Here is a 72089-nt window from a genome sequence, read left to right as displayed (position 1 = left end):
GTACTTGAGCACCATCTTCCGGCCACAACAGCCCACAGCCTCAAGGAATCAGTGACTGCTCACTGGAAATGGCGATCTCAGTCGGACATTGTACTCCTTCACCCACCCCTCCAAGCTCTCCTGGCGCGAGCGCTCGACTAGCCCCAGAACTCGCCGGGCGTCAGCCAGGTGGACATCTCGAAGCTCCGGGCACTCGCGCGACGGCTCGACGCTTGACAGCGAGATGATATCTTGGTTCTGAGGAGATGGGTCACGCCGTGGAGGTCCTCAAAGCAGCGTGACCCGTGACCTGAAGCTCCACCGCCGAGCCGAGCCACGACCTCGCAGCCGAGTTGGGCAGCTCGCGACGCGGGCATGGTGGCGGAGTGCGGATCTTGAATGTTGTGGGGCCATACTCTGCAGACGGACCTGAGCTTTGTGGAGGAGCTCAAGAAGTAAGGCAGCGACAGCGACCTCGTCCTCGTCCTCGGCGTTTCACACCGAGAAGCGAAAAAGCAAAGAAGAACGAAAGGTGTGAACATTGAAGAAGATGGATTCTGGTTCATCCAACTGTGTTTTACTTTAAATCAAACCCACGCGACCGCGACCGCGACCTCGAGGGGGATAAAAGCATCATCATCGTCCAAAGTGCCACTTTCCAAATTAGTGGTGCGAGCGAGAGAGAGACAGAGAGAGAGAATGAGAGAATGACGGTGCGGTTTACGAAGGCGTTGTCCTTGATAGATGGGGAAGAGGGGGTGAGAAAAGAATCATTGATTAATTAAAAAATAAAATAAAATAAAATAAATCATCTGCTGATCGAACTCGGATCTAATCGTTAATAGAATTTGGGATTCCAAAGTTGGTAGCTGAGAGAGATACAGAGAGAGAGGTCAGGGAGATGCAATTGGCTTTCGAAGGGTGATAAGCTATATATATATATATGGCCACACAAACCAATGCATCTAAATATCTTCGAAATCCTAAAAAAAAAAATATTAAAGATTAGAAAATAATATAATAGTCTCGTTCACAGCCGATCCTGCGCATATACCGAGCTGAGTTCGATGCACCTCATCTAGTAAATATGTGATCTCAAATTCCGAAGTGCTAAAAAGATGGCTGCACTTTGCCAAGCTGTCGATTCTGAATCTCCCCAAAAATCCTCAAAAGTCATGCAGCATCACAAAAAACTGATTTTTCTTTTACCGTGATGAAGTCTTTTCCTTAGCAACTTTTTGACAACTTCCAATGCTTTGAGCAAGATGGGGTTCTTGATGATAAAATCCAGCGGCTTACACGAGTTTGACTAGGAGGACCGTTCGGCCTAGGAAATGATATGATGTGGCTGACTAAGGGCTTATTTGGCAACATGCCAAACAGTGTCTGATTCTGATTTTTTGTTCCCAGAATAAGTTTGGGACGAAAATTGCGTTTGGTAAAATTTTTGTTCCCATGAACAGATTGGGAAGAGAATTGAGAATAAAAAAAAAAAATATGATTCTTCGTCCGAGAATAAAAAAAAAAGAATCAAAACAATGAAACTCTCATTCTTCCCTTCCGTCATCCCGCGATTGCCGTCCGCCACCTCCCGCAACCGCCCGCCACCGCACGCCGCCGCTGTCCGCCGCCAGTCGTCGGTCTGGCAAGCTCGCCGGAGGGTCGCCAGGCCAGAGCGAGGTTCGGCGAGCTCGCCGGAGGTAAGCCCAACCACAGGTAGGGCTGGGCGAGCCTTGCCGGTGGCGAGGCTCGGCCTCGCCAGATCTGGCTCGGCCAAGCCTCAGCGGGGCTGGGCCAGCCTCGCCTAGCTGCCAGCAAGGCTCGACCGACGAGGGTTGACCTCGCCAAGGGCCAGCGACGCTTCGGTGAGCGTCGCCGACCCTCATCTGGCTAGTCATCGGTCCGGCGACCGGCCACATGAAGAAGAAGAAGAATAGGAAAAAAAGGAAAAAAAAAAAAAAAAAAAAGGAAAAAGAAAAAGAAAAGAAAAAAAGTAAAAAAAAAATTATTAAAAATAAAAAAATTAATTTGGAACATAATCAATTAGTACAGTATCAAATGCAATTCTACTCCAGAATCAAAAAATTTGGAGAGTTACCAAATACGTTTTTTTACTCAAAATCAGTTCCCGAGAATAGAATAAAAAATAATCATTTCTAGTCAGAATCAACTCCCAAGAACAAAATCGTTATTAAACGTGTCCTAAATGAACTCCAATCCTTTTCTCCACATGAATTAAATTAAATTTTCCCATTCTATTCTCATTCCATAGAAAAAGGGCAAAAAAGAAGAAGGAAATATCTGCAACTCTTTATCAATGAATTCCACGATCCACCACATATCTCCCACATCATCACCTTCACCAATCACATTATGCCACGATTTATAAATTGTCTTATTTCTTTTGTGGGGATAATGACACAAGTAGTCCTTGAACTTTGATCAAATGTGTAATTTAGTCATTTAACTTTTAATTTGTTTAATGTGATTCTTGAATTTTAGCTCAATATGTAATTTTTAATTTATTTAATATAGTCTCTGAACTTTGGTACATGTTCAATATAGTTCTTTAACCATATGAAAATATTCAATGTTAATTCAATATAGCCCTTCCATTAATTCAAGATCAATAAGTACATTAAATTTTTTCATACAATTCAACGACTGTAAAAAACATATATTAAATTAAAATTTTAAGGATCATATTGTATATTGAGCAAAAGTTTAGTAATTATATTAAATAAATTAAAAATTTATTTATTAAAATATATATTGAACTAAAATTTAAGAATTATTTGTGTTATTTTTCCTTTTTTTGAATAATAAAAACAAACCCATATTAAGTTCAGAGAATGGCGTCCCATCAGACCATCTCAAACGTGTTGATTTTGACCGCCTTTTGAATAACTAAGCAGATAAAGATGCTGCTGGTTTTGTTGGGGGTGTGATGTGATGGTGGAGAGACTTTGGGGGTTAGTGGATTTGGCGGCATGGGATTTTTAGGGTTTTGACTGGTCGGAACCCCACTTGCGTGTAACTTCCATGGGAAGCCAAGAATCTAGGGTTTTGAGAGTACTGTCGGAGCTCTCTTCTGGTGGTGGGATGGTATGTATGATCATAAACCACGCATGAATAATAATTTAGGGTTTCAAGAGCACTTCTGGTGGTGAGAGGGCATTTTTGACCAAAAACCATGCATGAATCTCTAAAATGTTGTTGAGCTGTAGCCTACTGCTCTTAAAAAATTAAACCGTCAAAGAAATAATGATTTACTATTTAAATATTTTAAAAATATGATTTTCAAATAAAAGAAAGAACAAATCAAGAAAGTACGAAAACATGGGATGTGTTATACTTGACGGGCAAATTACCTAAACAGTCCTAAATCCATATTGATACCAATTTTAATATACTTATTTTGATCAATTTTCACTTAACATCATTCATGTAATAAAGTGCCAAGTAGAACGGTTGGAGATAACTGGACTACCACATTAGTGACTTTCAACGAACATTAGCCCGAAGTATTACTTCTGAATTTTGAGCAAATTTTTAAAACTGAATTGATTAAGTTGGAAAATTTAGGATTTAATTGATATATGTAAAATAAGTTTACTATTAATTATATAATTTCCTCTGAACTTAACACTAATAGGGGCATTCTGATGTAACCTGGCGCTTACCGGAACTCTCGAAGATCAAAAAGCAGAGATTTTGTCGTGCGTTTTGGGCCAAGGGAACTGTTTAATCAGTTCGGCTTGGGATACGAGAGGACTTTGGAAACTTGAGGAGGCTAGAAGTGGTCGATTCACCTGATGTTGCAACGCCGGACAAGACAAGAGGCAAGTGCAAAAATGTCAAATGGCAGATGCTGCATTTGAGTCAGAGGTTATATGATGCTGGGAGAGAGAGGGGGGATAGGGAGACTGACACAAGTAATCATCATGTCCAATACGGCAATAATATGAAGTTGATGTGACAGAAAGTGCAATCCAGGCGCATATCAGATGTCCTTCCACGGCGTCTTACATCAGCAACGATTGTTGAAATGTAGTAATGACGCACTGAAAGAGTTCAATGAATGAGCGAATCGACTTGCGCTCGCCACATATGCCTCCAAGAGCACAAGCTTTGTGGTGGCAAGCACACTAAGTGTATTGACAACTTTAGTTCACGATTCTCAATATCTTTCTTGTGTTTTCCAAAAGGTCAATTATAATCAGTTTAGGAGAGCATCTTTAGTATATTCTTTATTAGTTAGGCCAATCATCTATCAAAAGCGGTCAAGGGAGATTTCATTACATGAGGAAAGGAAGTTCTTCACATATCATTGGCTATGACAAGAAGAATCAAACCAAAAACCTACCATTGTTTATCGCTAAGATCCACAAGCCTTCTAACCTCTCAATTATACTAATATAGCTTCAAGCACACTAAGTGTATGACAACTCTAGTTCACGGTTCTCAATTTCTTGCTTGTGTTCTCCAAAAGGTCAGCTATAATCAGTATAGGGGAGCATCTTTAGTATATTTTTTATTAGTTAAGTCGATCATCTATCAAAAGTGGTCAAGGGAGATTTCATTACCTGAGGAAAGGAAGTTCTTCGCATATCATTGGCTATGACAAGAACAAGAATCAAACCAAGAACCTACCATTGTTTATCGCTAAGATTCACAAGCCTTCTAACCTCTCAACTATACTGATATAGCTTCAAGCACACTAAAAGTATGACATCTCTAGTTCATGATTCTCAATTTCTTGCTTGTGTTTTCCAAAAGGTTAGCTATAATTAGTTTAGGGGAGCATCTTTAGTACATTCTTTATTAGTTAAGTCGATCATCTATCAAAAGCGGTCAAGGGAGATTTCATTACCTAAGGAAAGGAAATTATCTGCATATCATTATCTATGACAAGAACAAGAATCAAACCAAGAACCTATCATTGTTTATTGCTAAGATTCACAAGCCTTCTAACCTCTCATCCATACGTATTAGAGATTTCATTATTTGAGGAAAGGAAGTTCTTCTCCTATCATTGGCTATGAGAATAACAAGAATCAAAACAAGAACCTATCATGGTTTATTGCTAAGATTCACAAGCCTTCTAGCCTCTCATTCATACGTGTTAATTAATATGTATTTCATATCACGTTAGCTTTAAACCCAGTATAAATTCACGAGCTTCAAGCTCATTACCCTCAAAGTCCTTCCTCGTAGAAGGTGGTTCCTTAGTAAAAAAAAAAAAATCTGCTCCTTCATCTGCTAACAATGCCATACCGTGTTATGGATCTATAAGCTGATATGATTTTGTCAAATTATTGATCCAATTTCTAGGAACTTCAAGATAGACATTAGCTAGAGAAGTCAAGAAAAAGCCTAGAAAGAAATCTAGCTTAGTTGGCAATGAAAATTCTGGAAGCACAAGTGTAGAAGTGTCCGGGAGAAGAAGGAAAGTAAAAAATCTCTGACAAGTGCAAAAGATTTTCCTTGAGTAAGTTGGTCATCTAGGCCTATAAATAGGCTTGTGGTCGACCATTTTGAGGAACAGACCAACAAGTTCAGCTCCTTCACCTTTCTTTTGTACTACAACTAAATAATAAAAGCTTTCCTTCTATTCATTTGTGCTCCCTTGCTACCACTCTCTTATACACATTCTTGTTGTTTATTTGCCCAATCATTTCTTAGCCACATTGTTCTTAGTTCTTTTACTCCCTTACTATATTTCACGCACACCAACACTCACTTGCACACACCCACATCAAACACGAGCTTCCGCAAATACCAACATGGGTATTAGAGCCATGTCTTTGGTTGGTATTTGAGTGTTTGCCCTGCCTACCCATTCCTAAAACTACCCTTTTCAAATAACCAAATAATAAATTATGGCCAACTCTACCTCATTGTTGACACTTGAATTTTGGCTAAATATTTATGATAAAAATTGCATAGAATTAGGAACCAATTTGGCCATCTAAAAAAAATGATTTTCACATCACCTAGGTATTATTATCATTGGCACATATTAGTTTTATTTATTTCTCCTTATTTTACTGCATTTCAGATAAATAGAAAAGTTAAAAAAAGAAAAAAAAAGAAAAAGAAAAAGAGGAGCTCATGGGGGCTGGGCCTTCATGCCCAACCCTCCTTTTGTTTCTTTTCTTCCCACGCGGGCTCGAGGCCCACTACGCTTTTATTCTCATTTGGCCCGGCCCCCCTCTTTCTTTCTTCTTCTTCCTTCCTCCTTCCCCCTTCGTCTCTGCAACTCACGCGCCACGACGACAACGCGCTCGAGGACGATCTACTGTAGAGAGAGGGGAGAATAGGCCGGCAACGGATGGAACATGCCTTCAATGCTGAGACGAGACGCTGGTTCGGCTAAGGGGGAGGCCGGTCGGCAGGCCGAGAACCGGCAGCCGGATCCTCCGTCGACCGGCCCCCCTCGCTTCCGATGGAGGCCAAAGGACACATACGAAGAGAGAGATCGAAGGAGCGAGCTCGACGACTTCCCCAGAGAGACATCGGGGGAGGCCTGAGAGTGAGCGAGCCCGAGAAGGAAGGAAGAGAGTGAGATCTGCGAGCGAGCGACAGATCTGAGCGAGTGAGAGAGGGAGGTCGAAGAGGTTCTGGGGAGGGAGAGAAAGCAGAAAGCGACTGAGCCCCCGGCGACCACCGTGCCTTCGCCGGAGTCAATAGCATACACACTTTTCCCCTTCCTCCTCCTTCGCGCCGAGCTTCGGTGGGCTCTGGCCCTGAGTTTCGCCGGTTTTCGACTTATCCAATTTTTGGGAACCAGTTTCCCAAGGACCTCGGCTCGGAGACGAACGAGGCGGACGGACGCAGCCCGACCTATCGAGCTCGTTCGCCGTCCGATGCCACCGACAGCCAGGTAGAGAACGCCACCGACAACCCCCGTTCCTTCTCCTCGTGTTCTGTTTTGGGCTCACAAGACCGGGCTGGCGTTCTCCAGTTCGTGCGAGTTCCGGCCTCGCTTGTATACGTGCCGCTGTCCTGGTCCATGCTTGTTGTTTGTCATGAGTTTGAATCTCGGTCTAGGCGGAAATCTCTGGTTCTGGTAGCATGCTCCAACTGTTCAGTGAAATGCCTCAACTAGATCTGCGAACATCTTCTTAAATTTGATATGCTTCTGGAAATATTGGTTGTTTCGTGCATCCTTTGTTCATGCCGTGACTTGGTCGGGGAGGGGTAGCGTCTGCAAGGGGGGAACTAGAGGTCAGCTTGGCCCAAAGACCTTTTCGTGTCGATCGTTCGCGGTCGTGCTGGCCGGCGTCGCCGTGGCCGACTTCGACCAATGGAGGAGTCGGGTCCATCTCGGTTTGGCCTGAGTAGATTCTATCGCGCGTAGATTGTTCACAAAAGCGTTCCAGTAGCTGTTGGTGGTCGTTGAGGATCGGGCGATCCTTCATAGTTATCATTTCTTTTCGTTCTGGGTTCATGGGATGCTGAGACAGGAAGAAGAGAAAGGGAAAGGGAAAGAAAAGATAAAAAAAAAAAATCAAAAGAAAAATTGAAGAAAGGTGATAAGGAGTAAAAGACCAAAGTGGGAAGAGGACAAAAGTGGTCTCTCCCTTCTCATCTAGTCTAACAACGTGAGAAAGAAATAGAATATAAAAAAATAAAAGATAAAAAGACATGAGGAAGAAAGAAAAGAATAATAGAAAAATCAAGTGAAGGTATTATTCTCTAACCATCCGGAGGTCGACCTGAGTCGCGCCGGGCCAGATCCCAATCGGGTCGACTCGCTGGTCTGACCGGCCTGGGTCACTTATGTTATTATTATCATCTTTTTCATATTTATGTTTTTTTTAAATCAAAAAAATAATTTTGATTTTCCAAAAAATCAGAAAAAGCTTAATAATAGCATTTGAGTGTTTTTTTTTTCCTTAAAATGTATGATTTAAAAAAATCCAAAAAAAAAAAAAAAAAAAAAAATCATGTTTAAATTCTCAGAAGCAGATATTGGCTTATTTCAATTGCACCTTTTTAAAGCATGGATTTCTTTTTCTAAGTTTAATTAGGAATTGAATCATAGAATTCGTGATTGACATAAAAGGCTACATGAATGCTTTATCCGATATTTAAATAAAATTAGGTACCGAAAGGGTATTAATGATTAACTAGTGTAATCAAGTCTTCGATCTTAGTTTCTTTGATTGTGTAAGAGCATGAAGTATTTCTCATAATATTTTACTTGGATTTCTAATCAATATAATCTCAAATCAATTGGTTGAGACTTATATTTGAAATTGATTTGTAGATTAAAAACTTGGACAATAAATCATGAATTGGTGGGATTGGAGAGCCCGGGCTACACCCTACCACTTAGTTGAGCCATTAGCCTCCACACATGCCCACACGTATGTGGAGCACCAAAAGGAGGTCGGGACAGTTTGGTGACTTCACTGGGGACAATTTTTTTTTTTTTTTTTGGTGTGTGGATGTAGGCCTTTTTGTCTTGTTTAAATGTTTCCCTAATTCAAGTAATTTTTATGCAAGTTAGTAGCTTAAGAATCGATTTTAATTTCATCAAAATAAAATGTTTCATGATTATAAACTACTATACATGCTTTAATGTTTTAGTACTACACATGGCACACACAACCCGGCCGTTGGACTTGGGCCACTATATGATATTTTAGGATAGTGTTAAGAAAGATACAACCTTGAATGAGAGATTGTGATGTAGATGTTGCCTTTTTTTTTCTCAAATTTCTTTAAGTATAATCAATTACCTATTTGATTTTCTTGCTCGGGATTATTCCCATGATTTCAGGGTGTGTGTGCTCACGCCATTCGATCTTCCTATATGATTGTCCAAGAAAAGGAGATTCTATCATGGTTTTGAGGTATGCTCTTTATAGTATTGTGCTGGACAGTTCGGTTTATGGCAAGCTGTGCCCATGCCAATTCATATTCTTTGGAGTTCCTCTTCATGCACAAGTGACAGTATGGCCATAGAAAGGATGGCCTCCTTACTGTTGCTCCAAAATCACCAGCATGATACATACTCAGTTTTCTTCTAATGTTGATCAATTTGATCCTAAACTTGGTGTACCTCTTAAGTGGACTTCCTAGTGGCTTTCGTTTGCTCTCGAAAGTCTTTGTGAGGATATCATAAAGACTGGCATGAGTCGAATAAAGCGACGTGTTCCCAAACCCAAGGGTGCAAGCAAGAAGGGAAAGCAAGTCATAGACTTTGATGACCAGTCAGGACTCCTTACTTTGCTAGGACCACATGAAGTTGTCGATTCAGGATACTCTTCCAAACAAGACTCAGACTCATCGGGGGGCGATGACGCTGAAAGAGTTCTAGTCTAAGAAGCTAAGAAGGCACAGACCCAAAGAATTGAGGCGGCTCAAACTCGATCTTCCAAATTAAGAATATAGGAGAAGACCGACGTTAAAAGGAAGAGTGTAAGAATCAAGGATGGAGGAAAAGCTGTAAGAGGTACCCTTCTACCTTTATTTACCATCTATATTTATGTGCTCTCTTTCTAACAAATCTCTGTTTCTGCTAGGTGTTTCTCGAACAAGTCAAGCTCAGGCCTCGCAAGAAGAGGAGCCAACGGATGTCGAAGTGCCTTTACTCAAGAAAAGGAAGGAGAATAGTAATTACAATGAAACATATCGAACTACGTTAAGTCCCCATCAGGGAGACGGTTGGTCTCGAAAAAGAGGCAGATATGTCGACTCTTCTACCACTGCTATAAGGGAAAAAGATACTAGAAATGAGACCCTCCGTTATGAATTTTTTCGGCCATAATTCAGAATCTGGACTACCAAAGGTGGCGTTGTCGTTCTATTGTCCCAAACCATTTTCTGTTTTCCACTTGGGTTATCTTCTTAGTACGTCTTGATTTCTCTAATGCTGCTGCTCGAGTGAGCTATCACTGGTATCTGCAGAAGTAGAGAAGCATGTAGGATTAAATTTCGGTTAACAAATTCCATATTTTGGCTCCGTTTATTTCGCGAAAAATAACTTTTAGAAAAAGATTTTGTTGCAAAAAAATAAATTCAAGAAAGGATATTTTCTGTCAATGAAAAAAAAAAAACCCTTCATAATAGGGGGAATTGATTTCCTCTATAAAAAAAAAAGAAAAAAAAAATCATTATCCTCCCTCTTGTGCACTCCGCCCTCCGTCACCTTCCTCTTCTCTAGCTCTTCTCGCCCACTCGTTCCTCATCTCCGCCTCCAGAGCTCCTCTCCCTTATTCCTTACGTAACGTGAGAAACTTTTGGGTTTTAACAACGTTATTCACTGAATAAGCTGAAGGTGGAGCCTAAGGCTACCTTGGGCTTGCTTGGAGCTAACTCATAAAAACGGAGTCGATGAGGGGGCCATGACTCAAAAGGGATTTAGTTAACTTTACAAATTGAAAACAAATTGTGAGGCTATTTTGAAAAGTATTGGTTAACTGAGTGGTAAAAGTGATTTATCCTCTGTGCTTCTCAAGGAACCCCAACGTCTTATTGATTCGGTTCTTAATCGGCGCAAGTTCCTAGAATCTATTTGTTGGTCGCTGAAATGGCTTTCCAAGATCGACATAAATAGAAACTCAAACGTCTTGAGGGAGAAAACAAAGATTTACATACCTAATTTGGAATCCATGATTTTTGGAGCAGAATGATAGCAATCCGAGCCCAAGAATCAGAATGATAGCAATCCGAGCCTTTGACGCTAAAGATCTTCTCCTCTATGACCCTCGATGCCGCATTCCTTATGTAAGATAGGGGGTGTGTGCATTTAGAATCACAAAAAGTGAGGGTTAGAGGTGGGATCTTAGCCTATTATAGAGTTTTGGACGAGTCCCCTCATTACGGACCGTGCCTAACTCGGCTCTTATAAGTCAGGCCCATATTCGATTGTTAAGAAACTGTATATCCTATCTTATTAGATCAATTCCATAAAAAGGGCAAATTATAGTATCAATTACAGTATCAATTAATGTAGTATATAGGAAAACTCTTACACTATTTGCTAGCCATAGCGCGAAGAACTTCTTTGCAGAAGCCGACATTAATCATCTCCTCTTTGACCAAATACCACTTGATGGTGGAATAAACAGAAAGAACGGAATCTGAGACCACTTCTGCAAGACCGCTTCTGTGCGCATAGGATAAAATCAAATCATCCAAGAAATCCAATTAGAGGTACGCACGAACGAAGTTGGCCAAAAAGAGGTTAGAAACAATATAAATCAAGGACTTCTACATCAATATTAATAATTATAGAGGTTAGAAACAATACAAATCAAGGACTTCTCCATTAATATCAGTGGGATGTGCACGCTTGCCTTATTTTTCATTTTGTCGTTCATTGCTCCCTGCCCCGGCGGTCACCATGAACACAATTGCTGGTTCTTTTTAGGACAATTGAGTCGTGGGATGCAATTTGAATCGTTCGTGAACGCGAAATTCATTCGCAAACGGAACCTGCGAGCCATTTCCTTAATTTCTAAAACGCAATATTCAACAAATCAGAGGCATTGAATCAATGACTTCGACTTTTCGTGGTCAACGATTTTTGTTGCTGGAGGGAAGTCGAGCGCAGTCGGGTCGGGCTTCTTCTCTGGCTGAGATGGGATCTCTCGTCCTTTCCCACCAGGCTTCAGCCACCCTGCTCGGAAATCCGAACCTTCCTATCTCGCGCATTGCAGGTGGCGCCGTGAGAATCTATCTACCCCTCGGGGGTCTTTCGGCCTCCCCGATAGACCCGCCGGGCCTGCGAAGCCTGGAATTGGGTAACCGTTGTTTCTAGTTTTTTGAATTCCCAAAACATTATCGACTTTTAAGAGTTTCGAATTCTGGGACTCGGCTCTTTTCAGCGCATTCTGGGGTTGGTTCTGTCGTTGCCTAAATCATTTGGTTGTCGGACTTGGGTCGTGATGCGTTTCCTGTGTGATGTAATGCTTGGCCTCGTTGTCAAAAGCCTGTGCTTTTGATGAATATGTATACGTGGGCTTTTTGCATCGATAGGATTACGATGTTAGTACTGATTTATCACTGCTTGTCATTCTGCGATAACATTGCTGAGATGGGGTTTGGCGTTGCTATAGTTCTTGGCGGTTAATGTTTCTTATGTCCAATGCATCATATGGAGGTGTTGTATTCCGATTGCTGGCACCTTTAGTCCGAGTTAGCTTGATCTGAAGTTAAAATCGTGAATCTGCATTATCTGTGAATACTGCAGCTGCAATTATCCAGTTTTTTACTTGCGATTCAAGAAAAATTGATGCTGCCTAGTTGATGCACTGTTAGATTGTTTTCTGCCCTCAATGTGATTGGAATCTCGGACTCTCGCCAATTGATCTCTCACTCTCGTCGCTAGTTTCGAACTTGGATGTTGAGATGCGCATCTTGAGATGCTGTTTACATGGTAAATTGCTAGCCCGTTTGTAGTCTGAGACTCTCAACCTGTCTTCTCTTTTGTACTTCACTATAAGTTTCCCCAAAGAATATACGCCCCTTTAAAGAATCAGGATTACCTCTTAATTGACTATGTGCTGCATAATCTTGCTCATGTGCAAGTTGAATGCTATTGATTTGGCATGGGATACTGTGGTTCGGTTCTTATCATCCTTTGAGATTCCTGGGGAAGGATTCTTCCGCCGACTTAGCTCGCCTCCTAGATGATGATGTTAAAGAAGCTGACTTGAAGACTACATCTGTGGCAATGCATCGCATCTGTGGCAATGCATAAGAAACGAAGAAACATTTGAAGATAATTCAAGACTGACTTGAAGAGAGAGTTTGCTCATCACACGTGTTTGCAGAGCTGGAAGACTTAAAAGAAAAGTAAATACACGTGTCATAATTCATTAGAGCGGTTAGTCTGTTATTTGTAGAACCGAAGTTGTTAAACCGGTGTTGATGTGTTTTTCATCATCTTCCTTGAGTATAAAACTCAGAGGAAAGTATAGAGAGAGTGTGGGGAGAAAAGCAAGAAGTGAAATTTTAGAGAAAGCTCTCGTTGAATAAATGCTTTTGCTCCTTTTGATTCGAGAAGAAAAAGAAATTCTTCCTCTTCATCTTGTGTCTCTGTTCTTCATTCTTGTTCTCTAGCCTTCGTTTCTTCACATTTCAGAGCTATCCCGAGAGCTCTCGCTATAGCTCAAATCCTATAAACGTGTGATCCAAGAAAGTAAGAAGATCAAGAGCAGAAACGTTTGAGAATAGTCGAGAAATCGTATCTTCAAGAGCTTTGGAAATACATAATGGCAGCTATATCCAGATCCATGTCAATATAGCAAACTTTGTTACAATAAAACTAGTTGAAGATAATTTTCTACCAAGCCCTTTAAGGTTGAATCAGATCTTTTGGATTCATCAATGGCGAAACACCACCACCAGCTCAAATGATCAGATTGAGATTGAAGGAAGTGAAACGGAAGTGGTGATACAGATTGGATGAAGACCGATCAGTTAATCTATCTTGGATAAGTGGAGCAAAAAGATTCGAGAACATCTTAAGCTTGATCATTGGGCTAGAAACATCATATGAGGTATGGCGAGACTCTTCTTAATCGGTTTTTCAAGTAGCAAAAGAATTCGAACTTAATGTCGAAAAGAGATAGAACATTGAATGTGTATCTTTGCTTAATGCCATTGGAAAACCTGTTGATGAGATAACCAAGATGTTTGGTGTTCTCGAGAGATTAGGTTCAGAATATGAAATAACAACAATGTATTGCTTAAAACCTCAACCAGATTATGATGAGGTTATATCTCAGCTCGAGAGAGTACATATTGTGAATCAATATAATCCTAATCTAGCCTACTATGGCCAAAGAAAGTCGGCTGGAATTGTGCAAAACTCTAACTTCAGAAATCAAAGAGGAAATAGTCGAGGTGGATATGGTTTGCAGGGGTCGTGCAATGAATATTAGAGATCGTGGTAATGACTATGTTGAAACGAGGAAGAAATCAGCATTTTGTTAACAAATTGTCACATAATTGGTCTAACTATGGACAAGGGTTTAGACCATATGTAAATTCTTCCCAAAAGTATCAAGCCACTAAGTCGAGTGTAGCATGGTCAGAATATGCGAGTGTGAAAATAACAAGTAATAGTCCATTAGAATGCCAAATGTTTACTTCGATGCGGTATCGCTTTGATAATTCATATCAAGCAGATTGCACTAGGAGCAATGCATATTGAAGACTCACATGGCACCGAATGGTATACATACAGAGCCTCGGCTCATATTCTTACGTTATGATAGGAGACGGTTCTTGTTTATATCGTGTTGGTGATGGCTTATTGCATACAACAACTAGCTCATTACCACCTGAATGATGTTTTGATAGTTCCTACTTTGTCTGTTTGAAGTTAAGAGATGATTATCCTGTTCTTTTATTTTTGACAAACATTGGGTATATTCGAAGGACAACCGCAACAATACAATAGTGAGGCTAGGAAGCAAAGTCAAGATCAGTATCAAGTTGATCCTAAAGTCAAAGAAGTTTTCTTCACTCGAGTTCAAAAAGAAGTAGGAGAAGACTTATGGGGTTTAAAAACAGTGAAGTATCTGCATAATCAACACCTAATTCAATGTAATTCAAGATGATTGCTAAGAGTTCATTCTATACATCTAATACTCCTCTAGAAAAGATACATTGTGATGTTTGGGGACCCTCACCAGTTCAATCCTTTCAAAAATTTCGATACTATGTCATTTTTGTGGATGATTTCTCTCGATTTGGCTGTATCCAATGGGTCAGAATTCTATGACATCTTTATCCTGTTTCAAAAGCAAGTCGAGAATCGTTTTGATCATAAGATAAAATTCTTTCAGTGTGATGGAGGAGGTGAGTTCACCAGCAACAAAGTTCAAAATTATCTACAACAATGTGGAATTAAACAACACATTTCCTGAGTAATGGTCTATCCGAAAGAAAACATCGACATGTTGGAGCTAGGACTAGCAATGCTATATCATGCCAAAGTCTTTCAAAGCTCCATATGGATTCACCCTACAGAAAATTGTATCCCAAGCTATACACATTTAATGATGTGCTTGTTAGGACCATATGCACAGCATAAGCTTGATCCAAGATCTCTTATATGTATTTTTGGGATATAGTGAAAAACATAAAGGATATCGATGTCTTCTACCCACTAATGGACATATCTATGTAAGTCGTCATGTGGTGTTTGATGAATCAGTTTTTCCCTTCATCGCCGACTACCAACTGAGTATCATCAAGGTACAAACTTGTACAAACAGTGGATAAATGGAGTAACATTTCTAGACTCTATAACTACAGAACAAGTTCAGTCTATGTCCAATGAACAGATGGGGTATTTGCAAGATACTTGGATTATCTGAGAACTCACATTCATGCATCACAAATGCATACTGAGGAACCAATAGGTTTGATGCCAACATTGCCAGAGGTTGATACTGATCAAGTGTAAGGTAGTTCTCCAGACAATACTCACTCTACTGAATTACTGCAAGTGGATACTGAGGAACAAATGTGTTCTATGCCAACACTGACAGAGGTTAATACCGATCAACCACAAAGCAGTTCTTCAGACAATACACAAGGTATTATGTCCTGTTCATCCTATGCAAACCAGATTAAAATCTGGAATAGTCAAACCTAATCCTAAATATGCATGCTTGGCCGAGTATAAAGTTCCTCTCGAACCAAAATGCAGTCAAATCTGCACCGGCGAGGAGGATGGTATCAAGCAATGCAAGATGAAATGGATGCCTTATACACAAATCAGACATGGGAATTAGTGCCTCAAACTGATCACATGAATGTTATAGGGTGCAAGTGGGTGTTTAAGACTAAACTTACTGCAGATGGTAAGCTTGATAGGCTTAAAGCAAGATTAGTAGCTAAGGGTTTCATCAAGAAGAAGGTATTGATTTTACGAGACCTTCAGCCGTCATTAAACATGCTACTATTCGAATTATTCTTTCTGTGGCAATGACAAAGCATTGGTCAATCCATCAGCTTGATGTTAAGAATGCCTTCCTACATGGCACTTTAAATGAAACAGTGTATATGCAGCAGCCACCAGGTTTTATACACCCTCGAAGCCTCATCATGTATGTCTCGCTAAGAAATCCTTGTATGGTCTTCGTCAAGCACCTCGAGCCTGGTTTGATAAATTCAGTATCTTTCTTCTTGAAAATGGGTTTTCTTGCAAAGCACCACGGATCCTTCATTATTTGTTTTTCACCATGGCTCGAGACACCATCTTGTTATTGCTCTATGTAGATGATATTGTGCTCACCGGAAGTTCACCTCACTTAGTTTCCAACTTAATTCATCTACTAAGCCTTCAATTTCATATGAAGGATCTTGGTCTTCTGCATTATTTTTTGGGAATTGAGGTTAAACAAACCACACAAGATTTATTTCTTTCTCAGACCAAATATGCTCTTGATTTACTTACTCGAGCTAATATGAAAGATTGCAGACCTGTTTCTACTCCTCTCTCATTACGGCCTGCGGCCATGATAACTGATGATATCCTATTGCAAAGATCCCTTGAGTATCGAAGTCTTGTGGGTGGACTTCAAGTATCTCACTATAACTCGTCCAGATATTGCTTATGCCACTAATCTACTCTGTCAAAAGATGCAGCAGCCTACATTAGGTGATTTTCACAAGCTCAAAAGAGTTCTTCGATACGTGAAAGGCACTGTTACTCTTGGACTAACCATTCATTCCAATAGCTTCATGCATTTGTATGGTTTTTCGATGCGGATTGGGCGGGATGTAGTACTACCCGGGCGATCTACTACTGGTTTTTGTACATATCTTGGCTCTAACCTCATTTCTTGGTCAGCAAAACGGCAATCTACGAGTCTCTCGTTCATCGGAAGCTGAATATCGAGCCTTAGCCTCGGCAACAGCTGATCTTACATGGGTTAGTTTTGTCCTTCGAGACATCGGCATTGGCTTATCTGCTCCAACATCTCTCTTCGTGACAACAAGTCAGCTATTGCTCTCTCACTTAACCCATTTGTTCTACATGCTCGCACAAAGCATATTGAAGTAGATTTTCATTTTGTCCGTGAAAAGGTTGCTTCTGGATCATTGATTGTCTCTTACATTCCCAGTACTCGTCAACTTGCAGATATTTTTACAAAACCTTTACCTCGCTACCTACATTTTAGTCTTCGAACCAAATTGGGCTTGGGATATTTACCCCCTCCCAATTTGCGGGGGAATGTTAAAGAAGCTGACTTGAAGACTGCATCTGTGGCAATGCATCGCATCTGTGGCAATGCATAAGAAACGAAGAAACATTTGAAGATAATTCAAGACTGACTTGAAGAGAGAGTTTGCTCATCACACGTGTTTGCAGAGCTGGAAGACTTAAAAGAAAAGTAAATACACGTGTCATAATTCATTAGAGCGGTTAGTCTGTTATTTGTAGAACCGAAGTTGTTAAACCGGTGTTGAGTCGGTTGATTCGTTTTCATCATCTTCCTTGAGTATAAAACTACAGAGGAAAGTATAGAGAGAGTGTGGGGAGAAAAGCAAGAAGTGAAATTGTAGAACAGATAGAGAAAGCTCTCAGTTGAATAAATGCTTTTGCTCCTTTTGATTCGAGAAGAAAAAGAAATTCTTCCTCTTCATCTTGTGTCTCTGTTCTTCATTCTCTGTTCTCTATTCTTTGTTCTCTCTGTTCTTCGTTTCTTCACAGATGAGTCACATTTTGCTCACTGCTCTTAGAGGCTTCTGGAGCTTGGATTCAAGTCATTGGTGCTCGTTTGGCAGGGATCCACATTGGTTCAGGTAGCTATGTGCCTTTCAATTTTTGAAGCATTTTCTGACGATGATGGACCCAAAATTCTTACTTTTTACATTTGTCTTTTCTCTGGTCATCTCAAGTACAATAATAATAATAAGTATGACACAAAGGCACGCATTGGGCTACTGGCCCAAGGCCTTCATATATACGAAAATACTAGTAACAATTACATTGGACTATTTACATGGTATAGACAAATTGTGCAATCAATCTAGTAAGATTCAACAATCCTTGTGTTCCAGTCCCAATTGAGTATATAGTCAAATAGATAGTAAAAAAAGAACAAACATCATACAAGATTGGATTGGACAACTAGAATTTAGTTTATCTGCATAAACCTCATGATCCACTCTTTGGCTTCCATAATTTTCAGCTCACAATTATTGGCAAATGCTGTCTGTCCACTTTTATGGATGTCAGTAGTGCAAAATAAGGCAAACTGCTCACAGTTATTTTTCATGAGGTCATAATTGCCAAAAGTGCTGTCGGTATGAAGCTTGATAGCCTTTTCAACGATTTGATTGCGGGATTTGGCATAGGCCAAGGTGGTGCAAGTTCCTGGCCGTGCGAGCATAGACCATAGCTGTGGCCATCCATACCCATAACAGTGAAGTGATCTGAGCCTTTTGTTGTCCCGGTGGAAGCAATCAAGACAAGTTTTGACAACCCCGTGCTTGATGTTCTTTTGGTTTTCACATTCGGAAAAATTGGGACAATTTTGTTGCTTGTGGCCAGTCTTGGACAGCGATGGGCATATGCTTCTTTTGTCCTCCGTTCGAGTGAAATGAATCACGTAGCCATTGCCAACGTAAATTCCTGTCATATATGCCAGTGTGGAACACGGCAAAGAATCAAAATATATGCCAGTGTGGAACGCGGCAAAGAATCAAAATTTTAGTCCCAAATGAAAAAGTTCGCTTTTTGACTTAAAAGAGTGGACTTAGGCCCATTCCTGCATTTGGGCTTTTTCTAGTTGGGTTTTGTGGAATGTGTATTTGGGTTGGACCGGAATGCTTTCGGTAATGGGACATGGTTCACCCATTGTTTCCCACGTAGGAAACGAAGAGACATTTTAATTGTAGAACTACGAAAGAAAGGCTTTTCTAATCGCAATAACAGCACATAAAAAGAAATCTACAATAAGGGATGTATGTACAGGCATGGGGTTTAATGAAATTGAGTAATTAACAGTTGCGATTAGCCATTTGAATCCTGAATTGTCGCTAGAATTTAATTATACTTAAAGCACTCTAGGACAAAGTGTGTTTGGTGAGCTTCACGCGGATACAGGATGAGTATTAAGGATGTGAACAAGAGGGGCTATTCTGAACTTGTCGCTCGATCTTTGTTTCGTATCACGCGGCTTGCAGGAAAGATTCATTCGTCTCCAAAGTTTTACGGTTCAAGGAACAGGCTCAAGCAAACTTTGAGATTTCCAGATCTCGTAATTAGATTATATATCTTTCTCAATTCAACAACCGTCTTGGGTTCGGGTACATAGGGAGAAGCGAGCCCTTTAGGTGAATCCGGAGTATAATATTCTCATCCATCTAAACTAAACCAAACAAGAAGTTCCTTATCCGTCCGTTTGAAAGAAAAATAGTATAAAAAAAGGAGTGACTCTTGATAACTAGTCAAGAGAGAGAGAGAGAAAGAGAGCTTGGATTTTTCTTAAGCCGACTTCGGCTTCATATGGTACCAAAAGTACCTACATGTTTTAATGTCCAGAAGAAGACAAGCCACTATCAGAATCAATTACATGAGCGTTATTTTTGGCCACCGGGTGCACTGTTCGAATGAACTTGTATTAATCTGGTGGGTTTTTTTTAGTAAAAATAAAAAGATAAAAAAAAATAATGGATAAATGAGCTTTATCAAATTTTTAACTACCGGCCACAGTGCAAATGGTAACGAAATGTTGAAATTATCACTAAGCCAGAGTTGAAAGGCTAAAATTTGCTTGCTCAAATAATCTATCGACCCAATACTGGGAATCCTAAGCATATATCAAGTGACAAGAGCCGGTTCGGGGTTGAAAGGCTAAATTTGACATCTAGTCTAGATAAATGTGGATGTCGTGCTTCAAGAGTACATAAACATTTGTCTATGCATAGAAAGACACTTAGTTGTCAAATGAATTACCCACTTTGCATGGACCTATTAAACATGAGTTACAAAATGGATTTGTGACCAATTTTGCCAACTCTAGGTACTGAGCCATGGCCTTGGAAATATTTTATTTTTATATAAATCAGCTTGGTGTAGGCTAGTTTTGGGACAGATAATAGAAGCTTTTCGATTGATTATGTCTTCCAAGACCTTTGTTTGTCCTAAACTCTATGGAATTATCGAGATTAGTTGCTCCCACATGTGTTCACTAGGTCACCGTAAAACTACTAAATGTCCTAACGTGAAAGTGTATATGCGGTCGGATTTGTGTTCTCCCATTTCTTACTTGACTACAGTTTGAAATTTAGGCCAAACGTTGATAGGGACATATCGCTTGGTGCTTACCGGTTTATGATCGCTCTAACAAGGAAAGATTGCCGCACGCACTTTAATTAAATAAGTCAAGTTGGAAAACATACTCTCTCTCTCTTTCTCTCTCTCCGTGGAAAATACCGATCTAATTTTTTCTAAATTTATCGGCCTTTTTTGATGTCTAAAAGAAAATATGCTACATTCAGAATCAATTATACGAGCAATGTTTTTTTTTTTGTCCCACTGGATGTACCGTTTAAATAAACTTTCAGTAATATGGGGTTTTAGCAACAAAAAAAAAAGAAGAAGAAAAAAGATAAATGACATATAAATGATCTTTATAAATTTTTTAATCACTAATTGACCACAAAATTTATTTTATTTATTTATATTTGTTTAAAAATTATTTTTTAATTATTTATATTTTTAAAAATCGAAATTTTTATTATTTATTATTTATTATTTATTTTCTTTCCCTTCCTCCTTCCTCCACCTTCTTCCTCCTCCTTCCACCGCCGCCACCTCCTTCCCGCCGACGATGGCCGGCCGCCTGTGGCCGTCAGACCAAGACCCGGTGGCCAAATCCGGCGAGCTCGAGGCTCGGCCGATCTCACCGGCTCGTCGGATCTGGCGACGAGCTCGAGCTCGCCGGGATCCGGTGAGCCGCGAGCTCCATTGCCAGATTCGGCGAGCCACGAGCTCCGCCGCCACATCCGGCGAGCTCGAGGCTCGGCCGATCTCACCCGAGCTCGCCGGATTTGGTGACAAAGCTCGAGCTCGCGCGGATCGGAGCCCGAGCTCTGCCGCTAGATCCGGCGACCCGCGAGCTCCGCCGCGAGATCCGACGAGCTCACGGCAAAAGTGGAAACATAGAAGATCAAACGTGGAGATTGACCATTTTTTACCAAAAAAAAAAAAAAAAAAGATTAAACGTGGAGATTGACCTTGTATTTCATTTTGGGCTGCGGGAACTGTTCAATCAAGCTTGGCTTGCGAGAAACAGTGCAAATGTTAATCAAAGGTTACTTTAACGATTGGCCCAAAACAAAAAGGCAAAGTTTTGATTACTGGAATAGTCTGTCGCTCTCGATACACAAACCCTTTTCAAAAGGAGAGGAAAAGATAAAAGAGAGAAAATATACTGATGCAGAAACAGCAAGGAATGAGAACTGACCGTGATGGCTGTAGAGCCCATGTATTCTATACGTGTAGATATGATCGCCGAGCTTCAAATCCTCAGGCCTCACCGCCTTCCACATCAGCTGCATGAAAAGGGTCATCACCTTCCTGATGGCCTCCATCACCATTTTCGACCTTTGCTTCTTTGCACTGCAGGGGTAGCAGGCACTGCCAAAGGGTCGGTGGGAGACGACGGGAAGGGGAGCAGAAGGATGGTGGTGGCGTCTTTGGGAGGAGAAGGGAAATGACAGAGAAGAGCAAGCCGCTCGAAGCAAGAACTGGGGAGAGAATCTGAGCGAGGGGAGGGCGGGGACGCGCCTGCGGAGGAAGAATATATGGAGAGTGACTAGCTCGAGCCGCTCCTGTTCGTTTGAGGATCGTTTGGCGTTGCTTCCTCCTGAACGCAACGAGAAGAGAATCTGTGGCATGCTACCAATCAAGAATCAACACGTGGTTTAATGCATCGGGTTGGGTGGGGAACAGTAAATTGCGATTCCGTGCTTGTCTGGACTGTTCCCAAGCGAAAGCAGACGGTAGCGCGAGTGGCGGTTCACGACTGGAGCGGCGGATTTGACACATCTGCACTCTCTCAAGCCACATTTACCTTGGGGCAACATAAGGCGCACGAACCTTCGGCACCATTAATTTTCACGAATACAAATAAACTTTCTCATTCATTTACTTTGTTGCTAATACTTTTCTTGTATTCGCATAATATTTTCAGTGGATACCGAGAATAACAGGACACGAGATTCATTGATCGATAGAACATACATTTTTTTTTTTTTTAGGCTGATCGAACTCAAATGTGACCAGCGCCTTTTTCTTGTATCGTAGATAGAATTGGGGATTCGAAATTTGGTAGCGGAGAGAGTTTAGGTAGAGTTAAACTTGGCCTTGAAAAGGGTGATAAATAAAACAAATTTCTTCTTATGACGTAATAATTCCATCTATTATAAATCAGTTGAATTCCTACATTGACGCAAGCAGATTGAAATTCAATTCTTTTTGTATTTATTTTAACTTATGCTTCAGAATAAAATCAAAGTTACAGTGCATGGGGCAGTTAAAGCAAGAGTTGTAACTATAGAAACCTAAAGATATTATATTCAAATTTGGGAACAAATAACTTTTAAGTCCTCATAATGTAGAGTGCCAAAACTTGGCACGAATAGACACATAAGTGCAAAAATTTAGGAAAATGACACTTAAGTATCAAAATCGGAGCAAAATTGATCAGTTAAGTGCCAATGACGAAAAAATCAAGTTAAAACGCTGACGTGGCAATTTTCCAACGAGTTTAGTGCAAAACGACGTCGGATTGCATGCTGATGTAATTAAACAATGCTAAAACAATATCGTTTTAGTGCTGATATGATAAATAATCAATATAAAAATTAATTTAATTAAATTTAAAATAATTAGAAAAAGAAAAAGAGGCGAGAGAAGGAAGGCAGCCGGCGGCTGAGGACTTAGTAATGAGAACATGGTTTTTTGGCTCTCTGTTAGGGTGAAATGTATCACTTAGCCCCCACTGACATATATTCCTGTCATGTATACCCGTGTGGAACATGGTAAAGAACCAAACTTTCATTCGAAATGAGCGAAGTTGAGCATGTCTTCAGGGACAATTTTGCACAAACTTTGAAAATAGCTAGAAATAATCATCGACTTCTGTTTTGACCTCTATGCATCAGGCTGATTTTTATCCAAAAGTCTAAATTGAAATCATTTTAATTCATCGTGAAGTGAGTGCTTTGAGAGTTTTCCTTAAGAAGACGCTAAAAAAATCATGCTTGCTTCCTCAAATGCAAAATAAGGAGATTGCATATTCTAATATGCTAACCTATTCTTGTAGTATATGTGGTCAATGTTTTGAAAATCAAATTTTCTTTTTCTTAACATGCATGCTTAGCATATTTTAGAGCGCTTGTTGACACAACTCATATTATGACGTATGATATATATTGAGAAACCAATCGAGATAGAATATTCCAAGTAGTGGGAATTTCCCGAGCTTTTTTCTTTTTTAAACCTCACCGCACGTCCGCAGAAAACTCCTCCATTGCTCCAACCTCTTCACCCACGCATTCACTCACCAATCACTCAAGGAAGAAATCGAATGCAAAGACCTCGGCCATCAATGGCATAATTATGCACGTTCCGGAGAAGGGCGGTGGCCCGGCGGTCCTCCTCCGCCGCCGCTTTCTAGAGCTCTGGTACATGTGCCCAGTCAGATCCACCCGCCGGCCTTGCTTGGACAAAATGGATCGACAAAATAGCAAGGCCCGGTAAAATGAGTCACGATGGGTTGTTTAAACGGTACTGTGTGATAAAAAAAAAAAAATGGTCTTGTTTCCGGGTTTTGAAAGGGTGAACTTGTGCCCTAGTCCTGCATTTGGGCTTTTCTTTTTGGTTCTTGTGAAATGTACAGCTGGGTTGTACGGTTCACCCATCATTTTCAACATTCGCAGTAAAGACATTTACTTATAAAATAAGAGAAAAGAAGAAGCTTTCTAATCGCAATTAGCGTAGGCAAACATGGAACAAAGCGGATGTGAAAAGAAATCTATAACACGGGCTGTATGTGCAGACACAGAATAAACATTTTGATTAGGTATGGGGGGTTAATGAAAATGAGCGATGAATAGTCACAATTATCCATTTGAATCTTGAATTGTCGCTAAAATTCAATCACTGTCAACTTAAAACACTAGATGACCAAGCGTGTTTGGATGAGCCTCACACGTTTGATGCAATGGATGTTTGGATGTGAATATTAGGGACGATTGTGAGCTCATTACTCGATTTGATGACTTATTGATTGATATTAAATCGCTCGTAAAACAAACTCACTTATCTCAAAAGTTTCAAATGTTAAGAAAAAGACTCAACTAAAAGTTGAGAATAACAAATCCTATAATTGAACACGTAGCAAAAGTTGAAAGGCTGCTTCCACTTTCCATGAAACTCTCCTGGTGCTCCTAATCCTGCAAACTACTAAAAATCACGCATACGTACGTCCGCATAATATTCTCCCTTTCGGATTTCATTAAGTAATTAGCGTGCTAGCTGGGAGCCCTCTCGAAAGGTCACACGCTCTTGAGAAAACCCATCTCGTGGGGCATCAATTAATTAAGTTCGATCGTCCCGAACCGTTGCTCGTTGTTCATTTCTATTATCTACACAAGTAGGTCTTTATTTGTCCGATGCTGCTAGAAGTAGGATGCATGACTCCTAGGAAAGTGGCCTACGATTGAATCTCAAAGACATTCTTATTATCCGGTGGCCTATTTTGGAGTCACTCGGAGCTTTGGCAACCGCCATAAGAGGTATGATGTACATGCATCCATTTCAAAGTCGTACAATTGGGACCGTGATATAGTTCTATTCCGTTCATCTTATCAGTGGTTTATTCCTTTTTGCTTTCTTTCAGGTTTCTTCTTGTTCTATTTTAGCACCTGTAGAAGCGATCAGAGGTATTTGGCCCCCAAAAAGGGATTGAGGTTTTAGATCTTCGCGAAATCCCCTTTCTTAATATCCCTATTCTCCTTTCATTTGGCCTTGAGTTAAAAAGGGGGGTTCAAGTGTTAAAAATTGATATATGTACTAAAATCTAAAAACTTATCACGAAAATGCAATTCTATTCTAAAAATTTTAAAAAGTATAATCAAATCTTAAAACTTGTCAAATTGGTATAATCAAATCATTCCGCTAATACTATCAATTTAGCTATGACAAAAGAAAAAGCCAACATGGAGTAAATTTGTCAAAGGTATACCAACTTGAGGTTTTTGGTGGTAAAAAAAAATAGTTTGGAGCATTTTTAAATTATCTTCTCTCTTTTACATGCCACTTTTTTCCATTACTTTCTTCTCTAAATCTTATTTAAGTTATATTAAAAAATTTAAAAAAAAAAGGCTAAAAAGGGAAAAAAAAAATAAAAATAAAGGCAGGGACCTCTCTGATGGGCACCGCCACCACCCGACGTCGGAGGGGAAGGCAGAGGTTGCCAGCCCTGGGTGAGGGTGGTCAGCTGTATGGGCAAGCCTCGCCGACCCTCACATGGAATTCAAAGTGCATGGTCGCCTTCGGTATTTCTTTTCTTCACACCTCTTTCCATTTTCATTTTGTCTACAGAGCACGAGGGAAAGTTCCTGGCAACTACGTGGAGTTCCCGGAACAATCCGTCCAGCGTATTGACTAAACAACACTCCCATTGCTCGGTATTCCACAGCAAGGATTGCTACTTGTAGAGCAGGTTCTGGCAAGGCATAACAAATGCTTCGATCGCTCTAGAACATGGGCACACCGCAAGGCCGTGCATTCTTCCCTCGTAGATTGGAGAGAGGAAAGCTGAAGCCTTGATTGGCATGTTATAAGTAAGGACATGTCACCTACCAACGCCCTCCACGATAGAACGTCTATATCCATCATCTACCGATCAGCTCATCGAACGAGAGATGGGAGAAAATACAATGCTACCACCATGTGTTCGGGACGGTAGGACTACCTTTCTAACCACAGGACTCATTTTTTTCCGAAAGAATGGTGAGACCAGGTTTGATTTTCAATACCCTTGATGATGTCGAAGCAATAACTACAAATTGTCTATAAGAAGCAACATGGCATTGAGGGCTTCATGTAAGTGATTTCCAAGTTAGCACCGGTATCATATAGGACGATTAATATTCATGTTAGTGATTTTCAGGCAAAATTAGTTAGAATAATTAAATTGGCAAATCGAAAAAGGTTTATGACTAAATTAGCCAAATTAATAGGTTTACGACCAAACTGGTATAAATACAACGAATATATTAATTTTTTATTTTTTTAAATTTCCCCAGTTCGTTGCGATGCTAGAGGTTTTTCAATGAAGCAAAAGGAAGACTAGCACTATACTTGGCCTCTTCATTTTGATCATTCTAGCAATGAGGCAAGATTGGATTGCTCCAAGATTGGAATCTTGACTCTCCCAATCTATGTAGCACCGACACGTGACACGTGACACGACACGACACGACACGACACGTCATTTCTTAAAAATAGAGAATTTCGACACGTTCGGAGATGTTATATATATAAAAATACATAAATAAATAATAATAAAAATAGCCTAGAATTAATTTACACAAAAAATATTAAATAATATCATTCATTATTTTAATTTGTTACAATAATACACAAAACTTAGAGGAAAAAAACATTGTTTAAAGAAAAATGCTGAAATGATATTTTTAAATTTATTTATTTATCATATATAGCATTTTTTATTACTTCTTTTTTTTTAAAAAATAAAACAATTTAAAAAAATAAAACTGAAAAAAATTCTGCGTGTATATTTATAGCAATTTTATTACTTTTATTACTTCTTTTGTGTATATTTATATTTTGAATCAAGTATTAGAAATTTTTAAAATTGACCAGACTGCCACTATCCTTGGCCTCTTCATTTTGATAAAAAGTTCGGACGTGTCGGAGCTAGCAATTTTGACAGTCAAGATTGGAATCTCGGAGAGTGTTCGTCTCTCCCCAATTGACCTCTCATTGTTTCTGCCAGTTTTGGATTTTGAGTTGAGATTTGGATCTTGAGATGCTATTTACATGGTAAATTGCTAGCCTGTTTGTAGTCTGAAACTCTCAACTGTCTTGTCATATGTTCTTAACTGTAAGTTTCCCCAATAAAGATATATAGCCCCTTAATGAATCTGAATTTGAATTACTTCTTCATGCCTATATGCTGCATAATCTTGCTCATGTGGAGTTGAATGCTATTGATTTGGTCTGGGATACTGGGGTTCAGTTCTCGCCACCCTTTAAGATTCTTGGGGAAGGATTCTTCCACCGACTACGCTCGCGTTGGTGATGATGAGAGTTGCTATTTTGCTCGTTGCTCTCAGAGGCTTGTAGAGCTTGGATTCAGGTTAGGGGAACTTTTGAAGTTTGCAAATTTATTTTAGCCTGCACAACCTCATATTCTCCTTGTTTACTTAGGTATGGACATGTGCCCACATATAATTTGCTTTGTAGAGTGTTAGAAATCCTCTAATGACATTGTTGCTCATTTGGGAGTGATCCACACTGGTTGAGGTAGTCCTTTCCCTTTCAGTTTTTGAAGCATTCTCTTGCAAAGATGGGCCCAAAAGCTCTTGCTTTTCCATTTGTCTTTTCACTCATTATCTCAAGTACCATCATAACCTTAAGTAGACACAAAGGCACGCATTTGGGCTACTCACCCAAGGCCTTCATTTATTGCAAAAGCTAGCAGCAAGTACATTGGACCATTTACATAGTATAGATAGATTGTGCAATCAATAAGATGCAACAATTCCTATATTCCAGTCTCAATTGAGTATACATTGAAACAGAGAGTAAAAAAAGGAACAAATAGCACACACGATTGGAGGAAGGTTTGGACCACCATAATTTAGTTTCTCTGTAGTAACCTCATGGTTTGCTCTTTGGCTTTCATAATTTTCTGCTCACAATTACTGACAAATGTTGTTTGCTCACTTTTATGAATACCAGTCGTGCAATATAGGGCGAAATGCTCGCAGTTATTTTTCAAGAGGTTGTAATTACCAAAAGCATTGTCAGCGTGAAGCTGGCTAGCCATCTCGATGACTTGGTTCTGTGATTTGATAAATGGTAAGGTGGTGCACGTTTCACGCCTTGCCAGCATAAATCCTAGTCGTGACTGTCCATATCCATAGCGGTAAAGTGATCGGAGATTTTTGCTGTCCTGGAGGAAGCAATTGATGCAAATTTTGATGACCCCCGCTTGGTTTTCTGGTTTTCACATTCCGGAAAATTGGGACAACTTTGTTGCTTGTAGCTGGTCTTGGACAGTGATGGGCATATAATTTTTTGATCCTCCGTTCGGGTGAAGTGAATCACGTAACCATTACCGAGGTAAATTCCTGCCATATACACCCGCGCGGAACACGGTAAAGAAACAAAATTTCCAGTCCCAAATGCACTTTAAAACCTGTCAGAAATAATGACAAAGTCCTGTTTTTTTTACTCAAAGGAGCGAACATAGGCCCAGTTCCTGCCATTTGGGCTTTTCCTAGCTGGGTTTTGTGGAAATGTTTATAGAAAATCAATTGAACAGTTCTTTCAACCCAAAATATATGCCAAATGTACTTGTGGTGAATGGACATTTTGATTAGGCAGGGGGTTAATGAAATCGAGTGCCATTAACAGTCATAATTACCCATTTAAATCTGCAATTGTTGCTAAAAAATTTGATCATTGTCAACTTAAGCACTATTCGACTAAGCATATTTGGTTGAGCCTCCACGTGATATAAAATGGATATGTGGATGTGAATAAGAGGGAATTGTAAGCTTGTTACTTGATCTCATGACCTATATTTCGATACCATGCCAGTTTGCGAGGCAAACTCCCTCACCCCCAAAATCTTTAGATGTCGAGTAAAAAGACTCAAACAAAACTTGGGATTGTAAATCTCACAATTGAATTATATATGTTTTCAATTCAAGAACAATATCTGAGTATATAGGAATAAGAGAACTTTCTAGGTGCACCGGGAGTATATGACATCCCCAAAAATATCAGTTGCTCATCCGTTTGAAAGGAAAAAAAAATTAAAATACGTGACTTTGACTTTTGAAAGACATGGCTTTTTCTGCATCCGACTAGGGCTTTTCAACTGGCAGAGATCGATCGAGACACGTACAAAATCGATTTTTCTGCATCTGACTAGGGTTTTTTGACAATATCTCATGCATAATTCAATTTGATTAAGTCAAGTCAAGACACTCCTTATTGAATATATCGACATAACACTTTTATTAAAGATGTCGATATCATTTAATAACCCAAAGAAGACATGTTACAATCAGAACAACAGTCCTTTCGCGTGGGGATGTAGCTAAGTATCTGACTCTATTAGTAAAAGTTTCTTGCTGTTGGGGCCGTGCTCGTTTGCGCGCAATTAATAAAACGAGCATTATTTTTTGCCACCTTATTGTACTGATAGAATGAACTTTTAGTAATCCGGAGGCCTTAGCCAAAAATAAAAATTAAAAATAAAAAAAAATAAAGAAATTCAAATAAAGGAGGGTTATCGAATTTTAAAAATAAAGAATTGAGCATTATCGATTTTTGATTAAGTCTGGTAGAAAGTAGTGTGGTCGGTAAGTGACAAGCCACGACCGTATCTCAACCAAATGTTAAACTTGAACACCGCCCAGCCGGAGTTGAAAGGCAAAATTTGATTGGAATAATCTATGAACCCAAAAGACGGAAGTTCGAGTCCCACAATTTTTTTAAAATAGAGCATAAAATACTAATGCAACGGCAAAGGAACCAGAAACTGTACCGTGGTGCGTATAAGCGCCATGTAATCCAAATCGGAAGATGTGATCTCCGGCCTCCAGGTCTTCCGGCGTCACCTTCTTCCCCATCACTTCACTCCCCATTTTGCCCTAGCTTCACACTCTTGGGCTAGTGCTTCAGAGTAGCGGTGATGCCAAAAGGTTGATGGAAGACGGATGAGGAGGAGGAGGAGGATTTGGGCAGTCCTGAGAAGAGAGGGGGGTCAAAAGCGAAGAGAAATGAGCTTGGGAAGGTCTGAATCGGAGGTCGGACGATGGTTTTGGTGAGGGAGGTCATTATATAGAGCGTGGGGGCAAAGCTCATTCGATACGGTGAACCAAGGCGATGGAGTGATGAGAGGCGGTCTCGCGATATGTATCTTAGACTTTTTCCGATCTGTTGTTGAAAATGCGCAACTATGTCAGATGGAACTACGTCAGATGAGAACAAGCACGGTTTGTTTTCAACCCATCAATAACGATCGCTCCAAAAGACTTTCCTCCCTTTGTCTTGTTGTCGTGCGTCAAAAGTGGACTGATTAAGTCGGATAGGATAACGTCATCGCTTGGGGTTTGTCTTGTTGTCAAGCTATGAAGTTTGTTTAAGTCACGGCATAAGTCGGCTCAACCTTGTCATGAACAGTGTACAGATGCGGCGAAAGACAAGCCACACGCCGAGGCACACTTTAGTAGCCTCGCCTGTTTAGGATGCACAAATCCGCTCGGAGGAGCGCATCTGCACGTACCAGAGTCTCCTCAGTCGTCGCCGCGGGTTCCTTAGGAAAAGTCCCGATCGCATCTCTGGGTCGCCGCACAGTTTTCATATAAATAAAGGCGTACCAACTTACGCATGAGTTTTGAGATTTATGGGTCGAATTGACTTGTGGAGATCGACGTATTCGTGGTAACCGAGGCTTGAGAATGTCACATGGCGACCAAAGATTCAAAGGCTACGTGCGCTCGTCCACTTTCCATGAAGCTTCCCCAGTGCCCCTCAGATTTGTGCGTTCTAGAACTTATGAAAAGAGCTTATTTCCTCATAGCGAAACCACTCACAGAGAATATCACATTGGCTATGCGTTCTAGGATATCACATTGCCAGAGGTTGTCAATTCGATCATTATGGCAATTTTGTGTCCTATTTAGATTGCTCCGCGATTTTCGTAACTTCAAATGGAATCGAAAATTTAACATCTAATGGACTGATGCTAATGGTTAGCCATATACCGCGATAAACATGCCATAAATTCACGCTTTCTTTTCGAAGACCCATGACTCGTGGTGTATATATCTAAAAGCAACTAATCTAATATGATCTCTTTTTGGCTGTTTTTTAGTGGTCTCGTTTCCACTGGACACTATGCCCGACGTTGTGGGCTGTTCCGAGGTGCCTCACGTCATCTCGTGTCGTGTGGAATTTGGGACGCGGAAGTCAGATGAAATCAATAATGGGCCAACCCCTCAAAGTCTCAATTGCTTGAAAAGATGGGTCTCCCCTTGTCTTCTTGTCGTAGGCTAGAACTTAGAAGTGGTGTTTGAAACTGCATGGGACAACGGCATCCGGTAACGAACCGCACGGATCATCCTCGCTTCGAACCTGCTTCTGCTATCTGAAGGGGTCTCAAAGGCTAGCGTACAAATATGTCGGAAGACAAAGTCACATGTCAATGGACACTTTAGTAGTCTCGCTTGTTATTCGGAGGCGCATATCTGCATTTATCACAGGCTCCTCAACAGTCGCGACTTCCTTAGGACCATTGAACGCTCAATAGCGAACGAGGAATCCGATCATATTTCCGGTGAACTCAGGCTCGAGACAATCGCATCGGCGGATGAAAAATTCATAGGCTACGCCGGCTTTTCCACTTTCCACGAAGCTTCCCCGGTACCCATCCTCAAAATCACGAAAAACAGATCTATTTTAAGGGAGGCCGTGGGAAGGGGTCAAGGAGCGACTTGGTGTGGAAAAGTACTCACGTGGGCACAGCGCAGCGCGCATGATAATCTTCCGGGGCCTTAACTAATTAATTAAATTGAGGCACTCATTAAATTTGTCAAAAGTAAAACGAATCATGGAAATAATTCTGATATAAAACATGGTGCGTTCTAGAGCCATTAAATTTGGGTCGCTCCGCGATTTTCATCACTGATATAAAACATCATACGTGATTTCCTGGTTTTAATCGGGCAACGTTCAATTTACAAATTAAAAATAGACAAAAACAATGTAGGCCAACGACAAGAAAGCACCATATGATGTAGTGATAGCATAACAATGTTTAGGTCGATTATTCGTCCCAACCAAAATATTCATATGATTGCGCCACTCTATGAGAATAATTGCAATCTAGTTTATGATGGACCACAATCATGGTTCACGAAGATTGCCGAGTGTGATGAGATAAACACGACTCGACAAATTACACCATAAAAAACAACCCAAAAAAAGAGCTTGTTTTCATCCACCTCAAATCGGGGCTCCGAGCCGTAGCTCGGCTCTGAACTGAGGACTTTGGTCGCCGCTCGTGGCGTGTATGGTGGCAAAGTGCAGATCGTTGATGAAGTGGCGCCATCCTCTGCAGACGGACCTGAACTTGAGGAGCGACATCATGGGGGTAGGCGGGAGAGAGAAGGTGGTAGAGAAGCCGTGGAAGGGAGCGGCGACCTCGTCCTCGTCATTGGCATTTCACACCGAGAAGCGAAAAAAGGCAAAGAAGAGCGATAGGTGTGTGAACATTGAAGAAGATGGGTTCTGGTTCATCCAACTTTGGTTTTCCTTTAAATCAAACCATACGCGGCCGACCAAAGCATCACCATCATCGTCCCAAGGGCCACTTCTTTTTCAAATTAGTGGGGCGAGCGAACGAGAGAGAGTGACGCTGCGGTTAACGAAGGCGCTGTCCTTGATTGATGGTGGAAGACGCGGTGGGGGACACAAGGAAAGGAAAACGAATCCAATTCTATAATAGACGGCCATACGATTGATTAAAAAAGAAAAGAAGGAAATTATCTGTTGATCGAACTTTGATGTGATCGTAAATAGAATTTGGTATTCCGAAGTTGGTAGCTGAGAGGGAGAGAGAGAGAAAGAGAGGGGTCATGGAGATGCAATTGGCTTTTAAAGGGTGATGAGCAAAATATATATATATATATATATATATATATATATATATATATATATATATATCTTCGAAACTCAAAATAATATTAAAGATTAGAATGTAAAGATAAGACTCGTTCATGATCAATCCCATGTATGCACCAATCTGAGTTGTATGCACCCCGTCTAGTAAATATGGAATCTCAAATTCCAAGGTACTAAAAAAAGGACCGCACTTTGTCAAGCTATTGACTCCAAATCTCCCTAGGAATCCTCAAAAGTCATGCAGCTTCACAAAAAAGCATCACAAAATATGAATTTTTCCTTTTCCATGATGAAGTTCTTTTCCTTAGCAAGCTTTTTAACGACTTCCGATGCTTTGAGCAAGATGGGGTTCTTGATGACAAAATCCTGCGGCTTTCGCGAGTGTGGCCAGGAGGGCCGTTTGGCCTATGAAATGATATCATGTGGCCGACATAAACGATGTCCCATCTTTTTCTCCATGGCAATGATTTAAATTTTTCCAATTCCATTCTCAGTTCCATGAAAAAGCCAAAAGGAAGTGGAATTTCTCCAGCTCTTTACCCATGAATTCCGCGTTCCACCACCTTATCTCCTAAATCATCGCCATTGTCCGTCACATTATGCCACGATTTATCTCCTTCTCTTGTCTCTTTTTTCGAATCGAAAGGACAACATCATAATTAGTTTCGCGAGAGTGGCATCCCATCAAGCCATGCGGAATGTGCCGGTCAGGTTTTGACCACTTTTTGAATGAGAAGCTGCTGGTTTTGTTGTGGGGGTGATGTGATTTGGTATGGACTTTGGGGGGATGTTGGGATCTGGCGTTTCGGTCTTTTAAGGTTTTGACTGGTTGGAACGCAACTTGCATGGGAAGCCAATCTTAAGGGTTTCGAGAGCATATTATTAGAACCATCATCTTCTGGTGGTGGGATGACGCCTTTGACCCAAAGCCATGTATGGATAAGAATCTAGGGTTTCGAGAGTTACCGTGAGAACTATTTTCGGATGGTGGGATGGCATGTTCGACCGAAAACCATGTAGGAATCTGTAAAATTTCGGGGGGAACACACCGGGCGGCTCTAGAAATATAAAGTGTCAGAGAATTGCGTGATGTTTTAAGAGAATCGTTTTGAAACAAAAGAAGAACAAATCACCAAAGTGCCAAAAAGTGGGATGGGCTAAACTTTACCCAAGAAAAAAAAAATTACATAGTCCTAGTACAGTTTTTACTTCAATTCTAAACTTTTTAAGTTTGTCAATTTAGTTATAAGCCTTTATGTGAAATTTCAATATAGGTATTTTTGCCAAATTTATCGAAAATCACTGACGTGGTGAACTGCCAAATAGAATGGCTGAAGATGACTGGACTACCATGCTAGTGAATTCTGCGAACACTAGCCAGAAGGATTGTATTCGAATTTTGCACAAAAGATTATGATTGATTGGACATTTTTATCAATTTAATCTTAAACTTTATAATTTTGCCAATTGAATTCTAAATCTTTTCAAAATTCAATCTGGTCAATTTTAGCCTAAAATACCGACGGTGGAAATGGTCCTAATGTGAAAGAATTTTTTTTTTTAATTTCTGATTTTTTTTTCATTTTCTTTTCTTTTTTTTTTTTTATTCTTTTTTTCCTATGCCTAATGAGAGTCGTTAGCCATTCCTCACCAGCCATTAGGTAAGGGTTACGAGGCCCTTGCCGACTGTGAAGCCCTCACCAGTTGTGGGCGAGGTTGTGGCTCTCATCGAACTCAGTAGAACAAAAAAAAATAAAGAAAATAAAAGAATAAAAAATTATTCATGTTAACGCCAGCCATCCTACATGGTACTATTGACATCTATGCCAGTGATTTCCAATTAAAATTAATCAGATTAACTTAACTGACAAAACATGAAAAATGTTTATGACTTAATTAGCAAAATTAAAAGGTTTAGGACTAAATTGTCAAAAATGTAATAGGTTTATGATTTTTTGGACAATTTTTTCATTGTTTTTTTTTTTGTAGCGGACATATTGATTATCTAGTTACAGTTGCCAAAAATTGTACTTAGGCAAGTTCCACCGGGAATTTCATGAAAACAGCTTAGAGGTTTGGGATTCCGCATTAGATGACTTGGTGAAGTATCATCTGATTTGATCCTTTTGTGAAGTAATATCTCCTTCTCCTTCATATCACAGCATGCAATGGGGATGGCTCGTTGGGCATCTCCTTCTATCACTGCTATTCCAGACCTGCTGTGGCTTCAACAAGAGATGGCAAGCCAATGGCTTTTCCCGAAGGCCAATAGGGAGGTGTCCTTCGACCGATTCCAGAAATATCGAGCCTTGCCCTCATCGTTGGGTGTCCAGAATACTGGCAATTTGCACTGGGATTGGGGAAGAAAGGACAATTAAGAAAAAGGGTCACGTTCTTCATTAGATGTTATCTTTAGGGGCATTCGCTTGTGCGACAGCGTCAAACGACGAACGTTCAATGGATTCATTGAAAGGAGACGTACATCAAGGGATAACAATTTTCAAAAAGGACACCTAATTCTCGATGGACCTGAGAGGCAAGATTTGTCGGCCGCCATTTGCCATTCCAGAAAAGGACCATAATCATCATCCAATGTTGGTTGCGGACAGGGACCTGTGACTCTGACACCTCGGACGACCTAACTTTTAAGACACGCCCTTGAGCATAGTCCAGAGACATTGGATGTCACGCTCTAATCCACGTTAGTCAAAAGACCCGTTGATTTCATTCTTTGACATAAAAGGAGCTTCAACTTTTCAGAATTTCACAACACAGGAGAATCGCCGGTCAACCCTCGCCATTGTAGGTGAGGGCCCATCAACCCTCTCTGCTCACAGGTGAGGGCCGCCTAACTCTCGCAAGCCATTGGGTGCTGCTCGCAAGGCCCTTCCCAACCATGAAGCCCTCCTTGGTTGTGGGTGAGGCTCGCCAAGTCCTCGCTAAAGACCTAACAAAAAAAAAAAAAAAGAAAGAAAAATAAAAATCATTTATTTTTTTTTTAAATTATAAAAATTTATTTACATTAACACCAGCCATCTTATGTGATACTATCGGCGTCCCCGTTAGTGATTTTCCGGTTAAAATTAATCAAATGAACTTAATTAGCAAAACATGAAAATGTTTTGCACTCAATTGATAAAATCGAAAGGTTTAGAATTAAATTGACAAAAGTGCAATAAGTTAGAATATTTGGACAACTTTCCCATTGTCCCTCTATAGCCAACGCATTGGTTATTTTGTTACTGATTGCCCAAAATCATATCTTGGGCAAGTCCCACAAGGAATTTCAAGAAGATAACTTACGAGGTAAAGCAAGATTCCGCATCAGATGACTTAGGGTGAGTTTGGGAAGGCCTTTGGAAAAAGCCTTTGAAAAATGCAAACATCTTTGAGTTAAAGGGATTTTCTAAAATGTAAATGATGTTTGGTAAATTATATTTTGAAAGTCTATTTTGAAGTAGCTTTGGAAAAATAGTGTTTGGAAAGACTACATTTACAAAGGACTTAATGATTAATAAAAAAAAAAAAAACTATCAAAAAATAAAAGAGTTCGCCGGCGAGGGGCGGGAGGCCGCCAACGAGACCGGAAACAACCGGCGAGGGCTGCCTAGGGTCGGGCGACCCCCGGCAAGGGTCGCCTAGGGTCGGATGACCCTCGGCGGCCCTTCACCTGGGAGGTTGCGCGACCTCGCGACGTTCGACGCGACCCGGAGCCTGCTCGTCGGAGGTCGCGTGACCTCGCGGCGACGGATCTGGGTCGCGCCGATCGGTCGTGCGACATTGTCGCCACCAGATTTGGTCGCCGGAAGTCGCGTGACGTCGCCGTGACTAGATCGGGGTCGCGCGACCTCGGCGACCAGATCTGGTCGCGCGACCTCCGCGACCAAATCCGGGTCGCGGCGAGGTCGATCCAGTCGCCGGAGGTCACACGACCTCGCCGCGACCAGATCGGTCGCCAGAGGTCGCGGCGACGCGACTCGCGGGCGGTCACCGGGACTCGCGAGCGGTCTCTGCGACCTCGCCGACCTCACGCGACTGATCGGTGACCTCGCCGACCTCAGCCGAGTCCATTGCCGGCCTCTCGAGCTCGTCCGCGCCGCTGGAGAAGAAGATGAACAGTACTCAGGTGAACAGTGATGAGGCATTCCGAGAATGCTAAAAGCCCAAGGCAGCCTAGGATCCGCTTGGGCTTTCAGCCTTGCAAATGCCAACATCTCCCCAATGCGCTTTGCAAAGTGGTTCCCAAACACCTCTATTTTGGCCCAAAGACCTTTAGCCCCTTCCAAAGCAGTTTCCAAACGCACCCTTAGTGGAGTATCATCTGCATATGATCCTTTGGTGACGTATATCTCCATATCCCAGCACGCAACAGGGATAGCTCGTTGGGCTTCTCCTTCGCATCACTACCGTTCCAGACCTGCCTTGGCTTCAACAGATCATCTGATGCCAAGCATAAGGAAAAAAAGATGTCCTCCATTAAATTCGGATGAGATGGCAAACCAATGGCTTTTCCCAAAGGCCAAGCAGGAGCTGTCCTTTGACCGATTCCAGAAATATCAAGCCTTTCCCTCATCGTCAGGAATCCAGAATACGTGCATTTCACACTATGATTGGGGAAGAAAACATCATCAAGAAAAAACCGGTCAGGTTTGTTGTTAGATGTTATCTTTAAAGGTGTTTGCTGGTGCGAAGTGGGAAACGACGAATATTCAATGGATTCACTGAAAGGAGACGTACAAGGGATAATAATAAACAGAGAGGACACCTAAATCTTGATGGATCTGAAAGGCAAGACTTCTCGACGGTCAAAAGCCATACCAGATAAGAAGCACGATCATCCTCAAACGATGGTAGGGCTAGGGACCTGTAACCATGAGGACACCATGGACAACCAAACTTTCAAGATAGGCTCTTGAGCACCGGCTATCCAGAGGTTGGAATTGACATTCGATGTCACACTCCAATCACGTTAGCAAAAAGGCCCACCAATTTCATTAGCCTCTCACTTTGACAGCAAAAGAAGCTTCAACTATTCAGAAATTCACAACACGGGAAACAGGGGTCGGCGCATCCAATTAAAGATATACAGACCCCATAACTCAGTGTCCTGGGAAGAGTTTTGTTCTAATAGCGTCCGACAAAGTTTCTGGCCATTGAGTACATAATTCATAGAAGTGCAGATGTAGCATTTCCTCTCAAAACTCTAGTAACTACAACAATGGTCGCTATCACTATATCAAATCACGCAGGCCAAGTGAAAGTTTAAGAGTGAAATGTCTCAGAAATGCCCCAACACAGATCATTATATGGACAATGCGCAATCCGTGCTTGCATGAGTGTGTGCTAACTCAAAAATGGGGCACAAACTCTTGCACTATGGTAAGGTACATACAGCGAGCCTCATTTGCTCGAGAGCTTGAACAGTCATATGCTTGATCTGTCATATGATTGCACGTAAGGAAGCAAACTGGCAGGTTGAAGAGTTCCGGTCAGGTCTGTGATGGCAAGGTTCGACTCGTTGACTAAAGCAAGAAAACGATCGAAAGTATTGGCATTGCGGATGATGGAGGAAATGTAAGCCATCGGATGCTCAGTGGGACCAGCATTTGATGCACTATCGCAAGCTGCCACAACATCATGGGAATCACATCCATCACTATAATCATGTAAACTGCCAATTGACTTCCTTTTATCCAAAAGAATGGCGAGCACACGCACAAGGTGAGGCGGGCAAAAGGGGCCGTATATTACGTCAGCACCTAAGCTGCATAAAAAGAGATTATGCCTTCACTGACTGATGAAAAGAGAAAACAATCGAATATCTCACATTGATGCTCAACAGAAGTGTGTTAGTGGAGAAACTACTCACATTATATCCGGTTTCAATCCCTGAAGTACACTCTCAGATGCACATTCCCAAGGCAGGTGTAAACATTTTACCTGGGGTGAGGAAATGATATCAATTTCAGTTCTTATTCCTCCAATTTGCATATGGTCAATCGAGGTAACCAAAGGACTAAAGGGAAGTCGCGCAGCAGGACTACTCTTTTATGCTAAAGGCATTATCATAACGATGTCTACCAGACAAATGAAAGAAATATCTATCATGAGATCTAAGAAGGAATACTCTGTTTTTTTTTTTTCTTTTTTGGGGGGAGGGGGGTTGTGAAATATGAAACTGAAAATTTGAAAAGTTGTGCGCTTAGGGTGGAATGTGCAAGGACAATGACGTGATCACTCACAGAATCTAAACATTCCAAAGTCACTGGCTCATCATCTTCTGTGCTCATTTGATTCATCTTCAAATTAAGCTTCATGTTGCTTAAGGTTGATAGGTCACCATCACTTAATATTACCTGCATGAATAATGGTCAAGTTCTAAACTGCTACTAATGTATCATCATGAAACCATGTCCAGCGTGTTCAGCCAAGTTTGTATATGTGCTGATGGACAGATTACTCGTTTCACAACCAAATCAGCTTTTGATATCCAGCTCATAGGAACAAGAACAATTCCAAGAACCAAGTACACCAAAAGAGTTGCTTGCCAAAACCACAGTGGGCGCAACCCTAGCACATCTACATATACTGATTGATGGATTAAGAGCAATGCATAAATATTTGAAGGTCCGAGTAAAAGAAAAAACCTAATCAGAAAGGACCTTAGAGCTCAAGGACAGTAGATTGGAAGCTTTCATGTGGGAGAGATAGATACCAACTAAGCCAACCCCTGAGCCAACCTATGTCCAATATTCTAGTCAGTACCTGAAATCAGTTCTAGTGCATGATGTATAAAGTTAAAACAGATCGAACTAATCAGATAAAGGGGGAAGGGAATAGAAGGCCAAGTGATTATCTCTGTGGTGTTCCATAGACTACAGGATCTGATGAATCAGATAGCTACTACAGAAAATAAAACGATAGGGTTGGCAAAACTTTTATAACGGAATGTCTATAGAGAACCAAATCTAACGTGAAAAACTCAAGAAAATTGAACCCATAGCACCAATGTTTATTTGCAAATTCAGATGCACTTTGGATAGCTTACTTCAAAACATGTTTTGCTGGAGAGCATATCCGGAAGGGAAGTATGAACTCTGACAAAAATAGAATGGACTGAAAGCTAATTTCAGTCAGCACATAAATCCACACAATGCATGAGACAATAAACCATCTATGATTAAAACTGTCTTCATAACTAATATAAAATTGTGCTCTTTTGCCACAGAGAGGGAGACGGAGAGAGAGAGAGAGAGAGAATATACATCCATGTCTACTCTAATTAAAGAACCAGGACAAGCATTCAGTCCTTAAAAAATATACATGAACCAATAACATACATACCCTGTATCTTCTTCAAGCATGTTGAGCGAACAATGCAGTGGAACCACCATTTTCCTCACCATTGCATCCTCACAACTTGCATCTAGGAAATTATTAGCCAAAGATTCAGATGATGCATACAAAAACATAAAAATAAATAACTCAAGTGAAAAAAAAAAAAAAAAAAAAAAAAGAAAGTTACCATCTGGGAAAAGAGAAGAAATATATTTCAAAGCCCTCACATTCCCTTTGATTATATTGTCATCCTAATGAAAAAAATACTGTCATTGGTAACTTGAGGTTTAATAAGTAAACCAGGAGAAATGGGACACATTATTCTGTAAGAGAAATTAACAACAATGAGCTTTACCTTTAAAGAAGTCATGAACTCGGTGTACAGTTCATACAATTCATCTAGCATATTATCACGATTAGACTCAATTTCGAACATGTGCTTCTTCAATGAGTTTTTCAAGTATGGAGTATGACACTTGCCAATCTGCAACAACACACGGGCCTGTTCAGCAAATTCTGCAGTAACAGTCTTTCACAAAAATAATGCAGTGAAAACAGATGGCAATGAACCTGGTACCGAAGAAATAATGCACGAGCTAGCATTATTAAACTAGAGCAACGACTCCAAAACTAGCAACATGAACAACAATTTCCACGGAAGCATATAATCATTTCAGCTAGTCTATATGGTGCGAACGAGTACAAGAACATTCACTTTAGCAGATATGACACAGAGGAAACACAAAACATCTTCTTTTTTTCCAGTTATTTCGGAAACCAACATCAACATGCGACCTGAAAAGACGCTTGGGTGGAGACATCTTTTTTCCTGTTTGGTTTCGGGTTCTCAAGTTTGGGAAAAGCTGTCAGTCAAGACTTACAGCTTTACAGATGCAATGATCCCAAATGAGCCTCCTCTGAACATCCGTCCTCACGGACCCTCCACCGAGCGATCTGGGTTTCGTCTAGAAGAGACAACTGCTTTAAATTCAATGCACACGGGATCTAGAGAAACTAAAGACATGGTGAAAAGGAATAATTTTTTGGGAAAAGAAAACAAAAACATGAAACTGGTGAGCTCAGTGAAGCGCGCGCAGAGAGGGAAAGCAGGGGAAGATTTTACCTCGAGTGTGACGTCACGCAGTCGGTGGGTTCCATGGTTTGCTTCTCCGTTTCGTTCAAGAAATGATTCTTGACACCTCTTTCTCTGCAACACCATCGACAGGAGTCACGAGCAGGAGGAGGTGGAGGAGGAGGAGGGAGGAGGGGAGCCGGCGAGAAGCGGAGACGGTTTTGAATCGGTTTTCCGGGTTCGGGTCGGGCTTGAATATGAAATCTCAAATCCGATTCATTTTTTTTTTGGTAAAGAATTTTGTTTTTTTTTTTTGTTTTTTTGGTAAAGGCAAATCCGATTCATTAGGCACAAGGAAATCCGAAGTTCATCCCAAATTCATGAATACAGGTGAAGACTTCTACCCATGTATCCTTCATTTATTTTCCTTTTTAGATCTATAGAAATTAGGCAATAAAATGTATCTTTTTTTTTCCGAAGAGTGAGAGCATTTGCATTACAGGGACATGCCTAGATAAATTAAGAGTAATACTCGAAAAATAAATTGAAAGTGTTCTATGGGACGATGTAAATGATTGTCCTAGAAACATGTCTTTAATGCTTCCATCTATCTACATGAAGGACAGAGACACATGATCGTTGGATCTCTAAGTTCACTTGATACATTGATGAAAAGAGGAGTTTGATTCTTTAGGGTCATAGGATTGCGAAAAAGTGGGCAACTTTTTTGGTTACTTTTATCAATTTTCAACATATTCTTTAGCCATACCAATTAAATGATTTTATTTTGACGTAAAATATCAGCCACTTTGAGACATCATTTTATCTATGTTGTATCCAATCAAATTATAGAAAAGCATGACATGAAAAAAAGAGTTAATATATTGAAAAATCTCTATTGTTTTAATATCTCCTTTTCTTAATAAATATATTATAAGAAATATATATGTATACATATATATTCCCGACCTAATGGTTTTTGTTTTCCTTATACAATTGATTCTTGCTTGAAAAATGGCATTAAGATTTGTACACGCATTATTTACGTCTATTTGTATTAAAAAAAATGTAATGTATAAAATTGAAAAAAGGGCACACCTTTACTTAGTTATTTGAAAGGAGATTGGGATAAATCAACTACAGTCAAATTTTCTTTTCTGTTGAAATGAAAAAGTAAATACTCCATTAGGGAGGGTGTGAGGTTGGAAGAATAGAATTATAATTTAGAAGTAGTGAATATAGTAAATGGTTGTATGAATGTTTATACTATCTAATTATTTAATTTTTTTTCTAAGTTATCATGTTAGCATATGAGATATTGATAATGAGGAAGTTTTTGAGAGAAGAGAGGAAGTTGAATTTAGGTGCGGAATCATTCCATGGAGACATCAACTGAATCTGGGTATCAATTGGTCTCTGCCCTGGAGCTTACTACAGGTAATTTTCCTTCTGCTTCTCCTCTCAGCACATTCCTCCGTTCCAATGCGTGCCTGCAATTTTTTTTTATTGCTGGAGGGAGTCTAGAGCAATTTACACTTTCAAGTATCAGTAGCAGAGAATTCGCGCCGCCTTTCCTTGCATTTATTTCCTTGAATCAGCAACGACACGGTTTTGTCTCCTTTTGAATTTTGTCAGAAACAAAGGGTAACGCCACTCCTTTTCTGTCATCTGATGTTCATTTTATAATGCGGCAACCTGCAGAAGTACTTCCCTCCAAGTCTCCTGAAACTAGTTCGATAGGTGTTTTGATACAAATAAGGCAAGCTTATGCCAATCTGAAGAAAATGCAAAACCAAATGAGGGATATTTTGGCAGAGATATAATTGCCGGTGCGGCTGTGAGGATTGCTTCCGCGGTCACTATTCTATATGCTCCAAAACGATTGCGAAGTGTGCCATGTGATCCTTCTCTTATTGAGTTGTCCTGGCCAAAGATCTTCTCTTACTTGTTGTGCTAATCTGAAAATTCTCTCTCATCTTGCTGATCAGAGGTAGACAGAAAGATGGGTTCTGGAACTGTTATACAAAGAATTGGCTACATTTTAACACGTGCTGGTGTTGTCTTTGACACAACAAACTTGATATAGTCGGCTGACAGGACGATGGTGTCAGAGGACCTAATTTGCTGTCCAAATTAGTGGTTCAAGTTCAAGTTATCTCGCTCTGGTAAGGATGGGAAAGAATACCACTTTGGCAGATTAATTAGCATTCAACTTTCCTCGATACCTTGTCATTCTATTTCTCTGCGCATAAGCATGTTACTACGTGGCATAAAAAACGTTGCTCTAAAAGAATCTGCATGATTGGTGGAGTTTTGCGTGCACCTTTTGCTTCCTCAACCAATGCTGATGAGACTGTAACTCTGAAGGGCCATTATTTTCTTCTTCTTTTTTCACCAGTACTATTTCTAAGGTCCTTTCTGTTTCTGGGACTTGGGGTTATAATCTGTTTTATTCTTGAATGTAGATGATGATGATGATGATGGTGATGATGATGATGATGATAATGATAATAATCATGATGATGATGATGATGATGATGATGATGGTGCCAGAAAGTCCAAAATGAAGAAGCTTATGCTATTAGGTTCCGGTGGCTTGTATGTAAGGCTCAGATGAAGCCATATTGCACTTGGTTGAGTATTGAAAATTGTGATCCTTCCATTTTCTAGACTAATCTCATGGACTTAAGCACGGAAGGTCCCAGGCTCTTGGCTTGCAGAAAAAATGTCACAGGCTGCTGTACATTTGCAAGATGTGGAAAAAAATGTTGCGGGCCAAGTTGTTGATGCTTATACAGATCTTGACATTGCTGTTATAAAGATCGATTCCCCAAGTTCTCCCCTTTTGACAGCAGAAGTTGGCTCATCTAGTAAGCTTTGTCCTGGAGACTGGGCAACAGCCATGGGTAGTCACTTTCCCTTCAATGCAGTGTTACGCTCAGGATTATCCAGCCATTCAACTTGTACTTACAATCAGACCAAGCAATTTAGTTTTTGCCCAAGTTTTTGTTTTCCTTTGTCGATTTTATTAGCATCAAAGTGCGGATGTAAAATTCTCAGTTAAAGGGTCAGTTCCTTCCCTCTTCTTGTGCTTAATATAGCTGCACTCATCGCACAAGTAGGGAGTTGGGACTTAGAGGAATGCCTGTGTAGTATCTACAGACAGATTGTGCAATCAATCCAGTAAGATGCAACCATTCCTGTGTTGGCCTGCCAGTCTGCGATCGGTTTGTGTTTCCTTCAGCTGCTGCATTCACATAATCAATGTTAACAATACTAGACAGGTCCCTATGCACTTGCTGCAATATTGAAAAACCCGTTATGTTCAAAGTCCTGTATATGTGTTACATCAATGTGCAGAGAATAGGAATTACAATGGCAATCAGTTACGTAGCCACCAGCTATCATCACACAGAGGTTTATGATGCAGAATTGCAGACCTTACATAATATCAATGCTGAAAGAGCATCTAGAGTGAGCTTTGCCGTTACCAGTTGATTCTATTTCAGCAATCAACATTGTATGTGTCTTTACTAACACTTTCAAGCAATACTTCCTCCGAATCGAGAATTAGGACGACGCGCAATGCACCTATGCCAACTAAAAATGGCCAAGCACTTCCCTTTTTTGGCTAAAGTAATTTGACAAGAACCAACATGACAGAAAGTGCGTAACTGTTGTTACACGTTGTTCCTTCCCTTTCTATGCTCTGTTTATTTTACTTCTCTCTACAGCTATGCACTCAACATTCCACCAAAAACATTGAGTTCCAGGCCCTCACCTCCAAACGCAACAGCAACTGTCATCCTTCCAGAGAACACGACAACTACTGTTATGCCATTGACCGTCGGCCTATGCTCGTAAGGAACACCAATCGCCAACAAGTATTTCGTCATACTTCCGGATTGAACATGATGAACATTGTTAGACACATGCCATAAGTTTACAAATATCTTCACATGAACAGGTACATACATGGATAAGCTAAGATGGGCACGGTTTTCTTTTCGAAGTTTTTTCTTGTGCACGTGTGCAGGTCTCTCGCTGCCCAGTCCAGTCCCAAATAAATATGCCTTGAAATATCAGAAAAAACAAACAGACAGAGGATACAAGATTGGAAGATTGTTGGATCACTTGAATTCAGTTTCTCTGCAGCAACCTCATGGTCCATTCTTTGGCTTGCATTATTTTACCCTGACAAGCTCTGACAAATGCCGTTTGTTCACTTTTACGAATGCTAGCACAGCAAAATGTGGCAAAATATTCACAATTGTTATTTATGAGGCTATAGTTGCCAAAAGCATTGTTAGCATGAAGCTCACTAGCCTTATCGACGACTTCATGAGGCAAGTTGGTACAGAATAATGTGGTGCAAGTTCCCAACCTCGCCAGCACGTACCCTAATAGTGGCCACTCATATTCATAATAGTAAAGGGATCGGAGTTTATTGCTGTCCTGCCGAGGGCAATATATACAAGTTTTGACGACCCCTCGATTAATACTCTTTTGGTATTCACATTTTGGGCGAGTCCTAAATAATGATGGGGTTATGGTCCTTTTGCTTTGTGTTATGGTGAAATGAATCATGTAGCCCTTGCCGACGAAGATTCCTATCATACATAAAGAATCAAATTTTAATCCCAAATGAGAAAGATGAACTTTTGATTAGGGATGATTCTGCGTGAACTTTGAAGCTTGCTAGAAATAATCACAAACTTATGTTTTTGACTTGGCATGTGGGCCCATTTTGCCCAAAAGGATAATAAAATCCAAATAAGTTTTTAGTGGTACGCGTAATCAACGCATCTAGTATATTTTCTCATGATATGGTTAATGAATGCTTCGAGAGCATTTGTTAACAAAACCTAATTAAAAAATTAAATTATATTCATGCTCGATTCTTGGAATGCAAAATTTAAGAGATTGCATATTTTGATACACAAGCCTTTTCTTGTAGTATATATGATCAATGATCGTAAAATCGAACTTCGTTTTCCTTAACATTCATGCTTAACATATTTCAGAGGCCTTTCTTGACTTGACTTATGTTATGAAGGATGCCATTTATAATGAAACAAATGGACTTAAAATTTTCTATGTACTAGCAATTCCCCAACCACCCAACATCGGCCCTTCAAAGCCAACCCACCACCTTGTATATACCCCCATCAGAAAACTCGTCCGTCGTCCCAACCTCTTCACACGCAAATTCGCTCACCCATCACTCATGGATGGAATCGAACACAAGACCTCAGCTGTCGATGGCAAAGGGCCGGGCCCAGGGCCGGGCGGTCCCCCCTGATCCATGTGCTCTCCTTGCCGGGGCAAGATGGATTAACGGCAAGACGAGGTCTTGTAAAATGGGTCATGATCTGTTTGGTTAAATGGTTTTGGTCACTAACAAATTGAGCTTTTGGGTGAGCATCGCATTTTTGGGGGTTCGGAAAAGAGTGAAAGTGGGCTATTCCGGCGTTTAGGCTTTTCTAGTTGGCTTTTGTGAAATGGATATTTGGGTTGGATTTGGAGTTCTTTATGTGCAAATGGGCTTGTAACGGGGACCAAGTTCACCCCTCGTTTCCGCTATAAGGCTTTTCTGATTGCAATAAGAATGCGTTAAAAAATGGAACAAAGTGGATGTAAAAAGAAATCAATAAGAAGGGGTGTATATATATGTAGTGAATAAAAAATTTGAACAGGCATAGGGGTTAATGGAATTTAGTAATGAGCAGTCATAATTATCCATATGAATCTTGAATTGGTGCAAAAATTTAATCAGGGTTAACTTAAGGAGTAGATCACCAAAGTGTGTTTGGGTGAGTCTCACATGTTAGATACAATGGATATATGGATGTGAATAGAGGGACCGTTGAGAACTCATTACTCGATCATATGACTTGCTTGTAGGTATTATACTTATCCAGAAGTTTAAGATGTCGGGAATACATTTAAGTGCAATTTACAAATACAAGTCTCGTAATTGAATTATATATTTTTCTCAATTCAAAAACAGTCTTTAGTGCATAGGGAGAGGAGAGCTTTTTAGGTGCAATGGGAGTATAGCATTCCCATCCCCTAAACCAATAAGGAAGTATCAAGTTTATTGATGTGGTTGAAAGAAAGGTCCTATATTAATATCATAATATAGGACTTTTGAAAACAGGTTTTGCCATCATGACAATGTTTGAACTATTGTGAGAATAATAACTTGTTATGAGCTATAAATTCTTGAAAGAGTGGACTCTATAACAATTTATAATTACTAATTATTTGGTTTTTTTTTTATTCAAAACAAATTGTTATTCTTACAGTAGATTAAAGATTGTCCCTCAATCATCTCTATTAAAAAACTAATCTAAATGGATGGAGATGTCCTATTTGAGGGTACATAAGTGTTTCTCCATAGAAAAACATTTTGTTGGCAAATGAGTCACCCGTTCTGCAAGGTTCACAATTTGTGGCCCCGGACCTCTAATAACAATTAGATTAACTTCAGAGCGTGGTGGAAACAATGACAAACTCGTGTTTCTCACTGAAATCAAGGCTTGGCATAGGCTAGTTGCTCCCATGCGCGTTCACTAGTTCTCCATTGAACTGATCCATATATCATACATCTTCAAAGCTTTCTCAATTTTTGCATCGACAAAAGTCTGCAAAAAGTACTTAAGATAAGTCACTTGTTACTTCACAAAATATGAATCCTAAATTAAAATATGAGAAACAGGAGGGATGCGAAATGAACTCGAGTGATCTGCGGTTTTAGTAGAAGAAAATAAAAAGGAGATAGATAATTAGTTACATAAAGAGGAAGTCTTAGCCCCTTCTTACCACCTAAGTGGCACTGGTACCAACATGCAACACAATACGACATACCAACATGTCATTTCTAAAAAAGAAGAAGAAGATAATTTCAACATGTCATAACACATTATATATTAAATGTATATTTTTGTAACTATCATTTTTATAATTATTTCAATAAAATTAATTTGATTCAAACTCACAATTAAATAAATAATAATAAAAAATTCTAAAATGAATTTATACTAAAAAAATTAATCCACTATTTATTAATATTTATTATTTCAATTTGACAAATTTAACTTCATTATGATAATCCATAAAATTAGGAAAAAAAACAAGCAATTCACATTTCGGACTTACTTGATCTTGTTAGACATGTCAAAAGAGAAGATAAAAAAAAAAAAAAAAAAAACTTAAAGGATGAATTATGTATCACAGAAAGCAAGAGTCATAAGAAAAGAGAATAGGCTTTTCTTTTTTTTTTCCCATTTATTATTTTAAATTTTTTCACATATATATATATTTTGGGATGCAGCGATGCAGCGATGACGGTGAGAGAGAGAGAGGGAGAGAGAGCTGCGTATGTAAGACAATGTAAGACAAGGACAAGCTAACAACTGTATTCTTGGAAAATCTAATGGGAATGGAACAAGCATCAGAATACATGTAATGTGGGAGACGCGCGAAGTGTGGAAGAGAGAAAAGGGGCGGGGGCGACGGAACCAATGTCATTGGCTAAGATCATATTTCAGACGTTGAACGTAATGACATTAGATAAATATATATTTATATATTTACATAAACATGTCCATATACGAATAAGTTGAGTATGGCACACTTTTATTTTCTAAAACAATAGATAGATAGAGAAATACAGCATTGGCAAAAGGTTGGACCACTCGAGTTCAGTTTCTCTGTAGCAACTTCTTCACGGTCCATTCTTCGGCTTCCTTAATTTTCCCCACACATTCACAGAAAAATGCTGCCCGTTCGCTTGCACGGTAGTTGGTTTGGCAATATGTGGCAAAATGTTCACAGTTGTTGTTTATAAGATTGTAATCGCCAAACGAATTATCCACGTGAAGCTCGCTGGCTTTATTGACAACTTGACGGGGCAATTTGGTATCGAGCAATGTGGTGCAAGTTCCTCGCCTTGCGAACTTAAACCTTAGTAGTGGCCACCCATATTCATATCGGTGAAGGGATCGGAGTTTTTTGCCGTCCGTCGAAAACAATTGAGACAAGTTTTGACAACCCCACGATTGATGCTCTCTTGGTATCCACATTTTGGGCAAGAAGATGAAACTTCTTGCTTGTAGCTGGTCTTGAAAAGTGAAGGAAATATGGTTTGTTGGCTCTTTGTTCGGGTGAAATGAATCACATAGCCTTCACCGATGTAAATTCCTATAATACGTACATGCAAACCATTAAAGAATCAAATTTAGTTCAAAATGGAAAACTTAAAAAAGGAAACACTAGAGGGACAATTTTGACAAAAAGTCGGAGTGTACGATGCATATTCACTAGCTTCTTTCTTTAACTGGATGTGTAGCCCGATTTTGGATTATAAATGTGAATGAATTCCTAATCTTTGGTTTGGCACCTTATATAGATATGAAATGTCCTCTAGAATTTTCTCGCCATTACTCAAGAAAACGACACAAAATTTCCACGCACTGAAAGCGATGACAGCATTAAAAAAAAAAGGAGGAAAAACTACTACTTTAAAGAGAGTTTGGACTTTGAGCTACTTGCTGACCGTTTTGGTATATTAATCTCGTTGACTAGTCCCGATCTCTCGTTCTCAATCTTGACGTGAAGTTGGAAAGGACTCCTTTTGTAGTATCCATCTACATAAGTCAAGGTAGAACACATGCTACGGTCGAAATAAATTAAGTGAGCATTATTTCCTATGCTTGCTTCTGTTCTGCATCCTTGCTATAAATAATTAAATATAGTCTGACCTGCAAAATTTTTTTTGTTGCATTTGGTACCAAATGGCTGACAATTTTGACAAAAAAAAACTTTTTCTTTTTCTTTCCCAAACGAAGGAAAGAGAAAGCCCGTTATGTTCCTCTCAATTTCTTTCCTTTCGAAATTTTGAATCTCAAATTTTCTCTCTCCGCGCTCGTTGCTGCTCCGCCGTGCATCAAGCGGCCGTTCCCCTGCCGTCGCCGGCGAACCACATTGCGGCCGCCCCTACTCCGGTGCTCGCTCGTTGCTGCTCCGTCGTTCGTTCCGGCGTTCCCGGGATCGCAGACGCAGCACGCGGAGGAGAAGCAGGCCTCTTCGAGCTCCCCTCAATGTGGGCGAGCGTCGCCCGCCGAGCGAGAACCCCACACACACGAAAGGCTCGGAGGCGAGGTTGCTGGAGAAGCTGGTGCCGTACGCTGCCAGCGTGGTGGAGAAGCTGGTTCCGTACGAGGTTAGGCTCTCTGAAATTCCGTTCTTTGGGATCGTATCGCCCTGCACGGTGTTGGGGATTTGAGGTTTGGGTGGCTTGGATGGAGGGTTATGCAGTGTTTGATGTGCTCATGTGGGAGAATTTGGGAGCTTTTTGTCTTTGGTCAAATTGTCATGAGTTTATGACTGGGATGAGATGAATCGAATTGCTCGCCACCAGCAAAATGCTTGTTCCATATTTCGTTCGGGGTTTGATAGGATTCCGTATGCCCGAGCCCTAACGGTACTTCTACTACGAGTCTTTGCACGGTCAACCGTATAGAATACTTTACCCAATGAGGCAGAGCTTATGCTTTTCTAAGATACTCATTTTGCTTGATGTGAGTGAGATTTGTATTTCTTGCCATTAATGCAGGTCAGGTAGGGCAGCTGTTTGTTAGTATTATGGTTTCATTTGTTATCTTGCTTTTAGGACTTTTTGATGGGATAATATGAATTTTGGAATTGACAATAATGTGAATCCTTGCTGGTAGGTTGACCGGGCAAAAGAAATATACAAATTGATGGATGAGTATAAGATCAAGGGTACTCCAGATGTTCACACTATTGCTATTAATAGTTGCAGCCAGACCGGCGATTGGGAATTTGCTCTGAGTGTGTACAATGACATGAAAAAGAAAGGCGCAGTTCCTGATGAGGTATTGTTAATCGTAATTTGAACTCATTTAACCTGGTTATCATGGCTAAGTAAGAAAGGCGTTCTCGAGTATTTAGTCTCAATGTTGTTCCAGAGAATGCATTATGTTATTTTCCTGCTTTCTCTAGTTGCACTTAACTATAGAAAGGGAGATTCATTGATTATGCTATCTGATCCTTCTCTTATTGAGTCATCCTGGCCAAAGATCTTCTCTTACTTGTTGCGCTAATCTGAAAATTCTCTCTCATCTTGCTGATCAGAGGTAGACGGCAAGATAGGTTCTGGAACTGTTATACAAAAAAATGGCTACATTTTAACATGTGCTGGTGTTGTCTTTGACACAACAAACTTGATATAGTCGGCTGACGGGGACAGTGGTGTCAGAGGATGTAATTTGCTGTCCAAATTAGTGGCTCAAGTTCAAGTTTCTCACTCTGTTTTCTTCTCTACCTCATGATCTTGGAACTAATAATATTTTCTTGAACTTGACGTAGACATGTAAACTGCACGTATAGGTAAGGATGGGAAAGAAACCCGCTTTGTCAGATTAATTAGCCTTCGACTTTGCTCAATACCTTGCCATTCTACATCCCTGCGCATAAGCACGTTACTACATGGCATGAAAAACCTTGCTCTGCCAGAATCTGCATGATTGCTGGAATTCTGCGTGCACATATTGCTTCCTCAACCCGACGTTGATGAGACTGTAACTCTGAAGCGCCATTATTTTCATTTTCTTTCGCCAGTACTATTTCTGAAGGCCCTTTCTGGGACTTGGAGATTATATTCTGCTTTATTCTTGTATGTAACTATGCTGAAAAAGACCCCCCCCAAAAAAAATAAAAATAAAAAAATAAAAAATAGTGGTACCAGAAAGTCCAAAATGAAGAAGCTTATTAGATGGAAAATGACCTGTATATAAGGCTCAGACAAAGCCGTGCTGCACTTAGTTGAGTACTGGAAATTGTGATGCTTCCATTTTAAGACTAATCTCATGGACTCGAGCATGCAAGGTCGTGGGCTCTTGGCTTACAGAAAAAATGTCGCAGGTTGCTGTACATATGCAAGTTGTGGAGAAAAAATGTTGCAGGCCAATTTGTCAATGCTTATACAGATCTTGACATTGCCGTTATAAAGATCGATTCCCCAAGTTCTCCCCTTTCGACAGTAGAAGTTGGCTCATCTAGTAAGCTTTGTCCTGGGCAATAGCCATGGGCAGTCACTTTCCCTTCAACACACTGTTGCGCTCGGGATTATCTGGTCATTCAGCTTGTACTTACAATTTGACCAAGCAATTAGTTTTTGCCCAAGTTTTTGTTTTCCTTAGTTGATTGTATTAGCACAAAAGTGCAGATGTATAGTTATTGGTTAAAGGGTCAGTTCCTTCCCTCTTCTCGTGCTTCATATAGCTGCACTCGTCGCAGAAGGAATGAATTGGGACTTCAGAGGAATGCCCGTGGAGTATCTACACACAGATTGTGCAATCAATCCACTAAGATGCAACCATTCCTGTGTTGACCTGCCTGTCTGTGATTGGTTTGTGTTTCCTGCTGCATTCACATAATCAATGTTAACAGTAGAACTAGACAGGTCTATGTGCACTTGCTGCAATATCATGATACTGGTTATGGTGAAACTCCTGTATATGTGTTACATCAATGTGGAGAGAATATAAATTATAATGGCAATCAGTTATATGGCCACCAGCTATCATCACGTAGATGTTTATGATGCAGAATTGTAGACCTTACATAATACCAATGCTGAAAGAGCATCTGGAGTGAGCTTTGTTGTTACCGGTTTGATTCTATTTCAGCAATTGACACTGTGTGTCTTAACTAACACTTTTGTGCAATACTTCAAATCGAGAATTAGGACCAAACGCAATGCACATATGCTAACTAAAAATGGCCAAGCGCTTCCCTTTTTTGATTAAGTAATTTGACAAGAACCAACATGAAAGAAAGCACGTGACGATGGTTACTTTGTTTCTTCCATTTCAATGCTCTGTTTATTTTACTTCCTCTCTACAGCTATGCACTCGACATTCCACCAAAAACATTGAGCTCCAGGCCCCCACCCCCAAACGCAACAGCAACCGTCTTCCTTCTACACAACAACTTCCGTCATGCTATTGACAGTCGGCCTATGCTCATAAGGAGCACCAGACGCCAACAAGGGCTTCATCATACTTCTGGACATTGAACATGATGACCATTGTTAGACACATGCGATAAGTTTACATACATCTTCACCTGAACAAGTACATACATGGATAAAAACGAACAGACAGAGGCTACGAGATTGTGCACGTGTGCAGGTCTCATGCCGCCCAGTCCAGTCCCAATCGAATATGCCTTAAAACATATATTAGAAAAACGAACAGACAAACGATACAAGATTCGAGGAAGGTTGGATCACTTGAATTTAGTTTCTTTGCAGCAATCTCATGGTCCATTCTTTGGCTTGCAGAATTATCTGCTCACAAGCTTTGATAAATGCCGTCTGTTTGCTTTTACAAATGCTGGTGCAGCACAATGTGGTGAAATGCTCGTAGTTGTTATTTATGAGGCTGTAGTTGCCAAAAGTGTCGTTAGCATGAAGCCCACTAGCCTTATCGATGATTTCATGAGACAAGTTGGTACAAAATAATATAGTGCAAGTTCCCAACCTCGCAAGCATGAACCCTAGTAGTGGCCACTCACATTCATAACAATGAAGGGATCGGAGCTCATTGCCATCCTGCGAGAAGCAATTGATACAAGTTTTGACAACCCCATAATTGTTGCTCTCTTGGTAATCACATTTTGGGCAAGGTGATGAAATTTCTTGCTTCTGGGGAGTCCTGAATAATGATGGGGCTATGGTTCTTTTGCTTTGTGTTTTGGTGAAATGAATCACATAGCTCTTGTCGATATAGATTCCTGTCATACATAAAGAATCAAATGTTAATCCCAAATGAACAAAGATGAACTTTTGATTAGGGATGATTTTGTGCGAACTTTGAAACTTGTTAAAAATAATCACAAACTTTTGTTTTTGACTCGGCATGTGGGCTCATTTGGCCCAAAAGGATTATAAACTAAATAAGTTTTTAGTGGTACGTGTAATAAAGGCATTTAGTATATTTCCTCATAAAGTATGCTTAATGAGTGCCTGGAGAGCATTTATTAACAAAACCTAATTAAAAAATGAAATTATATTCATAATCAATTCCTCAATGCGAAATTTAAGAGATACACAAGCCTTTTCTTGTAGCATATGTGATCAATGTTCGGAAAATTGAACTTCATTTTCCTTAACATACATGCTTAACATATTTTAGAGCCCCTCGTCGAGTTGACTTATATTATGACGGATGCTATTTATAATGAAACAAATGGACTTAAAATTTTCTAAGTACTAGCAATTCCCCAACTACCCAACATCGGCCCTTCAAAACCAACCCACCACCTTGTATATACCCCCATCAGAAAACTCATCCATCGCTCCAGCCTCTTCACACACAAATTCACTCACCCATCACTCATGGAAGGAATCGAACACAAGACCTCAGCTGTCGATGGCAAAGGGCCGGGCGGTCCCCCAACATCCATGTGCTCTCCGTGCCGGGGCAAGATGGATTAACGGAAAGACAAGGTCTTGTAAAATGGGTCATGATCTGTTTGCTTAAATGGTTTTTGGTCGCTAACAAATTGAGCCTTTGGGTAAGCATAAAAAGAGTGAAACCGGGCTATTCCTCCGGTCAGGCTTTTCTAGTTGGCTTTTGTGAAACGGATATTTGGGTTGGATTTGGAGTTCTTGACGTGCAAATGGGCTTGTAACGGGACCAAGTTCACCCATCGTTTCCCCTATAAAAGCTTTTCTAATTGCAATAAGAATGCGTTAAAAAATGGAACAAAATGGATGTAAAAAGAAATCAATAAGAGGGGTGTATGTATATGTAGCGAATAAAAATTTTGAACAGGCATTGGGGTTAATGGAATTTAGTAATGAGCAGTCATAATTATCCATATGAATCACCAAAGTGTGTTCGAGTGCGTCTCGCACGGTAGATATAATGGATATATGAATGTGAATAGAGGGATTGTTGAGAACTTGTTACTCGATCATATGACGTGCTTTTGGGCATTATGGCACTTGCATGATAAATTCACTTATCCCAGAAGTTTAATATGTCAAGGAATATATTCAAATGCAATCTATGATTACAATTCTTGTAATTGAATTATATATTTTTCTCAATTCAAGAAAAGTCTTTAGTACATAGGAGAGGAGAGCTTTTAGGTGCAATGGGAGTATAGCATTCCCATCCCCCTAAACCAATCAAGAGGTATCAAGTTCATTGATGTGGTCAAAAGAAAAGGTTAATATCATAATATAAGACTTTCGAAAACAGATTTTGCTGGCATGACAGTTTTTGGACTACCATGAGAATAACAACTTTATTGTAAGCTACAAATTATTGAAGGAGTGAACTCTACAATAATTCATAATTATTTATTATTTGAGTTTTTTTATCCAAAATAAACTGTTATTCTATAGTACATGAAATATTGTCCCTCAATCATTTCTCTTTGAAACTAATCTAAATAGATAGAGATGTCCAGTTTGAGTTTACATCGGTGTTTCTTGCCAAATGAGTCGCCATTCTGTAAGGCTCACAAAATGGGTTTGTGGTCCCGGACCTCTGATAACAATTAGATCAACTTCAGGACATGGTGGAAACGATGACAAACTCATGTTTTTCAATGAAATCAAGGCTTGGTATAGGCTAGTTGTTCCCATGTGCATTCACTAGTTCTCCATAGAACTGATCGGTATTTTATATATCTTCAAAGCCTTTTTCAATTTCGCATCCGACAAAAGTCTTTAAAAGGTACTTAAGAGAAGTAGCTGTTACTTCACAAGATACGAATCCTAAATCAAAAGATGAGAAACAAGAGGGGTGCGACATGAACTCTTGAGTGATCTAGCGGTTTTAGCATAAGAAAATAAATAGGAGATAGAAAATTAGTTACTTCAAGAGGAAGTCTTAGCCCCTTCTTACCACCCATTTGCTCTTCGTGTTTTCTCTGTTCAATAATGAGCAAAATTTCATAGGCGCAAACTTAATTTCAAATCTCCTACTTTATATGTTAGTATTCATCATTCGTTCATGTTATAAAAAAAATCTATTATATTATGGACAACGAAATGATCTCCAATCTTTCTTGATAAGGACAGACGAAAAATTTTCCTTCTTATGCTCGTTCCATCATGATAGAGAGAGAGGAGGAAGGGGGCAGGGATTTCTACGCCTCTTTTTCTCCCGGTTCCACCTTTTACTTTAATCTCTGACGTGATGGCCAAACCTTACTTTATGCCATGATTTATGCCCTATCTTCCCTCATTTATTTTTGTAAATTGAAAAACATCATGATTAGTTACACGAATAGTTAAACCTTTTCAAGTATTTTGACTGTAACCCATGACCGAGCATGTAGAAAAAGTTGATCGTGCTGCGATTTGATTTTTACTTCCGATTACAGGTGGACGAATGTTAGGGAGGCATCAGCAAGGCATCAGCATTTTTAGGATTTCACTGTTTTGCAAGGTACACCGCCAAGCATCCACGACGCATGCCTGGTTAAGGCAGCTTGCATGTAAAGCCAAAGTGGGCCATGAAAATCTCTTTCTCTCACTCTCTCTCCCACTAAGAATCTAGGGTTTCAAACTTTCAAGAGTATTTTTAAAAGAAGAAGGGAGGAGCGAAGGAAAGTGGGAGTCGTCGTACATGAACATTCAAAGTAATATTAATAGCTACAAAACCCTAAAGATAGTATATTCAAACTAGGAAATAGATAACTACAAAACCCAAATAAGACAATCCTAACCTGAGATAAAAATTGTAAATCAAAATAAACAAATATCTTTGAAACCCTAACAATACCAAAGTCAAGAAAAGAATATAAAATCTCTTTCATCACTATTAATCGATCCAATATCATATGCCTCCATTTGAAAAAGCTTGATCCCATTCAATTGTATGCACTCCCGCTCGACCATTAATATATATTCGATCTCAAATATTGAAGTGTTAAAAACTAATTGTATTCTATCGTGCTACCAATTTTGAATTTATACGACGATTCATGTGTTTTTTTTTTTTTATCTAGAATATCTCAAAAACTAAATTTTGCGGATGATTCTTCGAAATATCGTGATATCACTAAAAGTTAACTTTTTCACGATGAGTTCCCCCCCGGCGGCTGGGCAACCACTTTAACAACGATCGGTTTTCGCGAGATGTCTCTTTTCCAGACAGATGGTGCTCCAAAATCATGGAAAGCGATGCTTCTTAATGGGGAGGATCATCCTTCTTTTACAACTGACCACGTTGTTCATTCATTGGTGGACCCATCTAGCACCGCTTCTTTTTGTCTTTGTTCACCCACCCATCCCCTCCCCAAAAAAAAAAAAAAAAAAAAAAAAATTCATGATGACGTCGATGCGCGCGCGACCCACGGGGCATCGGCTATTTGCCCGAATTCATGAGAGAATGCTTCCGATTAGACCATTTCATACACGTTGGGTTTCGACTGTTCTTTGGAATGCTGTTCACGTACCCTTTAGTGAAAAACACTATGCAGCGATGATGGTGGCACAGAGAGAGGGAAAGAGAGCTGCGTATATTAGCCAAGGACAAACTAACAACTTTATTATTGGAAAATCTAATGGGAATGGAACAAGCATCAGAATACATGTAACGTGTGAGACGCACGGGCGGGGGGCCGGAACCAATGTGATTGGCTATGATCATATTTCCGGACATTGAACATAATGACATTATATAAATATATATTCATGTGTATTTACATAAGCATGTCCATACAAGAATAAGCTGAGTAGGGCACACTTTTATTTTCTAAAACAACAGACAGACGGAGAAATACAACATTGGCAAAAGGTTGGACCGCTCGAGTTCAGTTTCTCCACAGCAACTTCTTCATGGTCCATTCTTTGGCTTCCTTAATTTTTCTAACGCATTCACAGAAAAATGCTGCCTGTTCACTTGCACGGTAGCTAGTCCGGCAATATGTGGTAAAATGTTCACAGTTGTTGTTTATAAGGTTGTAATCACCAAACGAATTATTCGCGTGAAGCTCGCTGGCTTTATTGACAACTTGATGGGGCAATTTGGTATCGAGCAATGTGGTGCAAGTTCCTCGCCTTGCAAACTTAAACCTTAGCAGTGGCCACCCATATTCATATCGATGAAGGGATTGGAGTTTTTTGCCGTCTTGTCGAAAACAATTGAGACAAGTTTTAACAACCCCACGATTGATGCTCTCTTGGTATCCACATTCTGGACAAGAAGATGAAACTTCTTGCTTGTAGCTAGTCTTGAGAACCGAAGGAAATATGGTTTTTTGGCTCTCTGTTCGGGTGAAATGAATCACAGAGCCTTCACCGACGTAAATTCCTGTAATACGTACATGCAAACCGTTAAAGAAGCAAATTTAGTTCAAAATGGAAAGCTAAAAAAGGAAACACCAGAGGGACAATTTTGACAAAAAGCCGGAGTGTACGATGAATATTCACTAGCTTCTTTCTTTAACTAGATGTGTACGCCGATTTAGAATTAGAAATCTGAATGAATTCCTAATCTTTGGTTTGGCACGTTAGATAGAAATGAAATGTGCTGCAGCTCCAGCGCAGCTCTTGAATTTTCTCTCCACTGCTCAAGAAGAAGACACAAAATTTCCACGCACTAAAAGCTAGGACAGGATAAAAAAGGGAAAAACTACTATTTCAAAGACAGTATGGACTTTAGAGTCGTCCAGCTGCTTGCCAACCGTTTTGCTATATTAACCTCGTTGACTAGTCCACGTCTCGTTCTAATCCTGATTTGAAGTTGGAAAGGACTCCTTTTGTATTATCTATCTACATAAGTCAAGGTCCGAAGAACACATGCTACGGTCGAAATAAATTAAGTGAGCATTATTTTATATGTTTGCTTCTGTCTGGCATCCTTGCTATATATAATTAATTATAGTCTGACCTGCATAATTAATTATGGTCATTCTCCAAAGGGTAATGCTAGGATAATGGCACCATTATTCATAGAGAATAAGGGTGCTTTTTGAACCACAGAGTCATTTTCCTTTCTAATAGGCAATCAGCTGTAATAAGTTGGACAATAATTCTGATTTTAACAGAATTTATCAAGCCTAAGTTACTGAAAAAAGTCAAAAAACCAAATTCTAAAGATGGTTATTTATGTTATACAAACATAGGGTTTTTATCCCAAAAAAAGAAGAAGAGAGAATTGACTTTTTTGTAGTTTTGGGTATCAAATCAAAACCCGGGTAAAACTCTCCCTCCCTCCCTCCCTCCCCCCATCAAGAATCTAGGGTTTCCATAGTGTTACTGGAACCTATCATGCCTTTTTCTCTGGCGAGATGGCATGTTGGACTGAACTCAGATATGAATTGCCTTGAAATAAAAGAAAAGGGAACGAGAGGAGAGTGAAACCGAGGAGGTAAATTAAACTCAACACTGATAAGACTCAGAAAGATGACCCCAGTTTAGCTGCCGCTTGTCTCAGGACTCTTCGAGAGTAGGAATGGATTTTATCATTCATTCTGGGCTGAGGGGAAGTGTTTTAGTTCGGCTTGGCAGAGATAGTACGGGAAAGTGGACTCACAAGCCATCCGTCATGGGAGCGAGCAGTAAGAGAAATCAGATTTGAATTGTTATTAGAACTTTTCACGCCTTTTCGCTGGCCAGAGAAATCATGGGAAGACGAGGAAGAGTAGGGTTGAAGAGGCTGACACCAAGATGAACAGGCAGGTGACATTTACTACGATTCTTTTGCATCTCATTTGGCCACACATCTTTGCAGTCATTTATTCTCTGGTGGCTTCAATTTCGACAAACCATCTGCTAGAAATATTTTACTTTATGCTGAGACTTCTAGGAATTTTTGGAAATGAAGTTGACCAGTGTAAACTGATCGGCTAAAGAGCAAAAAGGTTGGCCAGAAAAAAGGAGGAGGAAAGAAAAGGACTTGTGCAAAATCAGGAAGATGACGAGGACTCACCATGATGGCTGTATAATCCATAATATCCGTATCTATAAACGTGATCCCCAAGCTTGAGATCCTCAGGTCTCACCACTTTCCACATTAACTGCATCAATATCGTCAATATCTCGTTGATGATCTTCATCACCAATTTCTCTTGTGGCTCTTTTTCTCTCAGTTGGACTTGTGCTTGAGCTGATTTACCGGCAAAAAATCTCCCGAAACTAAATAAAATTATTGCAGTGAAGAGAAGAACAAGAATACTCAGGTGAGGAAGCTAAAATGATCACCTATGCTGCCAAAAGGTCTATGACCATGATGAATAAGGTCCACCGAAGAGAGGAAAGGAAAAGGAAGAAGTGAGTGAGAATGAAGTGGAAGGGATTAGAAGACGAGGTTATGGTATGAGGGAGCTTCAAGTGTGCCCGGGTGTGAGAGAGAGGACGTCAATGGAAGAGAGAGGAAAGGAGAAGGAAATAGTGAGTGAGAAGGAACTGGGGTAGAGCGGGCGATGCCGATAAGGTTATTGTATGGGAGTTCTTGAAGGGTGTGAGAGACTGAGAGATATGGCGTCCGCAGAAGAAAGTGGGGATGACGATAAGGGTATTGGATGAGGGTTTTTCAAGTGTGTGTCTCTCTCTAAGAGGGAGGGAGAGATGGCGGAAGAGAGAGGAAAGGAAGAGGAAGTAGTGCGCGAGGGGGAGAGCGGGCAACGGCGACGAGGTTATCGTAGGAGGGTTCTTCAAGTTTTTGTGCGTCTCTTCAAGTTGTGTGGGAGAAATAGAGATGGCACAAGAGAGAGAGGAAAGGAAGAGGAAGAAGTGAGTGAGAATGGACTGCAGGGAGAGTGAGCGATGGCGATGAGGTTATTGTATGAGGTTTTTTGAAGTTTGTATGTGTCGAGTGTGTGAGAGAGATGGCGAAAGATAGAGGGAAGGAAGAGCAAGAAGTGGGTAAGAATGAACATGAGGGTTCTTCAAGCTTGTGTGTCTCTTCAAGCGTGTGAGATAGAGAGAGATGGCGGAACAGAGAGGAAAGCAAGAGGAAGAAGTGACTCAGAATGAACTGAGAGAGAGAGAGGAGGGGACGGCGATGAGAGGAGAGAGAGGAAGGGGAGAGGAAAAAGTGGATGAGAATGAAGTGAGCGATGACGATGAGGTTATATTGGACGAGGTTTTTCAAGTTTGTGGGTCTCTTCAAGCGTGTGTGAGGAAGAGATGGCGAAAAGAGAAAGGAAAGGAAGAAGAAGTGGGCGAGAGTGAACTGCAGGGAGAGTGGGCTATGGCAGATGAGGTTACCGCATGAGGCTTCTTCAAGCGTGAGAGAGAGAGAGGAAAGGGAGAAAAGACGTAATTTTATGGGGGTTCTTCAGGTGTGTCTCTCTCTTCCAGTATATCTGTGTGTGTGAGAGAGAGAAAGGAGGAGTCGTGTCAACGGCGGCTTGACCGGTGGTGGCGGCGGAAAGCAAACTCACGGTGATGCTGCAAAAGTCGCGCCCCTCTCTGCTCATACTCTAGCTCCTCAGTCACAGGATCATAGCACAAGAGACTCTCCAAGTATTTGAGCACCATCTTCCCGCCACAACGGCCAACACAGCCTCAAGGAACCGGGGATTGCTCACCGGAAAACGGCAATCTCAGCCAGACACTATACTCCTTCACCGACCGCCCACTCTCCTCCACCGTCCCCACACGTCCAAGCTCTCCTGGCGCGAGCGGACGAGCCCCAGAACTCCTCGGATGTGCGCTAGGTGAACGCCTCGAAGCTCCGGGCACGGAGTCGGTGCGAACTCCTCATCCGACACGTCGAAGGACGAGATGAAGACGCCACCTCTGCCGGAGGCTTTCCAATGGAAAGACCCGGCGGCGAACCCAGGGCTGAGGAGCCTGAGAGGGGCGCTCGTGATGTCCCTCCACGACCACGAGCCCCGATCGGGGACCTCTGCCTGACCGGGCAGTCATTAGCGAGAGAATAGCTCACCGCTCGATCTTCTACCGGTAGGTCGTGTCGACCCAATTCCGATTCAGTGCCAGCGCCGCCGCTTGCGCGATATCTCGGGTCAGAGGGCTGAGGAGATAGGTCACGCGGTGGAGGTCCTGGAAGCAACTCGACCCGCGACCCGTAGCTCCAGCTCCGTGGAGCCACGACCTCGCGGCCGAGTTGGGGGAACGGGGCTCCGAGATGTGGCTCTGCTCTGAGCCGGGGACTTCGGACGCTGCTCGCGGCGCGTGCATGGTGGCAGAGCGCGGATCGTCAATGATGTGGGGCCATCCCTCTGTAGACGGAACTGAGCTTTGTGGAGGAGCTCTGGTAGAAGGGAGGGACAGCAACCTCGTCCTCCTCCTCGGCGTTCACACCGAGAACCGAAAAAGCAAAGAAGAACGATAGGTGTGGAAATTGAAGAAGAAGAAGATGCGTTTTCTGGTTCACTCAATTTTGTACGCGACCGACAAAAGAGCAGTCGTCATCAGGCTATGTGTACAACGATGGTAGAATTTGGGATTCCAAAGTTGGTAGCAGAGAGAGAAAAAGGGGGGTTGATTAGGGAGATGCAATTGGCTTTTCAATGACCACAGAAACCAATGTAAATAAATATCTTCGAAATCCTAAAAAATATTAAAGATTAGTTGACACTATAAAAGTCTCGTTTGTAGCCGATTCTGTGTATGTATCAACCGAGTTGTATGCACCTCCCGCTACAGAACATGCAATCTCAAATTCCCAAGTGCTAAAAAGATGACCGCACTTTGCCAAGCTACCGATTCTGAATCTCCCCACGAATCCTCAAAAATCATGCGGCATCACAAAAAATCGATTTTTTTTTCCTGAGATGAATTTATTTTCCATAGCAGCTTTTTGACAACTTCCGATGCTTTGAGCAGGATGGGGCTCTTGATGATGAAATCCAGCGGCTTTACACGAGTTTGACTAGGAGGACCGTTTGGCCTCGGCAGTGATATGATGTGGCCGACTAAATGAACTCCAATCTTTTTTCTCCACGTGAATTATATAATTTTTTCAATTCTATTCTCATTCCATAAAATAAGAAATTTGTACAGCTCTTTATCTACCAATTCCACGTTCCACCACCTTATCTCCCACATCATCGCCTCCATCCATCACATTATGCCACGATTTAGAAATTGTATCGCTCTCATCTCTTTTCGCGAGAGTGGCTTCCCATCAGACTATTTCAAACATGTTGATTCTGACTGCCTCTTGAACAGCTAAACGGATAAAGACGCTGCTGGTTTTGTTGGGGGTGTGATGTGATGATGGAGGGACTTCGGGGGATAGTGGATTTGGCGGTTCGTTTATTTAGGGTTTTGACTGGTTGGAACCCCACTTGCGTGTAACTTGCATCGGAAGCCAAGAATCTAGGGCTTCGAAAGAACTGTTAGAACTATCTTCTGGTGGTGGGATGGCATCTTTGACCGAAAACCATGTATAAATAAGAATCTAGGGTTTCGAGAGCACCGTGACAACTATTTTTCTGTCGTGGGAGGGCATGTGTTGACCAAAAACCATGCATGAATCTGTAAAATTCAGCTGATGGCTCTAAAAACTTAAACCATTGGAAAAATGTGTTATTTAATATTTAGATATTTTAAGAAAATCGTCCTGAAATAAAAGAAGAACAAACCAAGAAAGCGCGAAAATACAAGATAGGTTACACTTAACAAGCTAATTACCTAAACTATTTTAAACACATATCAATACCAACTTTAATATACTCACTCCAGTTGGAGGTGACTAAACTGTCACATTAGCGATTTCCAACAATTATTAATCAAAAGAACTATATTTAAATTTTATGCAAATTTTTAGAATTGAATTGACTAAGTTATTTCGATTAAAAAAATTGACTAAATTGAAAAGTTTATGATTAAAATTATATTTATATAATAAGTTTATGAGTGATTGGATAATTTCCGTTAAACTTAATATTATTGGGGGCATCTTTGTGTAATCTGGGGCTCTAACCCGGAACTCTCGAAGATTAAAAGGTGGAGATTGGTTTCGTCGTGCATTTTGGGCTAAGAGAGGACTTCGGAAACTTGAGGACGAAGCTTGAAGTTGTTGATTCGCCTGACGTTGCAACATCGCACAAGTGGCAGTGCCAAAAGGTCAAACAGCACACGCTGTACTATGAGTAAGAGGTTCTAGAGAGAGGGGAAGGGAGAGAGATGCTGACACAAGTTATCATTATGTCCCGTACGGCATAGTATGAATTTGGACGCGTACGAGAGATCCTTAGACAGTGTCCAAAATCAGCAACCCTCGCTTGTGGCTGGAGACGGCTTCATGGTTGACAAGGTCCTCGCGACTTGCATCAAGTGGCCAACGAGGGTTGGGCGGCCCTCACCTTTGACTAACAAGGGTTAACGGAAAAGAACTCTTCAAGTGTCATAATTTTGGTAAAGTGACACTTAAGTCATTATAACTTACGAAAGATACACTTGCCGACACATTCGAAAAAAAAACGGATCACTGAGTGCACACTGCCAAAACGCCAACGTGGCGTTTTCCGGCGAAACGCGCCCAAAACGACATAGCACGCGACACTGGGCCAAAACGGCGACGTTTTTGGCCGACATGGTAAAAAAAAATTAAAAATTAAAAAAATTAAATTTAGTTAAAATATTTAAAAATAATATTTTTAAAATTAAATTTAATTAAAATATTTTAAAAATAATAATTTTAAAAACTTTAAAAATTTAAAAAAAAAAAAAAAAAGGAATGGGGGAGGCCGAGAGCCCCTGCCGCCGCCACCGCCCCGCCGTCGCCGGGAAGGGCTAGCGACGACGGGGAGGGTCGACGAGGGTCGCCGAGCCTTGGCCAGGGCCGGCGACCCCGGCCAACTGGGCGGCGAGGGTGAGGTCGGCGGCCCTCGCCGGCCGGCGAGGGCCGCGAACCCCTAGATCCGGCGGGCGAGGGCTCGCGAGCCCGCCGCAATCGGGGTCGCCGACCCTCGCCCGCCTCCCCCGTTGCCCTTTTTTTTTTAATTTTTTTAATTTTTTTTAAAAGTTTTTTTAATTTTTAAAGTTTTTTTAAAATTTTTAATTATTTTTTAATATTTTGACTAAATTTAATTTTAAAATTATTATTTTTTAATATTTTAACTAAATTTAATTAATTATTTTTTTCCACGTCAATCCAAAACGACGCCGTTTTGGCCATGTCGGCGTGCAAAACAACGTCGTTTTGGGCGCGTCGCCGGAAAAACGTCGCGCAGGGCGTTTTGGCGGAGTGGCACTCAAGTGATCTATTTTACTCCGATTTTGGCACTTAAGTCCCTTTCGCCAAAGTGGGCACTGGGGGTCTGCACGTCGAGGTTAACACACCCACGCTTGTCATTGACGAAGGCCGGCTAGTGACTTTCGTTGGGTTTGGAAGGAAAAAAAAAGGAAAGAAAATAAATGAAATCATAAATTTTAAAAAATATATGAAAATTATTTTGTCATATTTTATAAAACGATTGATGTTGACATCAGTAATTTCTTATATTTTGTCTTATTTTAAAATTTAATTAACAAAGTTGTAATGTTTTGAATTGAATTGGCAGAAATGTAATAATTTTAGGATTTCGGACCATCATATGTGACAGTACTAGCTTCCACATCAACGATTTTTTGATTAAAGTTGACCAACTTACTCAATTGGCAAAATATTAAAATATTTATAATTTAATTGACAAAATTGAAAGGTTTGAAATTGAATTGATGAAAGTACAGTGATTTTAGAACTTTTTGGTCGACTTTCCCATTGTTCTTTTGTAGTCAACACCTTGGTCATTCCGTCACAGTTGCCCAAAATCATATGTTGGGCAAATCCCGCAAGAAATTTCATGAAGACAACTTAAGAGGTACGCAATCTTCCATACTGGAAGACTTGGTGAAGTATCATCTGCATTTGATCCTTTTTCTGAAGTACATCTCCTCCTTAGCACAGCATGCAACAGGGTTAGCTCGCTGGGCATCTCCTTCGTATCACTGCTATTCCAGACCTGATATGGCTTCAACAAATCATTTGGATGAGATGGCAAGCCAATGGCTTTTCCCGAAGACCAATTAGAGCTGTCCTTCGACCGGTTCCAGAAATATCGAGTCTTGCCCTCGTCATCGGGCATCCAGAATACTTTGCATTTCACGCAAGGACTGGGGAAGAAAGCGTCATCAAGAAAAAAAGGGTCAGGTTCTTTATTAGATGTCATCTTCAGTGCTGTTTGCTTGTGCGAAGTGTGAAACGACGAATGGTCATTGGATTCACTGAAAGGAGACGTGCAGCAAGAGACTAATTAGCACAGAGAACACCTAATTCTTGATGGATCTGAGAGGCAAGGCTTTCGGCGGTCATTTGCCACCAGAAAAGGAGCATAATCATCATCAATGGGTGGCAAGGCCAGGGACCTGTAACCATGAGGACACCATGGACGATCCGGCTTTCGTGATGCGCCCTTTGAGCATCGGCTGTCCAGAGGTTGAATTCAACATCGGCTGTCCGGAGGCCAATATTGGGATTGGGTGTTACGTTAGCCGAAAGACCCATCTATTTCATTAGACTCTCACTTTGAATTCAACTTTCCAGCAATTCACAACACCGGGGAAACAGGAGTCAGCGCATCCGATTAAAGATATACAAGCCCCATAACTGAACGGCCTGAAAGGAGTTTCGTTCTGCTATCGTCCAACAAAGTATCTTGCTGTCGAGTAAGCATCATTCACACCAGTGTGGATGTAGTATTTCCTCTCAATACTCAAAATTACTACAACAATGCTCGCTATCCCTACATCAAATCACATAGGCCAAGTGAAAGTATAAGAGGAAATGTCCCAGAAATGCCCTGACATGGATCACTATGAGGACAATGCGCAGTCCTTGCTTGCGTGAGTTTGCCAACTCGAAAATGGGGCACAAACCATTCGCACTATGGTAAGGTACAAACAGCAAGCATCATTTGCTTGAGAGCTTGAGCAGTCGCATGCTCAATCTATCGTATGATTGCATGTAAGGAAGCAAACTGGCAGGTTGAAGAGTTCCGGTCAGGTCTGTGATGGCAAGGTTTTCCTTGTCGACTAAAGCAAGAAAGTGATCGAAAGTATTGGCATTGCGGATGACGGATGAAAAGTAAGCCATCGGATGCTCAGTGGGACCAGCATATCCTGCACTGTTGCAAGCTGCCACAACATCATGGGAACCACATCCATCGCTATAATCATGTGAACTGCCAATTGCACCACCGCAGCCTACTCCTGGGAGTCGTGAAGATGACTTCGTTTTATCCAAAAGAATGGAGAGCACGCGCACAAGGTGTGGCAGGCACAACGGGTCGTATATTACATCAGCACCTAAGCTGTAGAAAAAGAGAAATTCAGCTTCACTGACTGATGAAAACAGAAAACAACTCTCACATTAATGCTCAACAGAAGAAGTGTGTTAGGGGAGAAACTACTCACATTATATCTGGTTTCAATCCCTGAAGTATGCTCTCAGATGCACATTCCCAAGGCAGGTGTAAACATTTTACCTGGGGCGAGGAAATGATATCAATTTCAGTTCTTATTCCTCCAATTTGCGCATGGTCAAACTGCATCAGGATCCACATGATCGCAAAAGATGAATATTTGGATGGACCTCATTCAAAGTCATGCGTTTCTCAAGAAAATCAAATTTTCAAAAAAAGGACAAACCCCACCGCTATCGAGGTAACCAAAGGACTAACAGGGAAGTCATGCAGCAGGACTACTCTTTTATGCTAAAGGCATTATCATAACGATATCTTCCATACCAATGAAAGAAATATCTATCATGAGATCTAAGAAGGAAAACTCTGGGGGGTGTGTTTGTGAAATATGAAACTAAAAACTCGAAAAAATGCACGCTTAGGGTGGAATTGCAAGGACAATGACATGATCACTCACAGAATCTAAACATTCCGAAGTTACTGGCTCATCATCTTCCGTGCTCATTTGATTCATCTTCAAATTAAGCTTCATGTTGCTTAAGGTTGATAGGTCACCATCACTTAATATTACCTGCATGAATACGGTCAATTTCTCAACCGCTACTCATGTATCATCATGAAACCATGTCCAGAGTGGTCAGGCAAGTTTGTATATGTGCTGAAGGACAGATCACTCATTTCACAACCAAATCAGCTTTTGATATCCAGCTCACAGGAGCAAGAACAATTCCAAGAACCAAGTACAGCAAAAGAGTTGCGTGCCAAAACCATAGCGAGCGCAACCCTAGCATATCTACATATACTGATTGATGAATTAAGAACAATGCATAAACATATGAAGGTTCAGGCAAAAGCAAAAGAACCTAAGTAGAAAGATGCTTGAAACTCAAGGACAGTACCTTGGAAGCTTTCACATGGGAGAGACAGATACCAACTAAGCCAACCCCCGAGCCAACCTATGTCCAATATTCTAGTCAGTACCTGAAATCAGTTCTAGTGCATGATATATAAAGTGAAAACAGATCGAACTAATCAGATAAGGGGGGAGGGAATAGAAGGCCAAGTGATTATCTCGATCTGATGAATCAGATTGCTACTACAGAAAAAAAATAATGGGGTTGGCAAAACTTTTATAACGGAATGTCTACAAGAGAACCAAATCCAACGTGGATAAAACAAGAAAATTGAACCCATAACATCAATGTTTATTTGAAAATTCCGACGCACTTCTGACAGCTTACTTCAAAACATGTTTTGCTGGAGAACATATCCGGAAAGGAAAGTATGAACTCTGACAAAAATAGACTGGCTGGCCAGATCGAGCACCTGATGAGAGAATGGACTGAAAGCTAGTTTCAGTCGGCACATTAATCCACACAATGCATGAGACAATAAACCATCTGTGTAAATTGTGCTCTCTTGCCCAAAAAGAGAAGAGTATACATCCACGTCTACTCTAATTGAACAAAACAAAAGCAAGCATATGACCCAGGACAAGTATTCAGTTCTTCAGAAATATACATGATTCAATCCCATACATACCCTGTATCTCCTTCAAGCATGTTGAGAGAACAATGCAGAGGAACCACCATTTTCCTTACCATTGCATCCTCACAATTTGCATCTAGGAAATAATTAGCGAAAGATTCAGATGATGCATACAAAAAAAACTCAAGTGAAAAAAAAAAATAAACCTGAAAAAAAAGATTACCATCTGGGAAAAGAAAAGAAATATATTTCAAAGCCCTCACATTCCCTTTGACCGTGTTGTCATCCTAATGAAAAAAGTCTTCGTCATAGGTAGCTTGAGGATTAATAAGTGTTACAAATTTTTTTTTTATGGGAAATAATTTCATTAGTTGGATAAAATAGTTTTACAATAGTTGAAGGAAGTGTTGGTGAGGGAGCTACATAATGTGGAGTATTATCTCATGCTCCTCTCACTCTTTTACATTTGTTGTTTTGCTACGCTCCCCCCTCTTTCCTATTTATAGGGACTAAATACAACATTCTACATTTATGTGAAATGTTGTCCACTTAGGCTTATTCTAGGAAATTCTAGATTGTAGTTCTTCTAGAGTTACACGTTGGACATTTTCCTCTTTCTTCCAGAAACTACATCCAGGGAATTCTAGAAGTTTAGCAACTCTAGGAAATTCTAAAAATGGATCACCATTTCCAACAATAAGTAAAAAGAGAAATGGGACACATTATTCTGTAAGGAAAATTAACAACAATAAGCTTTACCTTTAAAGAAATCATGAACTCGTTGTACAGTTCATACAATTCATCTAGCACGTTATCACGATTAGACTCAATTTCCAATATGAGCTTCTTCAAGAAGTTTTTCAAGTACAGAGCATGACATTTGCCAATCTGCATCAACACATCACCCGTTCAGAGAACTACACAGTAACAGTCCTTCACTAAAATAATGCAGCCAAAACAGATGGCAATGAACCCGGTACTCAAGAACTAATGCATGAGCTAGTATTAGTAAGCTAGAGCAACAATTCCAATAGTAGCAACATGAATAATCATTTTGGCTAAGTCTATATGGTGTCAACGAGTATAAGAAAACATTCACTTCAGCAGAAATGACACAGAGGAAACACAAAAGATTGTTCTTTTTTTGTCACTTATATCCTAAACCGACGTCAACATGTGACCTGAACCCAAAAGACACTTCAGTTGGGACATCCTCTTTGTTTCTTGTTTTGGGTTCTTGAGTTTGGGTAGAGCCCCCAAACAAAACTTACAGCTTTACTGATGCAATGATCTCAAATGAACCTCTGAACATCCACCGTCACGGACCCACCACCAAGCGATCTGGTTTTCGAAGAGAAGAGACAACTGCGTCAAATGCAATGCACACAGAATCTAAAGAAACCAAAGACCGGGTGAAAAGGAATAATTTTTTGGCAAAAACATAAAACTGTTGAGCTTAGTGAAGCGCGCGGCGCGCAGAGATGGAAAGCAGCGAAAGATTTTACCTCGCGTGTGACATCACGCAGTCGGTGAGTTCCATGGCGAGAAACGCAGAGACCAGATGGAGGCTCGCAGTTTGCTTCTCCATCCGTTCAAGAAATATTTTTTCACGCCTCTTCCTCTGCAACACCCTCAACAGGAGATGGGTTTGGATCGGTTTTTCGGGTTCGGGTCGGGCTTGAACATGAAATCTCAAATCCGATTATTTAGGCAAAAGAAAATCCGAAGTTCGTCCCAAATTCATGAATACAGTTGAAGACTTCTACCAATATATACTTTATTTATCTTCATTTTTAGATCTATAAAATTACAACAAATAAACTTATCTCTATTTCGAAGAATGAGAGCACTTAAGTGATGTGCTTAAGTCGATTTAGATTTACAAGATACACGAAAAATGAATTGAATGTGTTCCATCAAACGATTTAAATGATTGTCCTAGAAACCTGCCTTTTTAACCCTTCCATTCATCTACATGAAGGGCATAGACACAGGATTGTTGGATCTTTTAAGTTCACTGGATACACATCCGATGTAAAAGAGGGGTTTGAATTTTCAAGGTCATAGGATTGCGAGAGAAGTGGACAACTTTTTTAGTTCCTTTTATCAATTTTCAACATATTCTTTTAACATACCAATTAAATGATTTTATTTTGATGTAAAAGATCAGTAGATTCGTCAATTTTATCACTGCCATGTCTAATCAAACTATAAAAATACATGGCATGGAAAAAAGAGTTAATGTACTGAAAAATCTCCATTGTTTTAATATCTCCACTTTTCAATAAATATACTATAAGAAATATATACATATACATATATATTCCCGGACTAATGGCTTTTGTTATGTTTATACGATTGATTCTTACTTGAAAAATGGCATCAAATTTTGTATACACATTATTTACGTCAATTTGTATTTGAAAAATTTATAAACTTGAAAATAGGGCATACTTTTACTTAGTTATTTAAAAGGAGATTGGGATAAGATCAACCACAATCAATTTTTCTTTTCTGTTGGAATGAAAAAGTAAACACTCCATTCGAGAGGGTGTGAGGTTGGAAAAATAGAATTATAATTTAGAAGTGGTGAAAATAGTAAATGGTTATATGAATGTTTATACTATCTAATTATTTAATTTTTTTCTAAGTTATCGTGTTAGCAAATGAGATATTGATAATGCGGACGTTTTTGCGAGAAGAGAGGAAGTTGTATTCAGGTGTGGAATCATTCCATGGAGACATCAACTGAATCTGGGTATCATCGATTGGTCTCTGCCCTGGCGCTTCCTACATGTAATTTTCCTTCTGCTTCTCCTCTCAGCACATTCC

The 72089-nt window shown here is 40.4% G+C and overlaps 2 protein-coding genes across 8 annotated transcripts; both read right to left on the bottom strand.

Moving 5' to 3' along the window:
- Nucleotides 1–38091: 38091 nt before the first annotated feature.
- Nucleotides 38092–70858, bottom strand: LOC104415532 (putative uncharacterized protein DDB_G0277003). 7 transcript variants are annotated; one of them, XM_039298825.1, is made up of 10 exons: nucleotides 70763–70858; nucleotides 70529–70598; nucleotides 70017–70145; nucleotides 69481–69544; nucleotides 69312–69393; nucleotides 69011–69095; nucleotides 68669–68725; nucleotides 68227–68340; nucleotides 67762–67892; nucleotides 38092–38690 (listed from the first exon to the last, which is right to left on the bottom strand). In XM_039298825.1, the coding sequence occupies exons 3-10, from the start codon at nucleotides 70029–70031 to the stop codon at nucleotides 38351–38353; spliced, it is 888 nt and encodes a 295-aa protein (XP_039154759.1). In that variant the 5' UTR covers nucleotides 70032–70145; nucleotides 70529–70598; nucleotides 70763–70858; the 3' UTR covers nucleotides 38092–38350. The 7 variants fall into 7 exon arrangements, with proteins under 7 accessions (XP_039154759.1, XP_039154761.1, XP_039154757.1 ...); XM_039298827.1 differs by having other exon boundaries at nucleotides 67762–67832; XM_039298823.1 differs by lacking the exon at nucleotides 38092–38690 and adding an exon at nucleotides 66910–67658 and having other exon boundaries at nucleotides 70439–70598.
- On the bottom strand, nucleotides 38481–41541 carry LOC120286550. Its single transcript, XM_039298830.1, has 9 exons — nucleotides 41388–41541; nucleotides 41146–41229; nucleotides 40620–40748; nucleotides 40452–40515; nucleotides 40271–40352; nucleotides 39589–39666; nucleotides 39169–39282; nucleotides 38796–38866; nucleotides 38481–38550 (listed from the first exon to the last, which is right to left on the bottom strand). The coding sequence occupies exons 1-6, from the start codon at nucleotides 41481–41483 to the stop codon at nucleotides 39645–39647; spliced, it is 477 nt and encodes a 158-aa protein (XP_039154764.1). The 5' UTR covers nucleotides 41484–41541; the 3' UTR covers nucleotides 38481–38550; nucleotides 38796–38866; nucleotides 39169–39282; nucleotides 39589–39644.
- Nucleotides 70859–72089: the final 1231 nt, after the last annotated feature.

The sequence above is a fragment of the Eucalyptus grandis genome, chromosome 8, assembly GCF_016545825.1.
Source record: "Eucalyptus grandis isolate ANBG69807.140 chromosome 8, ASM1654582v1, whole genome shotgun sequence".
In the NCBI taxonomy this organism is placed as follows: domain Eukaryota; kingdom Viridiplantae; phylum Streptophyta; class Magnoliopsida; order Myrtales; family Myrtaceae; genus Eucalyptus; species Eucalyptus grandis.
Note: the sequence above shows the minus strand (reverse complement) of the source record. Positions and strands in the feature narration are given on the sequence as shown.

Coding starts and splice junctions, on each gene's coding strand:
- LOC120286550 (XM_039298830.1), bottom strand. CDS start 41,483: ATGGTGTTGCAGAGAAAGAGGTGTCAAGAATCATTTCTTGAACGAAAC. Junction 41,230..41,387: donor TGCGTGACGTCACACTCGAG/GTAAAATCTTCC, acceptor TGTCTCTTCTAG/ACGAAACCCAGATCGCTCGG. Junction 39,667..40,270: donor ATGCTTGAAGAAGATACAGG/GTATGTATGTTA, acceptor TATTGGACATAG/GTTGGCTCAGGGGTTGGCTT.
- LOC104415532 (XM_039298823.1), bottom strand. Junction 69,096..69,311: donor ATGCTTGAAGGAGATACAGG/GTATGTATGGGA, acceptor TTCTCTCATCAG/GTGCTCGATCTGGCCAGCCA. Junction 67,659..67,761: donor GGATTGAAACCAGATATAAT/GTGAGTAGTTTC, acceptor CTTTTTCTACAG/CTTAGGTGCTGATGTAATAT.